Source organism: Pelodiscus sinensis, chromosome 18 (assembly GCF_049634645.1).
Source record: "Pelodiscus sinensis isolate JC-2024 chromosome 18, ASM4963464v1, whole genome shotgun sequence".
NCBI classification, from domain to species: Eukaryota; Metazoa; Chordata; order Testudines; family Trionychidae; genus Pelodiscus; species Pelodiscus sinensis.
In genome coordinates, this window is record NC_134728.1 from 2,359,806 (window position 1) to 2,421,237 (window position 61,432).

General features: G+C 54.4%; 1 protein-coding gene across 1 annotated transcript; it reads right to left on the bottom strand.

Annotated features, from left to right (window-relative positions):
* Window positions 1–6,953: 6,953 nt before the first annotated feature.
* Window positions 6,954–37,841, bottom strand: RSPO4 (R-spondin 4). The gene is made up of 5 exons (XM_075900895.1): window positions 37,463–37,841; window positions 19,408–19,596; window positions 18,923–19,066; window positions 16,192–16,377; window positions 6,954–9,573 (listed from the first exon to the last, which is right to left on the bottom strand). The coding sequence occupies exons 1-5, from the start codon at window positions 37,539–37,541 to the stop codon at window positions 9,494–9,496; spliced, it is 678 nt and encodes a 225-aa protein (XP_075757010.1). The 5' UTR covers window positions 37,542–37,841; the 3' UTR covers window positions 6,954–9,493.
* Window positions 37,842–61,432: the final 23,591 nt, after the last annotated feature.

Sequence of the window (61,432 nt, forward strand, 5' to 3'; positions counted from 1 at the left end):
AGGCCAAGAGGGCCATAGAGAAGTCCTCCAAGAGGCTAGAGTGGCTGTGGAGGAACCAGCCAATCAAGAGCCAGGAGGGACTATATAAAAAGCTGTAGGGCTACAGTCAGCTCAGTTGCAGCCTGGACCTGGAAGGAAGAAGGTTGGGGAGGTTGGCAGAACCAAGGAGAGCTCAGCTGCTTAGGACACAGCCTCCAAAAAGAGACATCCTGGAGGCGCCAGTCTCTTAGGGTGTCTCTAAATTACATGGCTCCATCGACGGACCCATGTAGATTTGTTTGTTCGGCAAAGGGAAATGAAGCGGCGATTTAAATAATCGCGGCTTCATTTAAATGTAAATGGCTGCCGCGCTGAGCCGATGAACAGCTGATCAGCTGTTTGTCGGCTCAGCGCGCTAGTCTGGACATTCCCCTGCCGACATGAAAGCCCTTTATCGACCTCCGCGGTAAACCTCATCCAACGAGGCACAACGGGGAGGTTGATAAAGGGCTTTCAGGTCGGCGCGGGAGCGTCCAGACTAGCGTGCTGAGCTAACAAACAGCTAACTCAGCGCGGCAGCCATTTACATTTAAATGAAGCCACGATTATTTAAATCGCGGCTTCATTTCCCTTTGCCGATCAGCCTAATCTACATGGCTCCATCGATGGAGCCATGTAGTTTAGACACATCCTTACTGAGAGACTGGCTCAGAGAGAGGGCCCGGGGATGGGCCCCAGTTAGAGCAAGGGGTCTGTGATTTCCCATAGGGTGTTTGACTCGGCCAGAGGGCTGGGTAGTAGCAAGGCTTTTTAAAACTGAGGCCATACAGGAACCCACTCTCGGCCAAACGCGGGTGCTTGAGGAAGGGGCGTGCCAACCCCGTTACAGGCACTTCTACCCATGTCGCAAGTGCTTCCACACCCCTGTTCCTGGGGATTGCAAGTCTGTGCCCCTCGCAGCAGGGGGCTGTCTGCCCCCAGCGACCCTGGAGCAAGCTGTGCAAAGTCCAGAACAAAACCCAGAGCCCCTTGAAATGTTCAGCAGTGCAAACGATTCATCCCAGGCCTGGTAGACACTGCTGTGAGGGAAAGGCTGCTCGGGACGACACTGGATCTGAGGGGTATCATACCATTGCCAGCTCTGGCTACACCGAGCAGCAGCAGGGACTCTGCTTCCAAACTGGCAGCAATGTTGAAAACTAGTCCCTAACCCCACACTCACTAGTGCCTCAGTTTCCCCACCTACTCAAGAAAGAGATCTTGGCATCACTGTAGATAGTTCTCTGCAAAAAGCCACTCAGTATGCAGTAGCCGTCAAAAAAGCAACCAGAATCTTAAGAATTATTAAAAGAGGGATTGAGAATGAAACGGAGAATATCTTATTGCCTCTGTATGACTCCATGGGCCACTGCCATCTTCAGTATGTACACAGATGTGGTTGCCTCATCTCAAAAAAGAGAGTTGGCATTTGAAAAGCTACAGAAAAGGGCAACAGAAATGATTAGGGGTTTGGAACCGCTGCCCTATGAAGAGAGATTAAAAAGACTGGGACTTTTCACCTTAGAAAAGAGGAGACTCAGGGGGATAGGATAGAGGTCTATAAAATCATGACCCGTGGGGAGAAAGTGAATAAGGAAAAGTTATTTACTTGTTCCCATAAGAACTCGGGGTCACCAAATGAAATGAATAGGTAGCAGATTTAAAACAAACAAAAGCAAGTTCTTCACTCAGGGCACAGCCAACCTGTGGAACTCCTTGCCAGAGGATGTTGTGAAGACCAAGACTTTAACAGGGTTCAAAAAAGAACTAGATAAATTCATGGAGGTTATGTCCATCAATTGCTATTAGTCAAGATGGGTAGGAATGGTAACCGTGGCCTTGTCAGAGGCTGGAAATGAATGACAGAAGAGGGATCACTTGATGGTTACCTGTTCTGTTCATTCCCTATGGGGCACCTGGCACTGGCCACTTTCAGAAGACAGGATACTGGGCTAGATGGTCCTTTCCTTTAACCCAGTATGGCCGCTCTTATGTTCACCCGTGCCTCAGTTTCCCCACTTGTGTCATGTGGATAACATCTAGCTAGTGAGGCTGCTGTCTGGCTTCTGAGGTTTACTGTGAAGCTCTGAAGGGTTCTTTCCAATGCAACCCACAGCTCCCCCGCCCCCTGCCATAAATGTTTATAAGAACTTGGCTTCAATGAAAGAAGCAAAATATCCAGTGTTACTAAGGTGACCAGACAGCAAGAGTGAACAGTCGGGTAACAGGTGCCTTTATAAGCCCAAACCCCAATAGTTGGGGCTTGTGGTCACCTTAAGAGTTAATCGTTCAAGAAGCTGAATTTAGGCAAAATCCAATTTGGCTCCATTTCGTTTTTCCATTGGGTTGATGTGCTCTGAGATTGTGACATCCGTGGACTTGGATTATTCAGCTTGGAAACTGCTGGTCTCCTGAGTTATGTCTGAGTTATACAACGGTTTCATATCAGTTCTTAATCAGGCTGGGCACCCGTTTAGTGCTTCCCAAGCTACAAAGCAAGAGGGACAATCCTTTAAATACCACCGAAGCCAACTGGTATTCGCAGTGACCAACACACCACTTGGGAACAGGAACTAGGTGAGGGAAGGGGGCATATTTGGGCTGGCTGCTCCTCTCAGCTCTGCGCTGGGAGCGGTGGAAAGAGAAGACTCACTTGCTCTCCGCAGTGAATTCTCGAGGAAAGCACATGGAGACCAGCCTGAAGGACTCGGCAGGGTCAGAGTAGCGGATGGGATGCAGCAGATGAGGGCAGACGGAAAGAACGGGGCTTGTTTAGAGAAGAGAAGACTGAGAGGGGACATGAAAGTGGTTTTCAAGTATCTAAAAGGGTGTCACAAGGAGGAGGGGGGAAATTGTTCTCCTTGTTCTCTGAGGACAGGACAAGAAGCAATGGGCTTAAACTGCAGCAAGGGAGGTTTAGGTTGGACAGCAGGAAAAAATTCCTGCCTGTCCGGGTGGTGAAACACTGGAATAAATTTCCTACGGGGGTTGTGGAGTCTCCATCCCTGGAGATATTGAAGACGTGTTCGTACACAGAGATTGTCGGCTGTCGGGATTTTCCCGACTGCACCAGGGATACAATGCAGAGGGACGCAATGCAGAGACAGTCTCATCTGCAGCTAGGGGGGTTGTGGGAAAATCTCTCTTCTGCTAAGGGGGGTTCAGTCTGGAACCTCCCCACCTCACGGAGGCCGTGGAAACCCTGCCATGGGAAGTTTCTCAGAACAGGTTGGATAAATCCCTCTCAAGGATGGTCCTGGTATGGTTGGTCCTGCCCCGCTCCTGCAGGGTCCTTCCAGCCGGACGTGTCCAGCAAACAGCCCCATGCTGGGGAACACGTGTGCAAAGCCAACAGAGTTGTGTGCCTGTGACTCAGTGCAGGCCAAGTGCCCTGCTGGCCAGGGAGCCAGGCTTGCGAGGGCCGCGCACAAAGGACGAGGGCGAGGAACGTCACCGTTGCTCCCACCCGCTGCCCTTCTCTTGGCCGTTCCCACTGGGCGCCCTGCAAGTCACCGACTCCGCAGAATTTGGGTGAATTCCCAGCACCGTTTAGCCACTCTGGGACTCCTCTCTTAGAGCTCACGGATTCCTTCCAGGGGCCCCACTCCACAGGGTGCTTGTGGTAGTTAGCCACGGCCAATGTCTAACATGCTTGCCCACATGCTCAGGGTTTAGCCGATCGCCATATTTGGGGTCGGGAAGGAATTTTCCTCCAGGGTAGATTGGCAGAGACCCTGGAGGTTTTTCGCCTTCCTCTGTAGCATGGGGCACAGATCACAGCTGGAGGATTCTCTGCATCTTGGGGTCTTCAAAGTGCTTCAATATCTGAGCTATAGGTGAGAGGATTATTCTGGGAGGGGTGGGTGAGATTCTGTGGCCTGCACTGTGCAGGGGGTCAGACTAGATGATCATAATGGTCCCTTCTGCCCTTAAAGTCTATGAGTCAATGCTCCTGCATCCAGGGCTGGGTTATGCAATAGGCAGACTAAGCAGGTGCTAGTGGCACCAAAAAGGATGAGATTTTACAGTACAGCATTGTTTTTATTTTGAATTACATATGGGGGGGCGCACCATAATCTTGTCAGTGCTTAGGGCCTCTAAAGGTCTTAATCCGGCCCTGCCGCATCCGGTGGCAGGGTGAGCAGGCTGGCTGGCCAGAGATGGAAGGGCTCCGTGGAGCACACCGTGACGTGGGGACCATTCCCCCTGCACGGAAGTGACCTGGAGGGGATGGAGAGAGGGCAGCTGGCCTCAGTACAAACCAAGCAGCAAATCAAAGGGAGAGGGGCGTGTGACTTCCCATCCCTCCCCTCATCGCCTCTGATCCTGGATGCCGACAGCACAACATTTGCACTTCCCTGGCCATAGCTAGTCAGACCGGAGCATCCCCCAGATGCGCATCCTTGTGTTCTGCTGTTAGTCTGCGGAACACGTGGCATGGATGGAGCCCGCCTGTTTCGCTCGCTGGAACCTCCCAAGCAGGAGCAGCCCTAAAGGACGATGTCGGCATAAAGAATATTCTTACATCAGTGATGCTTCCAAAAGCACAGCCCCCTGACCAATCTTCCCTCTATTTTTTTCCACTTGTGTGTGGAATAAATGTTGTTCTGTGCACCAATGCAAGTGTGGATGTGCACCAAGCTGCCGGGTCTGAGAGCTGTGGGCACCTGAATCTCTCCTGGGCAGCCGCCCAAGCGCTTAGCTTACAGGGAACACTGCTCCTGACTGGGCCAGAAGGAGACGTTCAAGCGGCTTTTCTTTAGCCTCGTCTAAGCCCCTGGCCTCCATCTCTGTTTATTTCATTCTTGGGCCCCCTGGGATCCCTGCTCCCTCTTTGTGGCACCCAGAATTTCGAGGCTTCCCCGTAGTGTGGACACGTTAGTTCGAATCTGTGAAATCGGGAGTTAAGTCGAATTTACTAATTTCGACACAGTTTCCTAGTGTAGACATGGCGTAAGAGCCCAGCTTTCAAAGACAGGCTGCTAAATCGTGTGTCCAGCTCCGGCACACAGGGCGGTTCATGTGCGGCACCTTCTACCCAGGACCATGATTCAATGTCGTTAGTGAACTCGGTTCACAGTCCCACTGGGAGAGTTTTTGAGTTAGCAGCAGTTGTCAAGGGAACAGAACAGGGAATCAGCAAGCGACTCCTCCCCTCTCACCCATTCCCAGCCTCTGGCAAACAGAGGCCAGGGCCGCCATGGTAGCAAACTGTTGTAGGCATCACAGCAACGTCCGAGCCTCACAGCTGCTCCTGACGGGTCTGGTGTCTGTCTTCCAACGTGGGTGTAGCAATGTGGGTGGGAGTCCTACAGCTATTCAAGACCCTTCCCCCCCAGGGCTGTGTCTAGACTGGCCAGTTTTTCCATAAAATCAGCCACTTTTCCGGAAAAACTTGCCAGCTGTCTACACTGGCTGCTTGAATTTCCGCAAAAGCACTGACGATCTCATGTAAGATTGTGAGTGCTTCTTGCGGAAATACTATGCTGCTCCTGTTCGGGCAAAAGACCTTTTGTGCAAAACTTTTGTGCCAAAGGGCCAGTGTAGACAGCTCAGATTTGTTTTCCCCAAAAAAGCCCCGATCGCGAAAATGGCGATCAGGGCTTTTTTGCGGAAAAGCGCGTCTAGATTGACACGGACGCTTTTCGGCAAAAAGTGCTTTTGCGGAAAAGCGTCCTGCCAATCTAGACGCTCTGTTCTGAAAATGCTTTTAACGGAAAACTTTTCCGTTAAAAGCATTTCTGGAAAATCATACCAGTCTAGACGTAGCCCTGCAGGAGTTCCTATAGTAGCCCTGGTTTCTGAGGTTAGTGCAAGGGGTGGGAGCTTGCATGGTGTCTCTCCCAGATCCTCTCTCGGTGGTAAGTCCTTCCTGATGGTAAGGAGGGGACAGCCAGGTGAGGGGTGGAGTTTCAAAGCTGCTCGGATACTCTGGTCTCTCTATCCAGCAAAAGCTGCAATCACAGCTACTAAGGACAGTAGTGATCCTGACAGACATCCAGGGAATTAGAACTAAGAACTGTGCGCACAGCTGATCTGTTAGCCGGCCATCATTCCATCCTGCCTGGTGGTTTGCTTCATTCACTGCTTGGGTCTTGACTTTTGGATCTTAGATGCCTTGGGGCTGGCATTGCCTATGTTTGTACAGCACCTGGCGCATTAGAATCGAATACATAGAATCCCAGAATGGGAAGGGACCTCGAGAGGTCATCAAGCCCAGTCCCCTGCCCTCACGGCAGGACCAAGGACCCCAACTTGGGCTCTGCTGTATTCACTATCCTTATAGGAGGACATATTTATGTAGCACTTTTCATCCATTGTCTCACGTTATTTTCCACTGGGCTATCACGTCACAAACTGTTGCCAACTTCTGCAAAGTCCCATGCTAGAGTTGTAGCTCTCAAGACCACAAGGGACCACTCTGAGCATGCAGTCTGACCCTCTGCACAGACCAGGCCAGAGACCTGCCCTGAAAAAAATCCCTTGGACAAACATCTAAGCTAGACTGAAAAATTGCAGGTGATGGAGAACACGGCTCTTGGAAAATTGCTGTTTTTCTTAAAACCCCAACTCCCGGAACTAGGGGATCAGGTGTGGAGCCCAGCTAGCTTTTTGATACCCCAAGGCCTGGTGGCAGCCCAGAAAAGCATGAGAGCTCAGGCTGAAAAAGCCAGAAGGCAACTGAAAAGGATCCAAGATGTATCGTGTCTCGTTCTTATGATTTTTGATTGGTTGGGGTTGGGAGACAGGGCATAATTTGGCCAGGCAAATTAGCCTGGAGTAGACACCCATCTCTGCTCCCCCCAGCCACAGACCCTGGCCTCCCGCCCCCGGAAGGAATGGAGACCACTGCAGCCACGACCTTCAGCAAGGCAAAAATCAATTCCCAACATTCTCCGTGAGCAAAAATGCGATGCACACGCTGCAGGGTTTAATATATTTATTGACTAGTAAAGCAATCAACCCGCTGCCCTTTTGGATGCAGTACGGGGTGATACACAAACCCAAATGGTTAGAATCCTCGATGCTTTTGAACGTTGCTTCCCGGTGGGAAAGTAACAGTGAATTCTCAAGAATACCTGTATCAGTAAGCAGAAAATACAACTAGCCATTCCTTACTTGGCAGTGACACCTAGTGGTGATTGGTAAAAATGACACAAAGCACTCCCTAGGTTATTTTTTCTTTCCCCCCTCCCTTCTTTTTCTGTTATATATTCTCAAGGTTCCCCTTTTTTCCTCCACTCGTCTGAAGAAGTGGGTTTTGTCCACGAAAGCTCATGATACTATATATATACATATATATTTGTGAGTCTCTAAGCCTATGTCTAGACAGAGGGGCTATTTTTGGATACCAGAAGTATCCCGAAATAGCAATTCCGTGTCTTTAAATGCACCCGTTATTTCAAAATATCTTTTGAAATAATGTGCACGCTATTCCGACATCCCTGTAACCCTTGTTCCCCATGGGTTAAGGGCCTTGTTGGAACAGCGCTCTATTTTGAAATAAGATTGAAAAAAGCTATGCGAGTTGTGTAGCGCAAATTGCATCACTTATTTCGAGGTAAGGCTGCTGTGTAGACGCACCTTAAGGTGCCACAGGACCCTCTGGGTCTCGAGGAAATGGTTCGCATCGCTAACCGACAAAAAATTAGCAACACATGGCTGTGACAACCCCGTTGTGGTCAAAGCGGGAAGCACAAATTGCTAGGCGCAATACTTTTATTTCAAATAAAATACTCATCTTAAACTAGAATAAGAAAAAATATAGCTGCTGAAAAGACATTTTAAATACATATTTTCTAGAAATAAATTCTATATTTCATATATATATATATATATAATATATATATTTATTTATATAGACAGTAGAACCTAATTTGCCAGAATCACAGAAATGAGTTAGAATGCTAGAAGGCATCTGACCCTGCTTGGAGAAGTTGAGGGTGTGGGCATGGCTGGAGAAGGCCCTAAAGTACAAAGCCTAAATCTGGAGCCAGGGCTGAGAATTTCCAGAGTTTGGGGAGCAGTTTAGATCTCGTTTGGGTTCGGTCCCAGCTCTCGCGTATCTCACTGTCATTCTACAGAACAATTCTTGCTTCGCTGAAATGCTATAACGTCCCCCACGTCACGTCCCCTTCCCGCCCTAGGGAATCTGGAATGCTGCCCTAAGCGATTCCGACAGCCACACGGCTCTCAGGGAGGGACTCTCGGGGGAGTTTGCGTCTCAATCTCCTGAGATCCCTCCCTTAAACTCTCCTGCCGACAGGTGAAAGCTGCCAGGAGGCTGGACCTGGACAGCGAGAGCCGCCACCCTGCCTGGCGCCCTGTGTGGGTTTGGTTAGGGGACACGTCTTGGTGACACCCATATTTGTTGAATTTGCAGCTACTGTCTCACCCCTTCTGCATGTCCACACTGCAGGGTCTCCAGATCCCCGCAGGGCACGTCCAGGGGCCGATTTTGCCTTCGTGGCCGGCAGAGGGGCCTGTAACCTGAGCCCCGCCATGCAGGGCTAACACCCTTGGGCTCCGGCTGTGACAGTGGGCCGGGGGCTTCAGCCCCTCGTCCCAGCACGTCTAACACCAGCCCTGGCTACCCCATAGAAAGGGGGTTGCGACCACTTTGGGGCCCTGACCCCCTGTCCGAGAACTGCTGGGCTGAGCTATTCAGCCGGGGGAAATGTTTTTCAGTCACTTGGCTCTGTTTCCGCCTTGAAGCTCATTTCTAACCCGCAGCTCAGACGGCTGCGAGGCCACGGCAGGGGCCTGAAGGCGCTGGGAGGGAGATGGAGCCTGGCTGAGGTGTAACGTAGCCAGGATGGGGCTCTTCGAGAGAGTTTCTCCCCAGCTTCTGGTAACAGGCCACTGGGCGCCGTCCGTCGCAGGCGTTCCGCTCTGCTTCCAGTGTGGGGGGGACCAGCCAGGTGAACCCAGCCTGAGGCCTGCCAGCCGCGTGTCCATCGAAGGCCCCACTGGCTGTTTCTGTGGGGCAGCAGCGCTGGGCGCCGGCGCCGTGTGGTGACAAACCGCCCCTCTCCATCCATAAAGGTGGAGGGTCTTTCTGTGCCCTTCCATGAGGGCCTCAAAGCTCCTCTTCCCCCCAAAATAGAATTCAGGCAGCAGCGCTTCCGCGTGCGCCGTCACCTCACCCCCGCAGGCAGCCGGCTCTGGGGGCGCCAGAGACGGAGCCGACCTGTCAGGATGCCTGGGGGCAGGGGAGAAGCCAGAGCTGCGCCGGCGCCATCCAGCTGCCAATCCGAACTTCGGAAGGGGAAATGTTTTACAGGCTGCAAACGGCCTCTAAAGAAGTGCGGGGGTGGGGACTGTGCAATATTCGGAGGAAAAGGGGGAGAAAGAAAAGCCAAGAAGGAAAAATGCTGCTGAGACCTCCAGGGTGAAGACTCCTTCTGTGTCCGATGGTGCTCCCATGAGGCCCCGGCAACACGGACTCCCGCAGTCCGACCTGCGAGGACGCTGGCTAGGTGCCCGCCAGCAAATCTGCCTTCTGCTTCTTCTGTTTCTTTTCCCTTTTCATTTTCTTGATGCTCTCCGGCTTCTCTGCAACACAGAAACAAGGGCGGGTTGGCTTGGGAGGCCAGGAATGCCTTCGAAACCTGGGTTTACTTCTCGGCCCGCTGCTGCGAAGTTTGTTTGGGAACAGATAGTTTGTGCAAGGAGAAGAGTCAGTGGGTTGAAACAGGAGCCTGGGAGCCCCACCCTCCATCCAGCCCAGCAGCACTCTCGGGGTCTTCTCCTAAGTCCCACATTGACTGGCTTTGTGCCCTTGGGATGGTTCCTGAGTCGCTTTGTTGAGACCTCAGTTTTCCTATCTGTGAAATGGGTAAAAAAAATACTGTTGCCCTTCCCCCGCATCTACTGAGGTAAGGATGGGTGGCCTGAGCTGGAACTCAGGATTCAGACTCCTGCTCTGTCCCAGGCACCCAGGGTGACCGGAGGCAGTCCACTTAGTCTCTCTGGCCTCAGTTTTCCTATCTGTGAAATGGGAGGATAGAGCCCATCCCCAACCTGGTCCCTGGCCCCACCTCTCTCTTCACAGGCAGAGCAGGCCCGGGCGGCAGCTCCACCTTCAGCCCAAACTCAGAGCAGCGAGGGCCAGCGGTTGGCTGGCAAAGTTCCTAGCGAGGCTCTTTGAGCCAAAAGCTCCATGGAAGTCAGAGTGGTCACCCCAGCAAACAGCCTGGCCAAGAGGCAGAAAGGGGCCAGATGTGCCTCTGGGCCCCCCAGCTCACGTCAGTGGTGCCTCTTGGGCACCCTGGGGGCCGAAGGAGGAAAAAGCAAAAGGATAAAAGGGGGAGGGGAAGCGGATGCATAAAACCAGAGCAGGGCCCACCTCTGGGATTTGAGCACTGCCTCTGGGGATTCAGATGCTGCCTCTGGGATTGAGGTCCTGCCTCTGGGATCTGGGCACTGCCTCTGGAATTCAGGCATCCCCGCCTTTCTGAGTTGGGAATAGGGGTGCTCAGTTCAGACCCCCCTCTGCCACAGAGAGGACTCTGGTTATGTCTACACTGCAGTGCTATTTTGGGCTACCGGAGGTATCCCGAAATAGCTATTCCGCTTCTTTTGAGCGCGGCCGTTAGTTCGAACTATAACGGGCTCGCTATTCCGACGTCCCTGCAAACCTCATTCCACGAGGAGTAAGAGCTGTTTCGGCATCGCGCTTTATTTTGAAATAAGCGCTGTGTAGACAGCGCCAAATTTCGAAATAAGCTTTTTCGAAATTGACTCGAAATAAGCGACGCTGTTTGCGTCGCTCCAAAGGCGTAGCTTATTTCGAGCTCCGGGTGCAGTGCAGACGCACCCTATGAGAACAGCACAGATGGGACCCCACCCTCTCTCGAGCAGGAGGCGGGGCATTCAGGAGCAGTGTGTGTGTGTGTGTGTGTGTGTGTGTGTGGTTTAAGGAGAGACCCGCCTGATCCAATGCCCATTGGTGCTGGTGGACTGACAATTTGCTCTGTGCGGGTGGATTTCTTCTCACCTCCCGGGGGCAGGGAGCAGTGCATGCTGGGAGGGCAGGGTATCAAACCGGCTCCACACTGAGCCTGGAGAACAACACGGTGTCCCTCCCAGACACCATCTCATGTGGGGGTGCTAGGACAGCCCCCGGAAGGCCCCCCACCCCCGCCTTGGGCCACCGGCAGCTGCAAAGAGGAAGGGAAGGAGACACGCGGGAGCACGGGAAAGCCGAAGGGAGTGAGGGCCCTTAGAGAGGCGGGACACAAGATTCCCCAGGGAAGCCTGGCATCGTGCCAGACTCCCCACCTCCCGGGGACTTTGGCCGGGGGCGGTAGCAGCTCCCCCCAGATCTGGAATCTGGGCAATTGGGAACACATGAGAATGGCGTTTGCTTGGCGGGCGGCTCCCAGGCCCGGCTGTTCCCGGCTCCGCTCTGCTGCCAGGAGCCCAGCGGCCGCCTGGGGCTTCCCACGGATCCAGAGATTCGTTCTGCGTTTTTCTTCTTGTTTGTGGTCCCAGCCGCACAGCCAAACCCCGAGCGAGCTGCCTCCCGCAGGGTGGGCCCCGTCTGTGGCGTGTGCCAAGAAGGGGGAGGTCATGCAGCGGGGGTGGGGGAGAGAGATGGTCGAAGCTCCCTAAACCTCATAGGTGAGTCCACACGCAAAGAAGCCCCCTAAACAGCTCGCCCAGAACAACCCCACATAGTCTCGCAGGCCACGAGGGCCGGAGCCGAGAGAACAGGGAAGAGTCCCACTGGTTTTAAGGAGTTTAGGCCTGAGCCAAAGGCAATCGACCAAAACAGTTTATTTGAACTAAGGGGTTTATCTCGGATTCCCGCTTCTCTGCCGCGTGTAGACGGGGGCAGTTACTTCGGGCTAGTCAGTTTCCGAAATGGCAAACGGCCAGGAATATGCTAATCAAGCACGGGATATTTAAATCCTGCGCTTCATTAGCAACTTGGTCGCCCTCATTAGCCTCCCTAATTTGAACTAGGGAGCTCGTGTAGACATACCCTTTATTCAGCTTTGGTGAGGCCACATCTGGAGTATTGTGTCCAGTTCTGGGCCCCCCACTACAAAAAGGATGTGGACGCATTGGAGAGGGTCCAGCGGAGGGCAACCAAAATGATTAGGGGGCTGGAGCATATGACTTATGAGGAGAGGCTGAGGGACTTGGGTCTGTTTAGTCTGCAGAAGCGAAGAGTGAGGGGGGATTTGAGAGCAGCCTTCAACTTCCTGAAGGGAGGTTCCAGACAGGATGGAGAGAGGCTGTTCTCAGTAGTGACAGATGGCAGAACAAGAAGCAATGGTCTCAAGTTGCAGTGGGGGAGGTCCAGGTTGGCTATTAGGAAAAACTATTTCACTAGGAAGGTGGGGAAGCGCTGGGCTGGGTTCCCTAGGGAGGGGGTGGAATCTCCATCCCTAGAGGTGTTTAAGTCTCGGCTTGACAAAGCCCTGGCCGGGTTGATTTAGTTGGGATTGGTCCTGCCTAGAGCAGGGGGCTGGACTTGACCTTCCGAGGTCTCTTCCAGTTCTATGGTTCTATGATTCTAGATGGTGCTGGACTTGGTGACTTCTCGAGGGCCCTTCCCATTCCAGTGTGCTATGGCTCTGCGATTCTAGTTCCTCCATCCTCTTTTGGGTCCTTACACCAGAGCCCTTTCCACAGCAGAGATAGCGGGAGGCCTGGGGACCGCACCTGTCATGGTGGCTCTGAAGCTCAAGCTACGTTGACTCAGGAAGGACCCTTTTCAGCCCCCTGGCTCTTGTGTGCCAGCCCTGTAAGGGGGTGGCAGTGAAGCCTGGCACTGAGTCAGTGTTGTTGCTACAGGCTCCCTCCGAGGTGACAGCGGGGCTGTCCTGCCTGGATCTGGTTTGCAGGAGGAGATGGAGATGGTGACGGAATTGCTGTGACAGGAGCAGCACGTCGTTTCAAAAGGTCAGTGACTCACAACCAGAGGAGAAAGCAGAACTCCCCCTAAACTGACGCCACCTGGCTCCCATTACGCGCCCAGTTACTCTCGACAATGCGCTCGGGGGAAGATCACTGCTCAGAGGCATCGTTATTAGGGGAAAATATTTGCAACCTCTTTGATTTCTAACCCAGCCTGAAAGGGCGAAGGAGGAGGAGGAGGCGGGAGAGACGTAAATCGCTCAAACGCCGGGGCCAGGAGCTCTGATCTTCTTCCAAGGGAGACAGACCAGAACTTCTCGCAACCCCTCTTGCTGCCAGTTATTAGGCAGCTATTTCTGCGCGCACTTACAACCCGGCCAATCGCATCCAAGAAATGACCTCAGCTCCCTGCTGGTTTCCATTGGGCCCCGAGTGCCACCAAGGATTTTAAGCACCTGCCCTGTCCTGGGACACTCGTTAGCGGTGGGCTGGGTACAGGAGGTGGTGGCAGGCCTGCGTGGCTGGTAATGAAGGCAAGGAAAGGCTCTGCCTTCCCAGAATTGCCTACATGCCCTGGCAGCTCGTTGGGGAGGGCCAGGTTTGGGGACAGGCCAGGGCTGCAGCATGGCAGCCCCAGCCCTCCACCTGGCCAGGAAAGATCCGGCTGAGGGTGGGAGGGGCTTGACTCCAGGGGCGGGGCCTCAGGAGAAAGGGGCGGGGCCTCAGGAGGAAGGGGCGGAGCTGGGACTTGCCTTTCTCAGCTGGGCCTTCATCCACCGCCCATGGTGGCAACAGAGGGGTCTAGGTCTTTGCAGCAGCAGGCAATCCCTGAATCTGGAGGCGCCCTAGGCTGGACAGTGGAACGGGGCAGGGTTGGACTTTGAGTGCAGGGTGGATTTCCTGGCCTGGGAAGGGAACGTGAGAGCCAATTTAGCCCAAACCTCTCTGGGTTGCGTCCCTGGTCAGGCTCATTTTGCAAGACACCGATCAGAAATCGCCGTCATCACGCTCAATGTTAATTTTGCAAACGTGCATGTAGCTAATACTTTGCCGCTCCAGCGAGCGTTTTATCCAAGGACCGCGAACTGCTGCACCCCTAGGTGGGGGTGTTGGCCCCAGAAATTGGTGTGGGGGGAGCCATGTGGGGTATTGAATGGGAGCTTGTTGTTTTCTGATCCTGTGTACACTGTTTATGTGAGTACATAATGTCTGTGTGTGTAGATCTGTAATCTGTGTAGAAACTGAAGATTTCCCTGCATGTGGTTAAGCATTGGGCAGGGCCGAGCCTGTGGAGCCTGTGGACATGCTAATTACCTGTGGGACAATGGTTCTCAATGGGCCAAAGACACACCCAAAGAATGGGGGCTGTCCTGAGAGCAGCCAGCAGGGAACACAGAGAGGCTGAGGACCAGGTGACCTGCTACATACTGGAAGAGGCCAGGAAGGAGTATAAAGAGGCCATGTGGTCGATGCCATTTTGTTCTCAGCTCAGCACTTCATCCCAGAGGCAGCACTGCAGGGATTGAAGAGCCCGGAAGACCTGGGAACCCATCCTGATCATAGGATGTGCAATAAGGACTTGTAACCAGCAGCTGCAACATCTCTGCTAGAGCCTGCATCGAGGACTGGGAGATTCGGTGCATGTAACGTACTGTACTTTAATAACCTTACTCTCATGCTTTTCTTTCCTGTAATAATAAACCTTTAGATATAGATTCTAAAGGATTGGCCCAGCGTGATTTGTGGTAAGGTCCAGAGGGTAAATTGACCAGGGATCTGTGGCTGGTTTCTTGGAACCGGACAGAACTTGTTCGGGGTAGGTGGGATTGGGTGCTAGGACCCCCCACCTGTGTATGAGGCCCGGGGCCATCTGGGGCACGGATATTGCTGGGGTGTCGGAGGGGTTTTGCTCGGGAGGCTTCAGGCAGGCTGCTGAAGCGCTCTGTGGGACTGGTTTGTGGCCTGTGTGGAGAGGTCGCCAGTCGGGGGCTGTAAGTAGCCCCGGATTTGAGCAATTCGCCCTGAGTGGACGCCCTTAGCTGTGCCCAGACATGGCCTGGTCCATCACAGTTGCGTCCCTGGTCAGGCTCATTTTGCAAGACACCGATCAGAAATCGCCGTCATCACGCTCAATGTTAATTTTGCAAACGTGCATGTAGCTAATACTTTGCCGCTCCAGCGAGCGTTTTATCCAAGGACCGCGAACTTCCAAGCTGTAATGTCTATCGTGCCTCACTCCTTGGCTCTGAGCCAGGGCTTTGGCAGATGGAGAAACTGAGGCAGCGAGCAGCATGGTGATTCACTCAAGGTCCATGAAGCAGTAGCAAAGCCTGGACTAGAATCCTGTGGTTTTCACTGTGCTATTTAACAAAACACCCCGCACGCAACAGCCTCTGAGCTTGGCAAAACTGGCCCCCTTCCTTGGGTTTGGCAGCCTCCTGTATTTTGCTGCTTTGGCGGAAGAAGGCCTTGTGGGTAGCTCCACCATTATTTTTAGTACTGCTAGCAGGAGCCTGCAGCCAGCCGTCCTTTGGGTTTATGGGGCCCTGCGCAGGGCTGTTAATGGTGCCCCTGTGCCCCACATGTGCATGGGTGTGTGATGATTTTTAGAGAGTAGTTAACTAGACCCTCTCTGGAGGAAACAGAGCTACAGGCCAGGGATAGGAAGAGGGTGGACATTAAGACCCAGCGGTGTCCCGAATTTTCAGGTGCCCTACGTAGCTCTGCATTCTGCATATGGGCGAGGGCATCCCTGCCAGCAGCTGTTGGCCTGGGCTCCATGGCTTGTGTGCCCAAAGGGAGCTGAGTTCAGTTCTTGGCTCTGCCGCAGCCTTTCCCGGGGAAGTCTGATCAATTATAGATGCTTCCAGGCTGGGCTGTTCTGACTGTCTCTGGTTGATCTTCAAGCCACAGCCAGGCACTCACAGACCCCGGTGCTGATCACACCGCGGCCGCCTGTTTGTGCGGCTGTTGGCTAGGCTGCCAGAAGAACCCCCCCAGGAAAAGGACAGATTGCAGGGCCAGCTCTGGGGCTGCTTCACACATGCAGAAGCTTGTGCAAGCGCCGTTTTTGTCATCGCCGGATGGGCCGTGAACACAGGCCTGGGCTGATTTCAAAGATGGGATCTGTGGGCACCACCGACGTGCAGTTCTGGGGAAATCAGATTCAACCGGCACCCGCCTTTTTTGACCGTGGAAAGACATCGACGAGGTTTGAGCCTGAATTTCCCCTAAACGACTCTAACTACAGTCTGCTTGGCCAGACAGCTTGGGTATCATCTCTTTCCACACCCCAGGCCTCACCTCCAGGACAGTACTTCCTCATTCGGCACTTCCTGGATTCCAGCAGGGCCGGGCAGGTCACTGCCTCCTCTTTGGCACTCTGGACGACTTCGCGCATCCGGGTCTCCACTCCCCACTTGCAGCCGCATGTTCTCCCCTCGTGGCTGCAGGGGCTCCATTCGCTCCAGGGCCCCATCTCGCACATCTCTGGCAGGGGCAAGAAAGAGAGCAGTGAGACCTCAGCAGGCCCTACGGTGGCCTTTCCAGAAGTGACCTTTTGCCTCCCGCTCGACAGGCCAAGTTTTTGTGTGCGCAGGCTTTCAGATGTATGTGCCAAACCCCAGGCAGCCAGATGCCTGCAAGCACAGCGGGAGGGCAGGGACGGGGGCGGGGGGGGGGGGGGGAATGCTCTTACTCCTGGGGGAATTTTGCCACATTGCATGTGCACAGAATCCACGTTCCCCGCAGATTTCTTTGGTTCCCCGCAGAAAAATTAATTCTGATGGGGAAACAAAGGGAAGCGGCGAGAGCGTTACGTGCCCTTTGCCGGCACCACAAGGCTCCTTGAGTCGCTGATGAAGGGGTGGAGGGCTTGGCAGTTTTGACTATGAGACAGAGAGACACTCGGTCCCTCTGTTGTAGCTTGCTCAGCATGGAGGGGCAGGGCATCGGGGTGCTTCTGAGGAGATAGGCGGGGGCCAGGCTCTGTCCTCTGAGGCAGAGCAGAATGTAGCAGCCTCCTTGCTTAGAGGATTGTTCCCACTGTCTTTGTGAATTCCCACCGGAGTCTAAACCAGGTGGCAAAGTTTTAATGCCGTCGTTTCCCCTAAGCTGCGTGGCCGTGCAGCTGCATGGCTTCCTGTTAAGCCTCATGCAGGGGCTCAGGGCTGTAGCCAGGAGAGACACCTCTCCCAAGCCCTGAAGCTGCCAGGGCCGATGGGGGTGGGGGGGGGGGGAGAGGGGACAGGAAGGAGCCCCTCCCTGCCAGCCCCAGCAGGGAGCCACCCAGGTAAACCTGTGTCCCAACTTAGCCCTGCCTTGAGCCCCCTTAGGCTGAGCACCCTCCTGCACCCCAAAGCCCACATCCCCTTCCAGAGCCTGTGTCCCCTCCTGCATCCCTGAGCCCGTCCCCAAACCTGGAGCCCTTGCCTGCACCCCAAACCCTTCCTGCTTAGCTCCACCCCAGACCTGCCCCCCCCCCCGCCAATCCTCTATCCCAGCCCTGAGCCCCTCAACCCCAGCTCCAATCCAGAGCCTGCACCCCCAGCCGGAGCCTTCAAACTTCTGCACCCCAACCCTCTGCCCCAACCCAGAGCCCCCTCCCACACTCAGAACCCTTTGGCCCCACCCCCGCCACACGAATGTTGTTCTGTGCACCAATAGGAAGGTGACGTGTCTCACACCCCCTCTGTGTCACACGTCCCCACCCCAGAGAGAAAATTCATTCTGCTCAGGGTGGGGAAAAATTCGAGGGAAGCCTGTTTAAAGCTCCTTTACGTAGCCGGAGTGGTGTAAAGGACAGTGTGGCCCTGGACACGCCTACGGTGCTTTGGTGATTAGAACTCAACTGAATTTAGACTGAAAAAATTCCTCTCCAGATGTGCTCCCTCACCTGTTCGCTACAGACCTGTCCAGGGATGGCCAGTAGCCGGTATAACCTGAGGGCCCCCAACCCTCACTTGCTGGTCCATTCCCTCTGCTGTCACACCGCACACCTGGCTGCATAGATTTGTTCTCGAGTAACGTGAAATAAAGGGTCTTGGCTCCATTACTGCTCGACAAGGGGGTTGGGGATGTTCTCCAGGGTGCCCCTCCCCCGCTCTGCACCCATTGCCTTGGAGTTTCAATAAATGACCAAAATCATTGAAACCAGCCTGGTTTGACACATAAAATACGCAGCATTGTGCAGACTGCTAAGATATTGTGCACAGAATGTTTTGTTTTTCGGGCGTCGAATTTTTAATGTTTGGGGGCAGAATTGTAATTTTTTGTGTACGGAATTCTTAAGTTTTATGGAGTAGCATTCTTATTTGTTTGGCAAAGAAGTCTTCTTTTTTTGGTGCAGAATTTTTAATTCTTGTGGTGCAGAATTCTTAAATGTTTGGCCCAGCATTCTTAATTTTGGGTGCAGAATTTGTAATGTTTTGGCGCGGAACTTTTCATTCTTTTGGTACAGAATTTTTAATTTTTTTGGCCCAGAATTCTTAATTTCTTGGTGCAGAACTTTGAATTTTTTGGCCCGGAATTCTTAATTTTTGGGGTGCAGAATTTGTAATGGTTTGGCACAGAACTTTTCATTCTTTTGGTGCAGAATTTTTATTTTTTTTTGGCCCAGAATTCTTAATTTCTCGGCACAGAATTTGTAATGGTTTGGCACAGAACAACATCCCCTCTCCCCCAAGAGTAATGGTGCATTCAGACTTGCAGAGTCCACAGCCCGGGGCTTTGGGAAAACATACCCTCCCCGGTCACCCTGGTGTGCCTGGGACACTTCCCCAAAGCTCACTTATGCCCGTAGGGTCTTGCCTGGGGTGCCAATGGGCTTTGCAGCGGGCTCGTGACCAGCCATTGGAATGCCCTGAGCATGGGCAAGGCTGGCAGAAATGTGGCTCTGGACAGAACACCTGGATTTGTGGCTGGGGGGTGCCGGGCCCGTGGGGAATTGCTCAGGAATCAGCACAGGTGCGGGAAAGCCGGGGGAGCTGGTGAGGTGCTCCCCAAGGGAGAAGCAGCGGACAATGCCCAGCCTTACCCTGGCATTCCCGGGTGCTGGGCCGGGCCGTGGTGTTCGGTGGGCACGTGCCCAGGCACTTCCCTTTGTGCAGGTAAAACGTCTCTTTGCACTTCATGCAGAAATCTTTGCTGAAGCAGCTCTCGCAGCTCGGCGAGCGGCACTCTGCAGGGAACAAGGGGAGAGACGCGGTAGGGACGGCAGAGCAGGGCTCCCTCCAGTGTACACCCGCTTGGCAATGCTGAATCCCTCCCCCTTGCAGTGATGCAGAAAGGTGAGGTAGCTCCTCCCCCGCCCCCCATCACACAGCAGAGCAATGGCGGAGCAAGAACTAGAACCTAGCGCTCTGACCACTAGGCTGCCCTGCTCCCCATGCACTGTCAAGCTGACTGAGGAGGCAGGGGAGGAAGAAGGGGAATCCGGACTCCCCTGCGCGCCGAAGGGCCAGCGCGTTGGCTCGTGGGGCCCGGCGGGGGAGGGCGGCGGCTCGTGGCAGGGCGACGTACTTGTGCATCTGTTGACCTCCTGGCCTCGCACCCCGAAGTACCCGGGTGGGCAGGCGTGCACGCACGCCCCGTACTGGCGGATCCCGTCCCTCCAGATCAGCAGGAAGAGGCGCTGCTGGCAGGCGACGCAGCCGTTATCCTCCGAGCACATGACGCAGCCTGTGCAATTCTCAAACAAGGCAGCGCTCGCTGCAAGAGAAAAATGAGCAGAAAGGTTGTGGCCAGAGCCGCCCTTAGGAGTTGTGAGCCCTACGCAGGGCTACTAAACAGGTGCCCCTCGGCCCCATGGCAGCCGGGAGGTAGGTGGGAGGCAATGTATTCTGTAGAGCTGCGATTTGATCATCTCCAGACACACAGTAATGACATAGTTTTAAAAGGAATTGTAAACTTCTGGAGCTTAACACAGTAAATTCCGAAAGGGGCAGGATAGAAAAGTTTAGAAAAGAGGAGCCTGAGGGGGGATAGGATAGAGGTCTATAAAATCATGAGTGGTGTGGAGAGGGCCGATAAAGAAAAGTTATTTATTAGTTCCCTAAATAGAAGAACTAGAGGACACCAAATGAAGTTAATGGGGAGCAGGTTTAAAACTAATAAAAGAAAGTTCTTCTTCACACAGCGTGTTGTCAACCTGTGGAACTCCTTGCCAGAGGAGGCTGTGAAGGCTAGGACTATAACAGAGTTTAAAGAGAAGCTAGATAATTTCATGGAGGTTAGGTCCATAAAAGGCTATTAGCCAGGGGATAAAATGGTGTCCCTGGCCTCTGTTTGTCAGAGGCTGGAGAGGGATGGCAGGAGACAAATCGCTTGGTCATTGTCTTCGGTCCACCCTCTCTGGGGCACCTGGTGCTGGCCATTGTGGGCAGGCAGGCTACTGGGCCAGATGGACCTTTGGTCTGACCCAGTACGGCCGTTCTTATGTTCTTATGATAGACCTGGGGTTGGCAAATGCCTGTAAAACAGCATCATGCCCCCGGGAATGGCTCTTTCCCAGGTCCAGCTGGTTGCTCTGGCAGGCTTTTCCCTTGTACATGGACTAGCTCCTCTCCGGAGGACACTGAGGCACAGACCAGGGATAGGAAGAGGCGGGCATTAAGACCCAGCGGTGCCCCAGATTTTCAGGTGCCCATTTGGGGCCCTGGCTGTGGCCATCAGCTGGTGCATTCGAAGGAGCTAGGAGCAGGGGGAGGGAAAAAGGAAGGAACAAACAACACCAAGCTTTTTGTCCTACGTAACGCCCATCGCCCAAGGCTGGGCTGAAAGGCACCAAATGCAGCACCCAGTGGGACCCAGGAGGAGTTAGCTTAGGGCTCTCCACTGCGCCCATCTCCCCGGTGTCTGCCCATGATGTGTGATGTTAGGGGCTGTGCCTTTAAGGGCTGAGCGTCCCAGACACAGTCCCGGGGAGCTGCTGTGCAGCTCTGGGTGGGGTTTTTGAACCCACAGGCCAGCCAGTTGGAATTGGACCCAGGTGAAAGCAGAGAGCTCTTGTGAGCACGTTCAGTGCTGAGCAATGCCTCCTGTAATTTCCCATCAATGTGTAGAATACATTTTGTTCTGTGCACCAAGGCATGTGGGAATGTGCACCACCCGCAGAAACACCTGCTGCCGGGCATGAGCGCTCTGCTAATCAGCGGGGCAGCATTTGACTCTCTTCTGGGTGGCTGCCCATGCACTCAGCTTCGCGGGAGCCCCGCTGGGGCACCAGCCATGCCTCATTCAGTTGTGGCAGAGGAAGGTGCAAGAATCCCTGCAGCAGGCCAGGAGGGGGTTGAACCGCTTCTCAGCCCCCCCCATGCAGGCTACACCCAGGTGGGAGCTCTCAGCTGGGCTTCCCCACTCACACTTCCCCCCTCCCTTCCCAGCACTGGCCTCCGCTCCACCCCTTTAAGGCTCTCACGCCTCTGCCCCCTGTTCCCAGCTCTGCACCTGGGCACTGGCGTGCGGCCTGCGTGCGTTCGCCCTGGCGATGGGACGCTGCAGACAGAACCCCGGGGAAAGGGGGTTCCAGCCCCACTGCCTCCTGCAGGTAGACTTGCTCCGGAGGGCTGGTGCGCCCCCAGCCCAGCCAGCGGCCCCTCCTGCGCCCTTTAGCATCATAGAACCATAGAGCTGGAAGAGACCTCAGAAGGTCAAGTCCAGCCCCCTGCTCTAGGCAGGACCAATCCCGACTAAATCAACCCGGCCAGGGCTTTGTCAAGCCGAGACTTAAACACCTCTAGGGATGGAGACTCCACTACTCCCCTAGGGAACCCAGCCCAGCGCTTCCCCACCTTCCTAGTGAAATAGTTTTTCCTAATAGCCAACCTGGGCCTCTCCCACCACAACTTGAGCCCATTGCTCCTTGTTCTGCCACCTGCCCCCACTGAGAACAGCCTCTCTCCATCCTCTTTGGACCCCCCTTCAGGAAGTTGAAGGCTGCTCTCAAATCCCCCCTCACTCTTCGCTTCTGCAGACTAAACAGACCCAAGTCCCTCAGCGTCTCCTCGTAGGTCATATGCTCCAGCCCCCTAATCATTTTGGTTGCCTCCGCTGGACCCTCTCCAATGCATCCACATCCTTCCTGTAATTGGGGGCCCAGAACTGGACATGATACTCCAGATGTGGCCTCACCAGAGCCGAGTAAAGAGGAATAATGACATCTCTGGATCGACTGGCCATGCTCCTCTTAATGCAACCTAATATGCCATTCGCCTTCTTGGCTACAAGGGCGCCCTGTTGACTCATCTCCAGCTTCTCATCCACTGTAACCCCCAGGTCCTTTTCTGCAGAACTGCTGCTTAGCCATTCAGTCCCCAGCCTGTAACTGTGCTTGGGATTCTTCCGTCCCAAGGGCAGGACTCTACACTTGTCCTTGTTGAACCTCATCAGATTTCTTGTGGCCCAATCCTCCAATTTGCCTAAGTCACTCTGGACCCTATCCCTGCCCTCCGGTGTATCTACCTCTCCCCCTAGCTTAGTGTCATCCGCAAACTTGCTGAGGGTGCAATCCATCCTCTCATCCAGGTCATTAATAAAGAGGTTGAACAAAACCGGTCCCAGAACTCAACCTTGGGGCACTCCGCTAGAAACCGACCACCAGCCTGCCATCGAGCTGTTGATCACTACCCGCTGGGCCCGGCCTTCTAGCCAGCTTTGCTACAGGACTCCTGGCCACAGCTGGGAAGAAGCCCAGCCCCCATCTGCACCCCCTCTGTGGCGGGTTCAGCCCAGGCTGTCCGCTGTCCGGATTGCGGGGTGGGAACGAGGACGCCCCCTGATTTCACACGGGCTGCGTGGCTTTTGGAGCCACTGGCCGGAGTTTGGGCGGGTGCCATGGAAGCGACGGGCTCATGGCTCTTAGGCTCCCAACAGCTGTTGGCCTGTCGTGACTGCGCGAAATCGCATGACGTGAATTTCACCTTTTGTCTTTCCAACATTCCTGTTGGCTTCCAGTGGCCAGCACTACAACCCCCTCGGCATTTCCCCTACACCATTCACCCCAAGCACCACACGGATGCTAATGAACCCGGAGCTGCCTGTGCGGGTGGGGTACATAAAGCTCCATAAATCCAGGCCCAGCAAATTAGCCAGGCAGGAATCCGAAGGGAAGATTTTTCAGGACATTGCATGTGGCAAAGGGAAGTAAATACCAACTGAAATGTACCGCATGGGCCAGCCCTTGCAATTCTTGCCTAGCCTGGAGGCAGGCCAAATTCCACAGGAGTTGCGTGAGTTCGGCACTTGATAGGAGTGCTAGTTAAGTAGGGACTAAGGCCCTAATTCTGCAAAGCATGTAAGTCCATGATTCATTTGACATTTCAGAGGGATTTAAGCACATGCCAATGCAAAGAGCTCCACACAGGGAGGAACAATCCATTGCACTCATAGGCTGTGTCTAGACTGCATCCCTTTTCCAGAAAAGGGATGCAAATTAGACACATCGCAATTGCAAATGAAGTGGTGATTTAAAATCCTCCCGCTTCATTTGCATAAACATGGCTGCCACTTTTTTCCGGCTCAGAGCTTTGCCGGAAAAAAGCGCCAGTCTAGATGGGGATCTTTCGGAAAATAAAGCCTTTTCCATAAGATCCCTTATTCCTTATTTTAAGAGGAATAAGGGATCTTTCGGAAAAGGGATGCAGTCTAGACACAGCCATATAGAATGGGAAGCGACTATCTAGGAAGGAGTCCTGCAGAAAGGAATCTAAATATGAGTCAAGCGTGTGATGCTGTTGCAAAAAGAAACAAATATCCTTCTGGGATGTATTAACAGGGGTGTTGTGAGCAAGACACGAGAATATCAGAGGGGTAGGCGTGTTAGTCTGAATCTGCAGAAGCGACGAGGAGTCCTGTGACACCTTATAGACTAACAGAGGGTATGTCTACACTAGCTCGTTAGTTCGAGCTAGGTAGGCAAATGAGGGCAACCGGAGTTGCAAATGAAGCCTGGGATTTAAATATCCCGGGCTTCATTTGCATGTTCCCGGGCGCTGTCATTTTTAAATCCCCCTTAGTCTGAACTCTGTGCCCACGGCTACACGCGGCACAGAGTAGGTAGTTTGAATTAGAGATCCTAATTCGAACTACCATTACTCCTCGTGGAATAAGAAAAACTTCCTGCCTGTCGGGATAGTTAAACACTGGAATAAATTGCCTGGGGGGTTGTGGAATCTCCATCACTGGAGACATTGAAGAGCAGGTTGGACAGGCGCCCGTCAGGCATGATCTAGAGGGTGCTTGGTCCTGCCAGGAGGGCAGGGGACTGGACTTGATGACCTTTCGAGCATGTGAAATCAAGCCAGAGCAAAGGGGAGCAGGTGCCTGCCACCACAATGTGGCCAGGCCAGAGCCCACCAGGCCTCCACCACCACCACTCACCTTCTGTTCCAGCAGGAAAGTAAGTGGTGGTGAGTGCGGCCACACAGCTCTGCGAACAAGGAGAATGTTGTGTGTGTAGCCGCACAGCTTAGCAGGAACCCAGAGATCGACTGTTGGAGACACTGCGATTGACCGGTGGGTCCCGATCGATGGGTTGGAGACCGCTGAGCACACCCTGTGGAGCTAGGTGGCATTGCACCCAAGGTAGAGAGAAGCCGAGGTACTGAGATGCTAAATCATATAACCCCAATGTCACGCCACAAAAAAGGGCCAGGAAAAGAACCCAGGTGTTCTGACTCTCTTTCCGATATAGCACCTTGGGGGAAACGCTAGGAGCAGGTGGCATCAGAGCGTGTTAAAAAGGAGGGGGCTGGAAGGGGAGAAGCCTTAGAGGCACTGGGGCTGAGGTTTGCTTTAGCCTGGGTCCTGGCACCTGCCAGGCAAGGAGGTTGATGTGAATAGGAGAGAGTCTGGAGCTGCTAGAAGAGAAATACGGCCCATGAAATAAGTTCCGGGATCAGAAAAGGGCAATAGAAACGTTGAGGAGTTTGGAACGGGTCCCATGTGAAGGGAGATTGCAAAGACTGGAACTTTTCAGCTTAAAAAAGAGGAGACTCGGGGGGATAGGGTAGAGGGCTAAAAAGTCATGACCGGTGTGGAGAAAGTGAATAAGGAAAAATTATTTCCTTGTTCCCATAGCGTAAGACCTAGGGGTCACCACATGAAATGAATAGGCAGCAGGTTTCAGACAAACAAAAGGAAGTTTTTCTTCATGCAGTGCATGGTCAACCTGTGGAACTCCTCGCCAGAGGATGTGGTGAAGACCAGGACTTTAACAGGGTTCAAAAAAGAGCTAGATACATTCATGAAGGTTAGGTCCATCCATACTCATTAGCCAGGATGGGTAGGAACGGTGTCCCCAGCCTCTGTTTGTCAGTGAGTGAGAGGGGAGGGATCACTGGGTGATTCCCTCTGGGGCACCTGGCATTGGCCACTGTGGGCAGACAGGACACTGGGCTAGATGGACCTTAGGTCTCACCCAGCCTGGCCGTCCTTATGTTTTCATATCACAAGCAGAGGGAGGCTGATTTCCACCCGGGTCCCAAAACTTTTTCTCCTGCTCAGCATGGACTCACACGCACCCCGGAGTGAGATCCAAGCGGTTTGGTTTTTGCATCATGCCTCGGCCGGCTCTCAGACTTTCTGCCCAGCCTGCCTCGAGTTTAGCAGCCTCATACAGCAACGCGGACTGGTCCTTGACAGCCCCTGCCTCGGCCTTTGCGGCTCCCCTCTAGCTCATGTAACTTTGTGGGGTGTCAGAAGAGACCGTGCCTCCATCTGCCACAGGCCGGTCCCCACAAGGTGCTTACACGCACAAGGTGCTCTCTGGCCACCCGGCTGCCTGACACACGCATGCAAAACGGGGGTGTCCCTATTTGTGAGTGCAGTGAAATGTGGGTGCGAAAACCTGCCGCCTGGCTCAGCTCTGCCTGGCTTCTTAGGACACTAACGGTCCCAACTACTCATGTTCCAGCCACAGTCCCAAGCCAGGATCCCAGAGTCACTGGCTGGTTCTGCCTAGCCGCCTGGCTATGAGACCATTCAACCACATTAAAAGGGAGGCCAGCTGCAGATACAAAAATGCACCCCTACTTTGTAAATGCACCGCACCAAAACAGCTAGCCCAGCCTCTGGCTGGGTCCGGTCACACGGAGAAAGTGGGGGGGGGGCATTTGCTCATAGAAAGGGCGAGACAGTTAAGGCTTTTTAATGAACTCTTATGTTCTGCAGTAACCTCGCCAGAGTCGCTGGTGTGTCTCCAAGCTCACTCTGGAATGGAGCTTATTGCATTCAGCTGGGTTTTTCACAGAGCCAAATCCAAATGAACATTAAATGGACACCATTAAAATCCCAGGATCTAGGGGACTCTACAGATTAATACATCTGGGGTGCGTCTAGACTGGCAAAAACTTGCCGCCTGTCTGCACTGGCTGCTTGAATTTGCACAAGAGCACTGACGATCTAATGTAAGATTGGCAGTGTTCTTGCACAAGAACTCTGACGCTCCCACTCAGGAAAAAGCCCTCTTGCACAAGTGTTCTTGCACAAGAGGGCCAGTGTAGACAGGGACAGGAATTTTTCGTGTAAGAAAGCCCCGATGGCGAAAATGGCCGCCGGAGCTTTCTTGCGCAAAACCGCGTCTATGCTGGGCACAGATGCTTTTGCGCAAAAGCAAATCTTTTGCACAAAGGCACTTGCCAATCTAGATGCTCTTTTGCGGAAATGCTTTTAACGGAAAAGCTTTTCCGTTAAAAGTATTTCCGCAAAATCATGCCAGTCTAGACGCAGCCCTGGGGTTTGATCCAACGCCTGTTAGGAGTCTTCTTGCTCCCTTCAAAGAAGTTTAGACCAGACCCTTGATTCTCTGTGCACTTTCATTGCACCTGACACTTAAACCGCACTGCAGAGGCATGCGTTTGCGAATGGTTACCTACATAAAACTGCAACAGAGTGTGCGGACCGTGCACAAATTTTTTTGTAGCATAAAGACCCGTAAAAAGGTCACTGGCATCTTTAAAAATGGCATGGCCCACGGCCGTGATAGGTCCCGGTCTACTGGCAAAATAGAGTTTAAAGCCAATTAAATGGATTGTGAAAGTGCGGTAAGAGGACCACGTGAGGAATCAGTAAACAGGGGGGCTCTTCTCCGCAGGCCTGGGATGTCATTTGACAAGAATCTCCGAGAACGTTCCAGCTCTATGATTCTATGATTCTATGATTCTAAGGTTAAGACCTGTGAAAATGCAAACAGTTGGGCTCTGATTTTCTTGTCCACTGGCAGGGCTCTGATGGTTTCTGAAGAGCTGCGCCTGGTATCCCAGGATAAGCGGGATCACCCTTCGATTCTTTTCTGCCTAGAAGGGCCGGTCTATGCTGCAGCAGGTCGACTTAAGATACGCAACCCCAGCTACATTAAGTATGGAGCTGGAGTCAATGTATCTTAAATTGCATTTCCGCGCCGTCCCACCACGTGGCAACAGGAGCAAACACTCCTGTTGGCTCCCCTTACTCCTCGTGAGGAGCAGGAGTACCGACGCTGACCGGGGCACCCTCTGAATTTGATTTAGCAGGTCTATACTAGACCTGCTAAATCAAACCCCGGAAGATCGACCGTAGCAGCATCAATCTTCTGCGTGGTGTAGACATGCCGGAAGGGAAGCGTGAAAGGCCACGTGTGTTATCAACGCCAAGACATTGATCTGCCTGCTAGTTTCATAAGCGAGACCCAAACGTGACACTGATTCTATCTGCCTGCTGCCTGGCATTGTACGTTAGGGGTCCCCAGCACTGTGCAAGGGGCACAGTATCGAGCCCAAATTGTGGGTGTGCCTTGCCCGTGCACTAACACCGGGCGGGGGGTAGAGGGGTGGTCCAAAATGTCCCCTAAGTCTCCCAGGAGAGGATCCTGCTCTGTGGGACCAGCCTGCTGTGGTGTAACATCCCGGAGAGCCTGGAGAGCCGGGGAGGCGTCTGGGCAAGGCAGGGGCTGTGTCCCCCAAGGGTGGGCTTTGATCCAGGTTTCCCAGTGGTCTGTAAGCCCAGTTCTTGAATCCTCCTTCAGGGCTGGAACCAGCGCCAGACCTTAGGGCAGCTGCGCACTCCAGCTGGGCCAGGCAGCTGGGGCCCGTTACCCTGGCGCCGATCTCCATCGCCGCTGGCATCCTCCGCCAGGGTGCAGGCGCCAGGACCGCCCTCCCCCTCCGGTGCTTCCCTCCCCAGCCTCACTGCCCCCCCCAGGGTGCGACCGCCCTTTGGAACATCCGGGCCCGCAGCCAGCTGGCGTTACGGAGCCGTTCCTCGTTCCCTGGGCAGCGGCGGGTTCAGATTTCCACCCCCGGCAGCGGCGCCACAGCAGCAAGGGCAGCCTAGGGGGGTCCTGCCCTGGTCTGTCTTCGTGGGGGGCCACATCCAGACGGCACCGAGAGGAGGGGAAAGTCTCCCATGCAGTGGATCAGGCCCGTAGCGCAGGGCGTGACGGGGGGGGGGGGGGGCTAACGCAGGTCCCCCAGCCCCCCAGCAGTTCCGAATATGACAAGGAGAGGCCCTGGCCGGTGGGCAGGGCATCAGGAAAGCAGAAGGGGGTGGGGGCGAGGTGGGGTTGTGCTCTTTGTTAATCCTGCTCTTCCCAGCGAGCGACTGTCCAGCCGCAAGGGAGCCCCCAGCCCGTGCCCAGAAGAGGCTAGAGGCGTAACAGACCAGCCGGAAGTGCCGGGCTTGGGCATCTCAAGGAATGAGCCCCCCCACTGCGGCCCCCTCCCACAGAGCTGCCGCCACCTCTTCCCAGGAGACCCACCCCTTTCCGGCGTGTCACCCACCGCCCTGCGAGGCCCCTTCAGAAAGAGTCTCCGTCCGCCCGGCCCGGGCTGGCTGGTGCTGCGGGCTCTCGGGGGCTGGCTGCTCGCCGTCGACCTGGGAGAACAGGGTGGGGCTAGGGGTTCAGACAAGAGAGGCCGGGGGGGCCTGTACGAATTGGAGACTCTTCCCCAGTTCAGCACAGTGAGTTAAAAGCGGCTGCATTGACGGGGAAATTCACCCCGGAGCCTTGCGCTCCCTTGAACCCTTTGTGGACACTGACGCTCTCTGAAGCCGACCAAGAATGCACAGGGCTGGGATGGAGAGGTTAGCCCTGGGGCCTGGCTAACCTCGAGGAACCCCGGCGGACCGGCAGGGGGACTCTCCAGTGCAGCACCCCGCCACCTGGCTCTGTGCTTCATGCAGCCAGGAAGAGGGAGGCCGGGGCAGGGGAGAGGGGCCCTTCCCTGCCCCACTGGGTCCCGCCAGTCTCAGCACGGCCAGCAGCCAGCCCCCTGCACTGGGCTCCGGTGGAGGCAAGGGGCTGGCCCAGAGAAGTCAGGACCCGTCAGAGCATTTCTCACGCCCGCAGGAAAATCGCCAGGCGTCCGGCTCCCGGCTCCTCCAGCACGAGCCAGCCAGGCAGCCCCGGAGCTGGAGACACCAAGGTGTCCTGAGTCCCAGCCCTGCTGACATGCCAAAGGATTTACAAGGGCCTTTTGCTCTTTCAGGGTGTGAGGATATTTTCTGGCATGAGCCTTGCACAGTTTCTTTGGGAGATGGAAGCAGAGCAGCGGAAAGAAGTTTGGAGTGTCCGGCCTGGCTTGGGAAGAGATCGACAGAAGCAGGTTATGTGCACACTACGAGCTTGGGGCCGTGCGCCAGGGTGCTAAGAACCAGAAGTCAAAGCAGCATGTCTCACTATAAATCCAATTAGTTTCCCCAAAGCGGGCCTGACTGAGGTCAAGGGGGCTTAGGTTGAGTTCTACCCTAATGGGGCAGAGTTAAGGGGATATCTAGCCTGTTAACTGGTAGAATGGAGAAAGAGCCCAGGAAGGAAGTGCAAGGAGAAGAGAGCTGAACCGAGCAGAGGCATTCATGCGAGAAGACAGGCATGCCGGGCTATGCCCTGTTCCGCGTGTACACACGCTCAGCCTCGCACTCATCGGACTAGCATAAGCACAAATGGCAGCGTACCCGCAGTGGGGATAGCATCAGGGAGGCAGGGCTCAGCTGTAGAAACCGACCTGAGCCCAGTGAGTTTGTGCTTGGCCCGGCTCAGCCATGCCCCCGCTCCACGATGTTACCCCCTGCTATCGGCTCGGTGAAAGTGACGAGGCGCAGGGGAGGGGAATCACACCCCTAACTCACAGTGTAGAAATTAGTGGCCTCTTCTGTGAAAATGTCCTACGTAGTGCTATTAAACTGGAGCCCCCTGGCAGCCCAGGAGGAGGGGGAGAGGAGATGACGCCTTTCAGAGCTGTGATTTTACAATCTCCAGCCACACGCTCATGAAAGAGTTTTAAAACGAATGTTAAACTCCGGCCCTGTCGACCAACAGCCCACTCAGAAAGGGACCGTACAGCCCTGGGAAAAGGCTTCATGACCACGGGAATGGCTCCTTCACAGGTCGGATGTTCTGTTAATAGCTCTGCCAGGCTTTTCCTCTCCGGAGGAAGCCGAGGGACAGGGGCAGGAAGAGGCGGGTGGGTGGGCATTAAGACCCAGCGATGCGCCAGATTTTCAGGTGCCCTGTGCAGCTGCATATTCTGTGTCTGGGTAAGGATGGCCCTGGGATTAACACTCCCCCCCCCCAGATCTCCCCTCACACACAGGCTGTTTGCGAGCCCTCTGCCTTTTGGGCACCAGCCCGTTCTGCTTGGCAAGTTTGGTCTTGCCCATTAAAGACACGTAACGGACAAGACAATGTTAGTGCTGATCTTGGCCTCATTTGCCCCAATGGAACTCTGCTGATTTCAGTGGCGTTACTCCTGATTTACACCGGCTACCCGATTCGGCCCCACAGACCCCACACTGGTGCGTGGTCTGAGGAAGTGGGAAGTTTTGGGCAGGCCTGGCTCAGAGACCCCCTCGGCGAGGGGTGGGTTTCACATAGTCCCCCCTCCCTCCCCCCGAACCATGTCAGGATCCATTTCCTCCCAAGCAGCAGAGCTGAGGCGAGGGCGTGTAAATATCTGGGCAAGGGAAAAGGATGAAGCAGCCAACGCTGGGCACTTGAAGGGAGAGAGGGAGAACAAGTGAGACGCCAAGGCTGGAACTGTCCTTTCCAAGTCCCGAGGCGGGAGGGGGATGTACGCACCCGCCCAGGCACCATGCCTGGGAATCCGGCCCCGAGAGGCCTTAGGACGAGAAACGCCCAGCGCGCGAGGCACCGGAGACAGGACGAAGTTCTGGAGATGAGGGGAGAGGGGCGTATGGACGGCGTATGGGACTGGTCCTGCCTTGGGCAGGGGGCTGGACTTGATGACTCCTGAGGGCTCTTCCAGCTCTATGGTTCTATGACTGACGCCAAACAGAGGGATTGGAATTAGAAGCGTTATTTGAAGTGTGGATTTTGATGGTGCACGCCGCTCCTCGGCCTGCAGTGTGTGCGTGTGTGGCCCCCGGCTTGCCTGAATCCGGCCCCCGAGGCTCAGGGCTCCCCCCAGCATTGGGGAACCCCCACGGATGCTCCATCCCCTGGCAGGGCTGGAGCACACAAAATCTACTAGGCCGGGCCCCTCGTAGGCCCTGGTGTGTGAAGGGAACATGGGGAGAGTCTTTCTGCTTCCCAGTCAGGGGCCACGTCAGTGACGGGTTTTTTGGTTTTTTGCTTCTCACGTGTGTGCAGCCCCCGACTGATTTTTTTGTGGGTCAGCGGCTCCTGACCCCCCCCCCCCCCCCCCGGCAAAACACAGAACCTTAAGGGTCTTATTAGAGACGATCCCAATCCACCTGGCAACTCTACCTGCCCGACGCGCACTCCTGAGCCGGGCAGGGAGTTGGCAAGTCCCAGTGGGCTGCTCCCTGCCCCAAATCCCTCAGGCCCTGGGTCGGGTGACGCCTGGAGTCCGATCCACATCTCGCAGCTGGGCCAGAGCTCCAGTCAGGCCTCGGAATCCTGTGGCAGCCCGGAGGCCTCTGGTCACTGAGTGACTTGGAGACCGGGAGCGTGTTGGGGATTCGGGCCCCGATCCAGCACAGCTCTTCGGTGCTTCAGCGAGGCTACTGGCAGGCCAGCCGGCCGCGAAGCAGGCGCGGGCATGTTTTGCTGGAGCAGGGCCCTATTCGGTACACGATCTGCCTGGGAGAGCAGAGACGGGTCGCTGGCTAACGTGCCCTTCAGACAAGCCTAAGAGTCTCTCTCTGGACCAGATCCCCGTAGCCCCGTCACTGGGGCTGGCCTGTTCCCACCGGCTCTGCGGGCTAAGTGGGAACGCCCAGCAGCCAAGGCCTCACTGCTGCGCCAGTCCTGCTCTGCTCTGGGCTACGGGGGACCTGTCCCGCAAGAGCCCCGAAGCAAGGAAAACGGGAGGGAGCTCAGTGACTGTCCAGCGGAGGGAGCCAATGACCCAGCGGAGCAAGAGCTGCCCTGGGCTGATCACTCGCTTTCCAAACTTCAGGGACCACAGGAGGAGGGATGGAAAAAACCTTTATCCGTCTGCCATCAGCTGGGCCACCCCTGCCAAGGCTGGTGCCCTCTGCAGCCCAGCCCCGCTGCCCCCAGGGGGGAATGGCCGCTCTGCACACGGGGCAGAACCTGTGGTCTGGTCCTTTGGGTCCGGGGGAGCTGGCAAGCTGGAGCAGGCTGGGAGGGAGGCACAGGGTGGAGGCACCTGCCCCTGCTCCATCCGAGTTCTCCAGCCCATGAGAGCCCCTCACCACCCGGTGAGTGGGGGCTGGGAGCTGAGCCAGGAGCCGGTGGCTGGGAGGTGGCTGGGGCAGCCAGACCAGTGCTGAGCTGGGAGGGTGGTATGGGGGGGGGGGAACGGGGCAGCTGGAGCCCATGTGCAGCATGCGGCTGCCTAGGGCATGATGAAATTTGGTGCCCCAAGTTGTGTGGTGCCTGATGTGGCTGTGGGTCTTGTGAATGGGCAGGATCAGCCTTGGCCATCAGCGGAGAGTCTGGAACAGCCTTCCCAGGCGAGCCGTGGGGCCAGAAAAGCTACCAGGCTTGGAAACGGAGCTTGCTTCCTTTACGGGCGTGGGGTGACGAGGCTGCCTGCAGCGACACACCACGGATCTGTGGCAGCGAGCAGCAAGGCTGGCCAGGAGCCAGTGATGGGACACTAGCTGGGGCAGGCTCGGCGTTCCTACCGAGAATCTGTCCCTTGTGTCTGGTGGATGGGTCTTGCCCACGTGCTCAGGGTCTATCTGATCACCAGGTTTGGAGTCAGGAAGGAATTCCTCCTGGCTTCGATTGGCAGAAACCCTGGAGGTTTTTTTGCCTTCCTCCATCCAGCCCGGGGCACAGGATACTCGCAGGGGTGTAAACTCAGTAACGTGGAGCCTTTAGACCAGGCTGTGAGGCTGTCAGTAGCTCGGAGGGGAGGGTCTATCACAGGAGTGGGTGGAAGAGGTTCTGGGGCCTGCGAGGCACCGGAGCTCAGACCAGGTGATCAGCACGGCCCCTTCTGCCCTTAAAGTCTAGGCGTCTGCGGGTCACATCTGGGGTGCACAGGGGAAGCCTGCTCCAAAGCCAGCTGAGCTCAATGGCTGTCTTTTCACGGACCCCAGTGCTGGAGGCTGAGTGTTCTGGCCAGGTGTTAGGTGAGGGGTGGGTCCATGCCGCCCATGCCACACCACCCTGTCGAAAGCCTTCTAGCCTGGCCTTCCATAGCCCTGCTGCTCTAGTCATGGGCAGCTGGCCCTCAGAACCTCCGTGGGGCTGAGTTTATGCCCACGGAACCATTCATCCCGACCGCTGTGAAGCATCCCGCGAGGGACTTGAACCCGAAGGACCCTATCTGGGACCCGTGGCAGCTTGAAGGCCAGGTCGACATAGCCCTCCAGGAGGAAGTGGGCATCATGGGTGGAGAACGCTCCTTGTCCTCCAGGCTATTCCCGTTGGGGTGTGCCCCAAATGCCCTTTGCTGGACCCCTGCCCAGCTCCTGGCTGGAGCGATCATTCAATGAGGGGCTGTGAAGGTGGAAATCTCCCGCGCGGACAGTCCCGGAGAACTGCTTGCATGCCAGATCCCCGAGACCGTAAGGGGGACCCTGGGCCCAGGAGCAATCACAGACATTGGCACCATCAAGGGTTGTGTGAAAACGTTTCTTCCATTCCAAAATGGTTCCCTGTCTCGGGTCTTTCTCGTTCTCAAGTTCGCTGGCGCCCAGGCACTTGTGTTTGCTAAAGGACGGCTTTGAGCACCATGGGGCTTGGCCTGACCACAGCTCCGTTCACATCTAGAGAGTAAGTCTTGATTTACCCCCCTTCCGCCCGCCATTCAAGTGAAATCTGAATCAGGCCTAGAGGGGGATAAGTGACATGCCTCCAGTCAAACAGGTAATCAGTGGCAGAATCAGGAACAGAACCCAGGAGTCCACCCTTCCACAATCTCTGACAATGAGCCAGATTCTAGCCCCAGTTTTGCCTGTTTTCTATGCAGTTTTGCCATAGAATTTCTGACGGTTACTGCAAATTCACAGCAACTGCGCTTGATTAAAGTAGATTCTCTTCCCGGGCTGGCTTCTCACGAGCCCCCCGTGACCAGAGATATGCTTGCCTGCCTCACCTCTGCTCTCTGAGGAAAAATTTGGCATCTGGTTTGTCTCTGCTGCCAGACACACTCCCAAAGGTAACGCCTGGCTCTCTGGATGCGCTTCCTGCCACACTAGCCAAAGGGGGGAAAGAAAATAGCAATTGGGAAGCATGAGGGTAGAGCAGAATCCAGGATCTCTATGGGCCCACGCTAGGACGAAAGCAGAGACCTCAAGATAGCTTGGCACTGGGAATGGTTCAGAAAAGGGCAACAAAAACAGTGAGGGTTTTGGAACAGGTGTCATCGGAAGAGAGATTAAAAAGACTGGAACTGTTCAGCTTAGAAAAGCTGACTCAGAGGGGATATGATAGAGGTCTATAAAATCATGACCAGCATGGAGAAAGTGAATAAGGACAAGTTATTTATTTGTTCCCATAACATCAGAACTAGGGGTCCCCAACTGAAATGAATGGGTAGCAGGTTTCAGACAAACAAAAGGAAGTATTTCTTCACACAGTACAGAGCCAACCTGTGGAACTCCTTGCCAGAGTATGTTGTGAAGACCAGGATTTTAACAGGGTCCAAAAAAGAGCTAGAGAAATTCATGGAGGTTAGGTCCATCGATGCTTATTAGCAAGGACGGGCAGGAATGATGTCCCCACCTTCTGTTTGCCAGGGGTAACAGGGGAGGGATCACTGGTTGATTCCCTGTTCTGTTCACCCCCCTTGGGGCACTTGGCATTGGCCACCATGGGCAGACAGGACACTGGGCTAGAGGGACCTTTGGTCGGACCCAGTCTGGCCGTTCTGATTTTCTTAGGATTGTTTATCTACACCACTGAGCCGATGGGCCACATTCTCACCTGATGTAAATCAGCACAACCCCCTGGACTTCCATGGACCCCTGCGAATTTACAACAGCTGGGGGTCTGGCCCCACATCTTGAGCCCACAGAACATCAGGAACATTGGCCCGTGGCTCCAGCGCAGGTTGGCACGTGCCGTGTGTGGCCCTAGAGCTTGGCGAGGGACACATCTCGCACAGCCCATAATACACGCCTGCCTGTCAACTCCCCGCCCCTTATGAAAGCGTGGAATGGAAACAGAGAAAAGTGATTTGACCCCCATGTGCAAGAGCTGAGTAACCCTTTTCCCCTTAACTCTGGCCACTTCTCCAGCAGATTCTGACTGTGACCGTGAGCTGCTCCGGGCACAGGGCAAGCTCTAAGGTAGCCCTGCTGGCTGAGAAGGCAGGCGGATGGGTCTGACCGCCTTCCTTTCCTCGTCATCCCGCGCTGGGCGTTGGCTCTGGCTGCCATCACAGCTGTCCAGGGGAGGCCCAAAGGAGAGGGTTAAGGAGGCCAGCCCCCTCCCCCAGCCTGAGAGCAACAGCACACATGGTCTGGCTGAGCAAGTTGGTTCTTTCCTGGGGGATCAGCAAGAACAGCTGGAAAGAGCAAAGCCAGAGCCTTCGGATCGCAGGCTGCTCGCGGCCCCCCAAAGCCACGTTGCAAACACCTCTTTGGCCCAGTGAATCCCAGGAAACTGTACGGAATAGAGGAGTCTCAGAGGGGTGGCTGGGTTAGTCTGTAACTTTAAAAACGAGTCGTCCTTAGAGACTAACCAAACTATACAGAGTCGGGAACTTTTGTGGGCAAAGCCCACTTCCTCAGATGTGTTGGAGAGGAAATAACAAAAACCAAGAGATCTATAGAACAGCAGCAGAAGTACCTGTCAATGGTAGGACCCATGTTAATGGGGCTAATTAAGTGGCCTGGATATGTCCCAGGCATAGCTTTGAATGTGAAAATGCAGATGTTAAAGGCAGAAGAAATTAGAGGAGTTCACCAAAGTAGAACTTCCCTCAGGCTACGGCTGCACTGTGGAGCTATTTTGGGATACTGGAGGTGTCCTAAAATAGCTATCCCGCATCTTAACGGCACACCTGAAATATAACGGGCTCGCTATTCCGACGTTCCTGTAAACCACGTTCCATGAGGAGTAAGAGACGTTTTGGAATAGCGCGTTATTTTGAAATTTGGCACTGTGTAGACTGCGCCAAATGACAAAATCAGCTATTTCGAAAGCGACTCGAAATAAGCGATGCAATTTGTGTAGCCTAAATTGCGCAGCTTATTTTGCACTCTGGGCGCAGTGTAGACACACTCTCAAAGAACTGCAGTTGACTTGAGGTGTGTCTACACTGCACCGTAACTGGAAAGTAAGTGAGCGACACACACGGCATCTCTTATTTCGATGCTATTTCGAAATAGCGTATTGCCTCGTTTGGTGCTGTCTACACCGCACCAAATTTCGAAATAAAGCACTCTTCATGGAACGAGGGTTACAGGGACGTCAGAATAGCAAACTCGAAATAACAGGCTTGCTTTGAGGACGCGGGAAAACTATTTCGGGATACTCTGGTATGTGTAGAAGCCTTGGCCCCGACTGCCTCAACTTCCCCACCCCAGCAGAATAGCGGCGCCTAAACAACGGGGTAGCCAATATTCTGCACACAAGATTTCAGTGCTTGGCTATGGTTCACCCACTCCTCTGGGCTCCCGTAAGATAGGCATTGCTTCCCAGCTCTTGCTATGCCACAGAACTGAAACCCAGCCCGGTCTGGATAGTCTCAAACTCCTGGCCTTCCTGGACCCGCTTTCCAAGGGACAGTCCAGCTACGTGATCCATCTCCCTTCCCCAACGCGAGACAGTCGATAAGAGCATGTCACACGCACACTGTGCTTTGCCTCTTCCCGGTTTTACATCCACTGGCTGAGCTAGCCCTGCAGCACCGCGGCAGGAGGCAAATACTCGCCCCGCTGGACAGACGAGAGCGAGCGAAAGATGAGAGGTGCCCCGGCGGCAGGGATCAAACAGCAAAGTTTGTGTCGGCTGCCGCGAATTAACCCTGGCCTCTCGTTTTGCCTTGGTCAGTGCCGCGACCCCTAGAAACAAACCATCTGGCCCCGCTCCAGCTAAAATGCCCCCTTTCATGCCTCCCGTATCCTGGGGCAATAAAGTTGGCAGCCGATGATTATTTTGCCCCTCCGGCTCGCTCGGCGGCCCGGCTGCCCTCTCCGGGAGCAGCTTTCCCCGCCGCTGCCGAGCAAGGAAGGCAAACCGCAGTGCGCCCCGTACCTTGTTTCCTCCGTCTGTCCTGCCGGAGCATTTCCACAGAGTTGATGAATAACAGCAGCATGCAAAGTCTCCGCTGCATCTGGGCAGGAGGAATGGAGTGCCGGAAAGGAATCAGACCATCCAGGCGGCGGGCGAGCCTCCTGCCGGACGCAGCCCGAGCAAGGGCAGCGGAGGGAGAAAGCGCCTCTTGCAAACGCAGGGCTCACAGCATCCCCGGCGCGGCTCCAGCCGTCACGCAGCGCTGCGGGGAAGGGGGCATGAAGGGAGCCTCGAAGACCCCGGCTGTTCCCCGTCCCCAGCGGAGATCATGGTGCCACAGAAGTGGTAGTCGGTCCGGGGAGCGCTTCCTTTATATGCAGAGCCCAGCCCCCCACCCGCACACCCTTCCCCAGCCCCCCCAGCACCAACCCCACTGGCAAGCAAAGCGGCTGGAGTTTACCCCTCGGCTCCACCTCAGCTGGGACCCGACCCACCCTGCTGCACAGTGCTTGTACCTCTGCCAGGCTGGAGAATTCAGGTTCCGCGCAGAGTCCACTGCTCACACTCTTGGGGTGGAGTCAGGGAGATTAACCCTGGCTGTGCCGGCAAGCTTTATTTGGTCCCCTGGCCTTTTTCCCCATGCCCCCGGCCCAGGCAGGCCAGCCCATGTGAATGAGTCAGGCACAGCATTGGTCTCGCCAGCCTTTCTTCTAGGAAGGGGAAAAATCAATGGCTTGAATTGACTAAACCACACTCCCTGACAAATCTATTGGGGTGGGGGGCGTGGGGAGAGGCACATGGGGACAATCTCGGCCGGAGCCGGAGATGGAGGCCGCAGCTGGAGCCGAGCCGGTTTATGCTCCCGGAGGCTCTTCCCACACTTCTCTTTAGAGCTGTGGCCGAGTCTTCCGTTCCAAGCTGCCAGTAGCGGTTTCACCGAGCACTGCGGAACCTGGCATTTGTCTCCCCAAACTGTGTCCCTGCGCTGGAGTTTGCCAGCGCGTCTCCCTTTGGCAGCCAGTCCCGCTCAGCCTGGGCCTGGCCATGCCGTTCGGCTGTAAGATTTGGAGAGGAACAGCTGTTTAAATGCTGACAATAGGAACGGCGGCACGGCTGTGAGCTCACCACTAGGCGTGCTGTCTGGGTTGCTTTTACAATGGCTTTGCTGTGCTGGGGACAGGGACAGGGTGCTGGTGACAGGCGTAACTTGGTCGCTGGAGAAGTCAGCACCCTGGTCACTTTGGACACCCCGGGCACTGGGTGTGGGTAAGGAAGACAGGACCAGGGAGCCTGATGAGTGAAGGAGGTGAACAGCTCACCAGCTGGAGAACCCAGGAAGGGAAGCAGGTTCATAAAAGGCTAATTCGGGCAGCAGGAAATGCGCAGGGGATGGGGTGGAGGGCTGCAGGACTGATATGAGAGGGCCTGCTGTAGCCATAAGGAGGCAAGCAATCAGCACATGCGGCGAAGTTACCGTGGTGTGCCTGCGTGCTGCTTAATTCAAGAGGGCTTTCACACCAAGGCTTCCTTGCGGAGGGAGCAGGACCCTGTTCATAGGCGGGGCTTGTCTGGGAACCACGCAATAGCCACAAACTAAAGCAACAATGCTTGGGGAGCTGGCTGGAGCACCCGATTGACAAGGGATTCGGGTTTATTTAGTCTGCAGAAGAGAAGAGGGAGGGGGGATTTGAGAGCAGCCTTCAACTCCCTGAAGGGGGGTTCCAAAGAGGATGGAGAGAGGCTGGTGGCAGGTGGCAGAACAAGGAGCAATGGGTTCAAGTTGCAGCGAGGGAGGTCTAGGTTGGAGATTAGGAAAAACTCTTTCCCTAGGCGGGTGGGGAAGCGCTGGGCTGGGCTCCCAAGGGAGGGGGTGGAGTCTCCATCCCTAGAGGTTTTGAAGTCCTGACTTGACCAAGCCCCGGCTGGGTTGATTTCGTTGGGGTTGGTCCTACTTTGGGCGGGGGGCTGGACTCTGATTCCTGAGGGCTCTGCCAGCCCTGGGGTTCTAGGATTCTACACAGACAGGCTTCAGAGGCGACGTGGGAGGGCCAAGTCAGAAAAGATGGAGGAAGTGATGTGGTGGCGGGTAGAGAACCAGGCGATGCAGAGGCCAGGGCAGGTGGAAACCACACACGGAGTCGAGTATCAGAGGGGTCGCCGTGTTAGTCTGAATCTGCAAAAGTGGCGAGGAGTCCTGTGGCACCTTTGGGTATGCCTAGACTACATGGCTCTGTGACGGAGCCATGTAGATTTGTTTGTTCGGCAAAGGGAAATGAAGCCGCGATTTAAATAATCGCGGCTTCATTTAAATTTAAATGGCTGCCCCGCTCTGCCAATCAGCTGTTTGTCGGCAGATCGAGGCAGTCTGGACGCTTCCCTGCCGACATGAAAGCCCTTTATCGACCTCCCCGGTAAACCTCATCCTACGAGGCATAACGGGGAGGTCGATAAAGGGCTTTCAGGTCGGCGCGGGAGCGTCCAGACTAGCGCGCTGAGCCGACAAACAGCTGATCAGCTGTTTGTCGGCTCGGCACGGCAGCCATTTAAATTTAAATGAAGCTGCAATTATTTAAATCGCGGCTTCATTTCTCTTTGCCGATCAGCCTCATCTAGTTTAGACACACCCTTATAGACTAACCGAAGTGTTGGAGTATAAGCTTTCGTGGGCAAAGACCCACTTCGTCACATGCATGAGTGTGGCTCACTGACCCATGCAGTGGCACTTAGACCAAGTACAGTGAGAGGTAAGGACAAGGGAACTCTACAGCCCCCTCTGAGAGCCAGCTGGCTTCATCGCTCAAGCCGTAGAACCCCCTGCACTAAGCTCCTGAGGTTCCAGGTTTGAATCTGCCCGGTGGTGGTTGTCCAGGTAGTTCAGAAATCCCAGCGACAGGCTATGCTGGGAAGGCAGGTGGTTCATATGAAATGTGACATTCCTGGGGGGCAGGAGGATGGAAGTAGGGAGGGACCCTGTGGGTGATCCTGAAACATTGCTACTGACTTTGGAGAGAACTGGTGTGGGCTGGGATACTGGGTTAGGGCAAGACTCTTGTCTGGTGGGAGACAAGCCACTTCCACTGAGTGCTCCACATCCGGGAAGGATCTGCCAGCGAGTCAATAATGGTCCTGGTCTATCTCCCCCTGTTACAGGGATATCTCCATCCCCCTGCTCTGTTGCAATATTCCCCCGCACCGTTTTGTATTCGGGCAGTCCCACTGAATATGGCCTTTCCCCCACCCTGGTAGCAGGTCACACTCTGACTGGTTGAAGTGGCCTGTTTTGCCACTCAGATCTCATCTTTTTAGTCCCTTCCACCCCGCCCTTGGGAGGGATGAGTTGCTTTCCTGGGAAAATCTGCCACCCAGCACACTCCTCACCCAACTTTCCCACTGCCTTCCCCGTCACCGGTTGGTGTCTTCTCACTCGGACTGTAGAGGTGTCCAGGAGGCTCTGCATACATTATTCTACTATCACGGCATTCACGATCTCTTCCCCATCTTGCCCCCCTGGCCTCAGCTGTTCCTTGGCCCAGTCCTTCAGCGCCTACAGAAATTCTCTGGGCCTGTCCCACTAAGTCTACGTGGCTGCCCTCCCTGTCTGGTGGCACCGCTGTGCCGGCAAATCCGAAAGAGTCTCCCTGCTCCTCCAGCAGGCAGGTAGAACTGCAGCGGTTGCAGGAGGGGGAAACCCGGCGCAGGGGTGTGTGCACAGGCAGAAAACCAACCCAGCGGCATTAGTACCACAGGAGGAGCGTGGGAAGTTAAGTTCCAATGCAAAAGGGCAGGGAGGTGGACAGTCTGGGGGAATGATTGGAACCTGTTCCCTTTCAGGCAGGGGCGGGGGACCTTTTTGGGGGCGAGGGCCGCGGCCTCACAGAAAAGCCGGTCGGGGCCGCGCACAAGTGAGAAGCCAAAACACCTCCCCAAATAACGGCCCCTTAAGGACGTGTCCCCTGAGCGGGAAGGAGAAAGGCTCTGCCCGCATTCCCCGCACACACCAGGCAAGGAGATTTTCTGTGCTTCAGTCCTGCAGTAGATGCAGGCTCCCCAGTGCTGCAGGAGGAGCCTTGGGCCTCGGGGGCCGGCTCCAGAAAAGCTGGGGGCTGCATCCGAGCCCGGCCTGAGGTCCCCCACCCCTGCTTTCAGGAGAAGGGGGGAAGCCTGGGGAAAGGAACCCCCAGGAAAAGAGGGGCTGGGATGAAGCCTGGAATTCAGAGCCCACACAGGCGGAGACCAGAACACCCTAAGCAGAACACAATAAGCCCCCAAAGTGGGGAGCAAGTGGAGAATACTGGGCCAGAAGAGAAACTGGAGCAGGGGTGACCCAAAGGAAGGATTCAGGGAGGGGGTGTGTGTGAACACGCCATTTCCCAGTAAGGCAGCAGTCTCAAAGGCCTAACTGCCCAGGAGGATCAGAGACAGTCGGCATGCAGGGGGCTGTTTGTGGAGGAAAACTCAGAGGCCTCTACAAGGGCTGGGTAGATTGTGGACCAGAGTTGTAGGCTGTCCCTGATGACCGTTAGTAATAGAAATGTAGCCGTGTTAGTCTGATGACCATTGTCCCCTCTACTCGTTTCCATCCATGTGCGGATTGTTGCCATCCATGTGCGGAATAATTTTGTGTGCACTGAGTCATGTGCGGATGTGCACCACCAGTAGACTCACATTCCTAACTGTGGGCACTCTGCTAAATGCCTGGGCAGCACTGGAATCTCATCGGAGTGGCTGTACAAAGTGCCCAGCTTACAGGGAAGAATGGTGATAAAACTGAACTGTGGGGGTAGACCCCCGCCTACACAGTGGATGGAGGATGGGCTGCAGAAAGGCCAGCTGGGGGAAATTCAGCAGTAGGGTGTCACCCCCTCCATAAGAAGGTAGGGGGAGAAAACTGAGCCCTCGTGGAAAAGGGGCCTCTAGCCAAGCTGGGAAACATAAAAGAGGGGGCTATGTGAGACGGTGCTGTGAATCTAATATACATTTGAAAGTTTGTTTGCCTGTGTGTCTGTCTGTCTGCCTGTTCTAGACCTCTCCCTAAACAGTGAGGGTATGTCTACACTACAGCGTTATTTCGAAATAGCTTTTCAGAAATAACGCGTCTACACACAAAATGCATTTCGAAATAGCACGTCCACACTGATAGGACGCTGAATCACATTTAAGGCCGGCTGGAACTGGTTCAGGTCATCAGGTCAGAAGTTACCTTGTGGCCAGAGCAGCCAGCAGAGCACCCTGGGAAAGGTTGGAGGCCCTGTATTTCGAAATAAGCGTCTATAGCAATTTTGAAATTGGTGCTATTCCTGGTGGAATGAGGTTTACCAATTCGAAATAAGCCCTCCGCGATTTCAAATTAATTTCAAAATAGCAGTTGGCTTGTGTAGACGCTAGGAAAGTTATTGCGAAATAATGGCTGTTATTTCGAAATAACTTTGCGGTGTAGACATACCCTAAGAGCTAGGACCACCGAATTCAATATACAGCTTCCTCTTATTATAACAGAAAGCAAGGTGAGGGTTTGGTTGGCCAGGAAAATGGATGTGCCTAGAATGGGATTGCTTCTCAGAACACCATACCGAAAAGAGACAGAATCACCAGGTCAGTGAAAGAAGCAGGCTGGGGGGCATCCCAGCCCCAAGCCTCCGACCCCCTGGCATCCTCGGGGTGGAGGGATGAAGTTCCCCTCCCCCAGTTCATTTGGGGACACTGCTGGTTGTTCCCCTTTGTTAGGGAGCGATGGGAAAATGCCCAGTTTGCTGCATTCCTCCCTCTGGCTGGGGAGTGCAGGGGGCAACGAACCTGGACCTGGCCCAGCCAGGGGATTTGCCCCCTGCCCCCGGCTGTGTCTCCTAGAGCTGCCGCGGCCATGGAGAGATGCTTCTCACCTGGCCCCAAGCTGCTGCAGTGAGAGGGCCGGGGCTGTCTTCTCTTCTGGGGCAGGCTGCAGACTGAACCCCTCCACCCCAGCCTGGATGTTGTCATTTTATTTTCCAAACATAAGAAATGGAACAAGGCAATGCCGGGTAAATCTGCTAGGAGCTTCAAACTGGGCACAAAGGAAGCCAGCGCTCTGGTCACTTTGAACCCCCAGGGCAGTGGGTGTGGTTCAAGTAGGATGTACATGTAACAGTGGGTTGCTGGAGGGCTGGGCAGCCTAGTGGTTGGTGCATCTGACTTCTGGCCCCTTGTTTCCCTGGTTATGGTGCCTCAGTCCTTCAGGCCATGGGGGGTCCCTCCCACTCCACCAGGTCCCCATCCAGGGTTCTGTGTGAGAAGATCCCTGAACAGAGCCACGGTGAGCAGAGAGTCTAAAGCCACCGCCCTGGGATACGTTCTACCAGAACCCCTTCACTTTGGGGTCCGGCCCCAATCGTCCAATTCGTGGGGTGACACCCTCTTGGGGGTCATGGGTGAGCATGGCCCCAGGCTCCATCAGCCGGAGGAGCTGTGAGTTTGGTGGCTACAGTCACCCCAGTGCCTCAGTTGCTGGAGACTCCTAGGTGGCCTCAACAGTCTCCCTAGGCTGGGGGAAAGGTGCTCCCTGGCCTAAGTACAGGTTGAACCTCTCTAGTCCGGCACCCCAGGGACCCATCCAGTGCTGAACCAGAGAATTTGCCTAACCATGGGAAATATTATAGTGAGTGGGTCTCTGTATTTTTATTTCATGGAGGTGAATAAGTGGAACAGCGCTTGCAATGCTGCTTAATAATGTCTGAGGGTACGGTTACACCCGAAATAAGCCTACTCCTACCCCTAGCCAAGGCCTCTCTTCATATCAAGTTAGTGTTGCTACACAATGTTACTGCATTGGCGCACACAAATCAGTAGAGAAGGTATAAAAACCATGCTTATGCTTAGCAGCACAACCACCTCTTCTACCGCTTACTGGGCTCTTAGAAAACATCGAAGGGTAAATTTGAGCTGAAGAACAGCACAGAACATGGAGAGCCAGGACTGGTGGCTGTAAACAAACTTTATGGGACCATGGGAAACCTGGCCACACCCATGAGATGTGGACATCTGGCTAACTGCAATCATGCCGGATTAGGGAGGTTGCCGGACCAGAGAGTGCCAGACGAGAGAGGTTCGAGAGAGGTTCAACCTGTACAAACACTTTCTTTCTTTCTTTCTTTCTTTCTTTCTTTCTTTCTTTCTTTCTTTCTTTCTTTCTTTCTTTCTTTCTTTCTTTCTTTCTTTCTTTCAAAAGTTTATGGGCTTTTCAAATAGAGGAGATGGCATCCGTTCATACTTTGCCAAACAAGGAAATACAAGGGGGAGGTAGCAGTTAATCTCTACAAGAAGCCAATCAATGACAGATCTGCACTGACCGAGTGAAAAACTGGGATCCATCCTCTGTGCCTCACGCATTTCTTGGGTGTTCCACTCCCACATGTCGTTCTGTGCTCGTCGCTAATGGATTTTCCATCCACAGACAACGGGGCGCAAGGGAATGGCACGTCGGAGAATAGTTTGCACTTTGCCAGCCCCCTGTGTTTAAAGGTTGCCCAGCATTTTTGCAAAGCTTTGTGACACTCCTGTGAGGTAGGTCAGGAGCACCGTACCCATTTCAAAGCTTGTGCAAACTGAGGGCGACTTCTCTCTGAAACGGCAACAAGAGAGAAGCCCAGGGGCGGTGCGTATGGAGGCGGGGGTAGGCATTGCCTTCCCAAATTGCCAGCCTGGCCCTGCCCACTGTAGGCATAATGGGGGAGGAGTGTTGCTGCCCCCAGCCAAAGGCGGAGTTTCAGGAGGGCGGGGTGGGGGGCAGCAGCCATGCACCATGGAACATGGCTAGCTTTTCTTCCCTGGACTACCAGGGAGTGAGGGGAAAGTACTTGCATTCCGTGCACACCTCTCACACCTGGCTGGTGAGGGGACGGGGCAGATGAGTAAATCACAGACTGCAAGTACTTTCCCCTCGCTCCCTGATAGTCCAGGGAATGGGAAGAAAAGCAAGCGGCATCCTGATGCACATGGCTGCTGCATCCCCTGCCCTCCTGAAACTCTGTGCTTGCCCCCAGCGCCCGCCCTCCCCTTGCTCCAGAGCTGGCGAGGCTGAGCCTGCACGTCCTCCTCCCCGTGGTGCTGGAAGGGACATGGGGGTTGTGCACTGCTGCATCTCCACCTGGTGCTAGAGGTGGGGCCTGACCATAAGAACATAATAAGAGCATAAGAGCAGCCAGACTGGGCCAGACCAAAGCTCCATCTAGCCCAGTGTCCTGTCTGTCCAACACCAGATGCCCTAGAGGGAGGGAACACGGCAGATCATCCTCATATGATCCCTCCCCTGTTGTCTATTTCCAGACAAACAGAGGCTGGGGACACCATTCCTACCCATCCTGGCTAACAGCCATTGATGGACCTAACTTCCATGAATCTATCGAGCTCTTTTTTGAACCCTGTTAAAGTCCTGGTCCTCACAACATCCTCTGGCAAGGAGTTCCACAGGTTGGCTGTGCGCTGCATGAAGAAAAAGTCCTTTTCTTTGTTGTAAACCTGCTGCCTATTCATTTCATTTGGTGGCTCCTAGTTCTTATGGTGTGGGAACATGTACATCATTTTTCCTTATTCACTTTTTCCACACCAGTCATGAGTTTATAGACCTCGATCCTCTCCCCCCTGAGTCTCCTCTTTTCTAAGCTAAAAAGTCCCAGTCTTTTAAATCTCCCTTCATATGGCCTGGGCAGAAGGCTGGGGGTTGGGGACAGGCCTGGGGGGCTCAACTGCCCCAGCCCTACCTTCACCCACCACCCGTGGTGAAGCCATCTTAAAAAGCATGCGAGAAAGACTAATGAAGAGGATGTTGAGCCAAACCTGTGGGAAGTTCAACTGCAATGGTCTCTTGTCTTAAGATCATTTATCTTGGCATGGAAGACCTGAGTCTGTGATTCGTGCTCATGTGACTCATCCTCCATTGGATGACATCAATGGAAGTGGTTACTCATGTCGAAGTAGGTAAAAAGTGACGGACTCAACTCAGCAGGGTTCCTCAGAACAATGAAACAGCTGCTCTGTAGGCAACCGGAAGCACTTTCCCGTGGTTGCCATGGACGTGGCATTTATGGGGACCCTTCCAGATGTTCCAGCCAGCACGTCCCACAAGAGGACTTGGTGGCTCTCAAGGCTTTCGTAAGGAGGGCCCTGTGACTTCCCAGAGACGGGGACACGCCTGGGTAACCCATAACGGCCCTTAAAATGGCCTGGCGTTGGCCGCTCTGCCTTCGACGTGACTCAGGAAGGGGTGACGCTGTGTTACAGAGCAAGGGCACAGGAGCCAGCCTCCTGGAGCCAAGAGGTGGAAGAGCGGCAGTCCTCCTCCTTGGGAAAGAGATGGTGGAAACAGTAAAGTCAACCGCAGCCTTTTAAAGAGGCAATCCGACAAATCGGGAAAGCCCGACCCCACCCGTCCGGTCTGGGACTCCAGAGAGGATCCACTTGCTAAGTCTTTGCCGCAAAGGGGTCATGTTTCAAGAGGCTCTCGTCTTGTGTTGGCCCACGCCCAAAGGATTCTACGGCAGCTAGAAAATGAGACATTCAGAACAGCTTGGAAAGAACCAAGAGCCCACCGACTCCATCTCCCATCGTAGGGGGAAATCCAGCCATCTCTCGGAGGGGATACTCTGGGTAACACCAGCCCTGAAGTATGTTTCAATTCTGCACTTGCGCGCCCCTCAGCTTTTCGCTCCTGTTATCCTTTAGGGCAGATTGGCCCATACGCTAAAACCCTCTGGTACTTCCTGGAAGAGCAAAGTGCAGGACCTACGGAAACCCAGGTATCTCTTCTGCTTGCCCGGAGGGCTGATGGAGAACCTACACTCACTCCACCACGTGCTGTCATCCTGTTCGTTCTTTCAAGCGGATTTGGGCTTGTCTCGTACTTCGGGGGGAGGCTGCTGAGGAGTATCCGCCGTGCCTGTTTTGGAAAATAGTACTGGGGATTCAACTGGGAATATTCTTTAGTGCACGCCCACTGCTCTAGGTGCCTCCTTTGCAGAACATGTAGCCTGCTGAGGACTGAAGAAACCATGGTACAGGTTGGACCTCCCTGGTCTGGCACCTAGGGAATTTGCCGGACCAGGGGGGTCAGGCCTCGGGCTCTCCCAGGGGTCCCCTCCCAGCCGCGCCCCAGCCAGAGCACTGTCCCCATCTCTCTGGCAGGGCTCCTCTATGGGCTTCCGGCCCCACTCTGGCCGACACGGCTCCCTTCCCCTAGGCAGTGGGGCTTCCCTCTGGGCCGGTCTCTCTCCAGCCATGGCAGAGCTCCATGCCCCTGGCAGGCAGAGCTCCCTGTCCGCTGCTGCTGGCCCTGCTCTGGCGGGCAGAACTCCATGCCCCGACTGATGGGGCTCCCTGCCCCTAGGCCACTAGCCCTGCGGGCTATCAGCCGCTGGCAACTTCCACAGCTGAGGCCTTCTGTCCTGTAATGTCGCTGGACCAGAGAATTCCCGGAGCAGAGAGGTTCAGCCCATACTCTACAGAAGAGTCAGCGCGTGAACCTCAGGTCCTGGCAACATTCCAGCGTGAGCAGCCACGTTTGGCTTCCCCAACCTCCACCTGGAGCGTGGCCGGGTTGGGTCACATGCTCACTGACACAGGGCACGTCTACACTAGGACGTTATTCCCAAATAATCGCTCCTGGAATAACCATTTCGAGCTAGCGCGTCCCCACTACAGCGGAGCCTCGGCATGAGTCCGAGGCAGCTCCCTCAACGTGGACGCACTCCCAGGAGGCGCTGGGGAGTCGTCCCTTCGAATTCCTCTGGGGAGTCGTCGTGTCTAAAGGGCAGCAGCGGCACGTCCATGCGGCCGCTACTGCGAAAGAAGCGCTCTGCCCCGAGGAAAGCAGGCGTCCCGATAGCGGGGAAAAAAGCCCGTTATTTCGAAATAGGGGGCTGGGCCGTGTGGACGCTCCGCTTGCTATTTCGAAAGAAGGGAGAATTATTTCGAAATAACTCCCTAGTGCAGACCACGGCCAAGCCCCTCAATGCCAGTCCTGCTCCAAGTGCCCAGCCGGCAAAGGTTCTCCTCCGGCCTCAATTCCTTTTGCATAGGAGGAATGGGAACCAAACCCACCCACCTCCTGTGGGTGGCGCCCTGCCCTGCCCTGCCCTGCCCTGCCCTGCCCTGCCCACTGGCACTGAGACCACGTCCAGAGAGACAGAATGAGCATGCTCTGCAGCAGGGTGGGGAATCGCAGGCCCAGGGGATGGATGTGGCCCCTGGCTTGCCTGGATCCGGCCCCCGGGGTCCCGGGCTCCTCCCGTGCCAGCACCAGGGACCCTGCACCTACTGTGGGACTGGAGCCCACAAAACCGACCAGCCTGGGCCCCCCTAGGCTCTGGCGTGTGTGGGGAATGTGGGGGAGGGTCTTTCTCCTTCCCACGACAGTGAAGGGCTGGTTGGTTTTTTGGCTTCTCACTCGTGTGCGGCCCGACGGGCTTTTCCGTGAGGCCGAAAAGGTTCCCCACCCCTGCTGCGCAGCCTTAGTGGAGAGCCCTCCGGCTTGTCGCTCGCATGGTGGCGGCTCCTGCAGAAAGCTCCAGAAGGTCCCAGGTTCGAGTCTGACCACAGCCAGCCAGCGTCTCTGGGCGTTGCATGGGCCAAACTAGCAGCCTGAAACTGGTGCCCTGGGGGAGAATGTGAGATGCAAAGTGGGTGGCGTGTTGTCCAGCTCCTTTGCCCTCCCACTTCCTCTGAGGGCTCCCAGCTGTTTCCGGAGCCATGAGGAGCCTCTCTGTGCAGACCAGCATCCTTCACTCCTCAGCTCTGTGTCTCAGACTTTGCTACGTTCTCCTCAGCAGGAAGCCGCTGGCTTGGCACCTAGCTACAGACGCCCTTTGCCCTTTCCAGTGGCTTCCAGTCAGCCAAAGGAGGTGTTGGCCTGCTCTGCCCCCTCACTGGTACAGTGATTTCAATGGACATTACTCACATCCTGCAGGGGAAGTGTGGGGCATCTGGAGCAGGTTAATTCATCACGGGAGCAGACAGGAAGGGACGCAGCCCACAGGAAAGGATATTCAGGGTTTCTTTTAAGCTAGTGGTTCTCAAACTTTCTGGCCCGTGGCCCACCTGGCTCAGTGCAAACCTTTGCATGGACCACCTGGTGCTAATGGAAACGCGCCGTTAATGACATACATACAGCCGAAACAATTTGCTAGTGCTGCAGGTAGGGAGAAGGGTTTGATGGACTCAGTAAGGCTGTGTCTAGACTACACCTCTCTGTCGACAGAGAGATGTAGATTAGGCACGTCGAAATAGCTAAGGAAGCAGGAATTCAAATATGCTAATGAATATGAAGCAGGCATTTAAACTTCTTTTTTGAGGAATACAGGAGCTGTCGAAAAAGGGTTTATTTTTGACAGATCTGCATCTGACTGCCGTTTTTTTTTTTTAAAAAGCTCCGTTTCGGAAAAAAAGCAGTGGACATGTTTATGCTAATGAAGCACAGGATATTTAAATTCCTGTTTCATTAGCAATTTCGACTTGCTGACCCCTCTGTCGACAGCGGGATGCAGTCTAGATGTAGCCTGAGAAAGGAAATCAAAAAATCATAGAATCCTAGAACACTAGAACTGGAAGGGACCTCGAGAGGTCATCGAGTCCTGTCCTCTGCCCTCATGTCAGGACCCAGCACTGTCTAGATCCTCCCTGACAGATGTCTATCAAACCTCCTCTTAAATATCTCCAGAGATGGAGATTCCACAACCTCCTTAGGCAACTTATTCCAGTGTTTAAATATTCATTTAAACGATTAAACAGACAAAGCGCTTTAACTTCCTCACGTTAGTTTATCCAACTTCCGTTTAAAGAAAGTAAAATATTAATGTATGTCCAACCCGAAAGGGTCCCGTGTTTTTCTTTATTCATGGCAGGGGTGGGGAGCCTTTTTGGGTCAGGGCCATTGACCCACAGAAAAATCAGTTGGGGACCACACAAGTGAGAAGCAACCCCCCCCCAAAAAAACACATCAACACAAAACCCCAACCCATCCTAATGTGGCCGCCAGCTGAGACACTTCACTCAGGGACAGGGAGAACTGAGGTCCAGGGCTTCCCATAGGCCAGATTTATTCTTCTGGGGTTCCAGGGTGAGTGGATTTTGGGGACTCCCCTAGGCTCTGGGGTTGGGACAAAAATGGGGTGTTCGGTGTATAGGAGAGGGCTGCCAGTGAGAGGAATGGGGATGCAAGGTCTGGATGGGTAGTAGGGTGCAGGAGCAGGCCTGGGGTAGGGTGCCTGGCCAGGGGAGGGGGCAAGAGCAACTGACGGTGCAGTGTGTGTCCAGGAGGGAGGGTGCATACAGGAGCGGGCTGGGGGTAGGTGTCTGGCCGGGGGGAGGGTGCAGGAACAGGCTGGGGGGGTTCTCTCAGGGGGAGAGGGCTGAGGGTGCAGGGGTCTAGGCATGAGTGGGAGTGGGAGCACTTACTTGTCTTCACGCCCTGCGCCACTCCCAGTATGGCGGCTGCTGCTCCCATTGGCTGGCTTCCGGCCAATGGGAGCAGAGGGGCAAGCCTCCAGCATGGGGAGAAGGGGGAGTGCTTCTTCCCTGCACGCAGGCTTGTGCAGCAAGGTTCAGGGCTTTCTCTCCACCCCCCAGCGGGAAACGAACGCAGGCGCTCCAACTTCATGGGGAGGGAGGACGAGGATGGAGCACGGAGGGAGCTGAGCTCAAGCCACGGATCGCCTGGAAGGTAGACCACAGTGGGAGAGCCCTATTTTAGGCACACGCATTCATGCCCACGCTAGGCTGAAGATGGCAATGCCTCCAGCTCGCAAATGGTAGGACTCTGGTTCAAACCCCCAGCCTCAGGCACGCTCAGCTCAGTGGGGTGTGAGGCTATAGGCCGGATTCTGCTCTCTCCGGCACGGCTCTAAGTCAGGGGGTGAGAGGACAGTGCAATATGAGTCAACAGTGTGACACTGTTGCAATAAAAGCACATGGTTCTGGGAGGCATGAGCAGTACTGTTGTGAGCAAGACACGAGGAGTCATTCTTCTGCTCTACTCTGCGCTGGTTAGGCCTCGGTGTGTCTAGACTACATGCCTCCATCGACGGAGGCATGTAGATTAGACAGCTCGGCATAGGGAAATGAAGCCGCGATTTAAATAATCGAGGCTTCATTTAAATTTAAATGGCTGCCCCACTCTGCCGATCAGCTGTTTGTTGACAGATCGGGGCAGTGTGGACGCGCCACAGTTGACAAAGAAGCCTTTGTCGATTTGCGCAGGTATGCCTCGTGAAACCAGGTTTACCTGTGCCGATTGACAAAGGCTTCCTTGTCGACCGCGGCGCGTCCAGACTGCCCCGATCTGCCGACAAACAGCCGATCAGCTGTTTGTCAGCAGAGCGGGGCAGCCATTTAAATGTAAATGAAGCGGTGATTATTTAAATTGCCGCTTCATTTCCCTTTTTCGAATAAACTAATCTACACGCCCCTCCATCAACGGAGGCATGTAGTTTAGATGAACCCTTGGAGTCTTGCGTCCAGTTGTGGGCATCGCATTTCAAGAACGATGCGGAGAAATCGGAGAGGGTCCAGAGAAGAGTAACGAGAATGATGAAAGGTTTAGAGAACAGGAGCTAGGAAGGAAGGGTGAAAGAACTGGGGCTTGTTTTGTTTAGAAAAAAGAAAACGGAGAGGGGACATGAGAGCGGTTTTCAGGTATCTGAAAGGATGTTACAGGGAGGAGGGGGGGAAATTCTTCTCCTTGGCCTCTGAGGACAGGACAAGGAGCAATGGGCTTAAATTGCAGCAAGGGAGGTTTAGTTTAGACATTAGGAAAAGCTTCCTACCTGTCCGGGTGGTTAAGCACTGGAATAAATTGCCGAGGGGGGTTGTGGAGTCTCCATCTTGGGAGATATTGAAGAGAAGATTAGATGGACATCTGTCAGGGATGATCTAGAGGGTGCGTGGTCCTGCTGTGAGGGTGGGGGATGGGACTTGATGACCCTCGAGGTCCCTTCCAGTCCTAGTGTTCTAGGATTCTATTATTCTAACCCTGCCCTTTGTGTGCAGCCTGACTCGGGCGGGATGCACTACTCTAAACCCAGGTGTCAGGCAAAACCCAGGTCTCGGCTCAGGCTGTAAGCAACCGAGGACAGGACCTGGCTCTTCTTTCCGTGTGAGCACGTGTCACAAGGTGCTGCTACCACAATATAAATCCTGATCAGAGGCTCCCCGGATGGGTAATCTGTTCCCACTCATATAGGTGCTGGAACCAAAGTTCCCTCTAACTTTTTCCATCCATGAGTGGAATAAACATTGTTCTGGGCACCAAGGCAGGTGTGGATGTGCACCACCAGTAGGAACACAGGCTGCCAGGCTGGGCTGCTCTGCCAATCAGCTGGGTGGCAGGTGACTCTCTCCCAAGCGGCCGCCCAAGCGCTCAGCTTACAGGGAACCCCGGCTGAAGCGAGAGGCACCAGGGGGTACTGCAGGCTTGAAGCGGTTTCACTTATATAAAGGGCTTATGGTTTGGTTCAATGGCTCTCAGCGCCCCCCCCCTCCCCCCCGCACACATTGATCCAGCCTCCTGCCCGGCCATCGCCTCTGGGCAGGCCCCTGTCGTTACCGGAGTAGTGTTCAGTTGCAGTGAATCTGCAAGGAAAGTGCCCCTCCCACGCCCCCGATAATGATGCTGGCTTGGGTGTTGCTCCACAAGGCTCTTCACGGCTAAGCTAGGTGCTTGCTGCCGAGCGCAGTTTATTAACGTCACTTCTCTGCCACCCGGGACGTAGCAATGGGACTAGGCTCCCCTCCCAAGCGACTGAGCACTGAACAGTGGCTCCTGGCAGCCTGGGGCAGGTCTATGCCGCATCCAGGTGCAAGCCTGCAGCCTGGTGTGGGTGGGGTGTGGGATAGGCGGCTGTGTCGACAGCGCTCTGACATCGCAGCGTTCGCCGGTAACTCGACTTCAGCTCTGCTTACACTGGGGAGATCATAGAGCTCTTCCTGGGCCGGGCTTTCCAGCTCGTCATCGGAACGACTGTGAATGCCAGGGAATTCCAGCGGACCAGGGGCTTGGATTGCAGCAGGCGGAGATGTCGGGCCACTTGGATTCCTTCCTCTCCTTTCCACCCTCTCTGGGCAAAATGTCACCCTCGGGGTGCATGCAGCCTCGGCTGCCAATGAAATTAACAGGAGGTGTGTGAAGGCTGAATTTTCCTCTCTCCTGTCTTTGTTTCTTTGCTTGGATTTCTCTCCTGCTCCCTCCTTTCTAGCAGTGTCCTTCATTGTTCCCTCTAGCCTGAGCGCGTGGGCGGATGCCCAGTAGAGATTCAAATGCCGCCCAGCTGATTAAGCAGCCGGCAGAATGTGTTTCTACTGGTAGTGCACATCTGCACATGCCTCGGCGCATACAACAAAATTTATTCCACACACAGATGGAAACAATTAGAGGGAACATTGGTGTCTTCCCCTCACAGTCCTGTCCTCTGCCCCAGCTCTTCCCCTCTCATCAGACAGGAGCAATCCCTGTCCCGAAGAGTTAAAGATGCTGACAACCAGGAGGCCATTTAAGAACCATTGGCCCTTGCCATCGGAAAGCAAAAGTAATAATGGCTGGGATTGTTTCTAAATGCCAGTGTGAAATAAATTGAAAAATTACCCCTAAAATGCAGGTTTTCCGCATCTGGCTCAGCGTATCATTCCATAAACAAACAAGCTGAAAGCAATGCCTGGAAGGGTTTCAATCCCCGGATCGCTTAAGAGTGTGTGTCTGTGTGTATGTCTTTGAGTGTGTGTGTGTGTGTGTGTGTGTGTGTGTGTGTGTGTGTGTGTGGAAAGCGCACTCCGAGTGTGAGTGTGTGCCATTGTATAAGTATATATGGGAACGGAGGAGCAGACCCATCTGTAAGGGTACCAGCCTGTGTGTGTGTATGTAAGTGTGTGTGTATATGTGTGTATCTCTGTGTCTGTGTGTGTGGAAAGGGTGCTCCGAGTGTGAGCATGTGCCATTGTGTGAGTATATATGGGAGCGGAGGAGCAGACCCGTCTGAGAGTGCCAGCCTGTGTGTGTGTGTGTGTGTGTCTGTGTGCGTGGAAAGGGTGCTCCGACTGAGCGTGTGCTATTGTGTATGTGGGAGGGGAGGGGAGGGGAGAAGCAGCCCCGTCCGTGTCCGTGCGGGCAGGGGAGCAGGACTCTCGGCGTGTGCATAAGTGACGAGGCTCCCCCCCAGCACTGGGTGGAGCTGGGGGAGCCAGGAAAGCTGTGGGCACGGCTGGTCGTGGGGGGTTGTGCATCAGTGCACATCTGCGGCTGGAAATATTCCTCTCCTAAAATTGCTTTTTGCTGCGCTGCGGAAAATCCTTTCCAGACGCAGGGAGAACCCCTCCCGTGCCCCTCGCCCACAGCCGTCTAGAGCTGGAACCCTCCTGATTTACCAGCACGTCCCAGCGTCGAGACAAAGAGACCCAAATGGTCAATTACTCAACCAGCTTCCTTACCCCTTTCGGAGCTCATCTCTACGATAGCACCCAGCACACGAAAGCCGGCGGGGACCCGTGGCTGCAGATCCCCCCGATGTGCACGTGCAAAGCGGAGGTACTTGTGCAACTTCCCGGGTGCAGTTAGGACGGCCTGCTGAAAATCTAGCCCTAAACAGGCAAAAGAAAGAGCTCTCTGACCTGCTTTTGCTCTCCAGGTTCGGCGCCAAGCACAGTAGTCCAGACAGCTGGTTAGTGTTCCGGCGAGAGGCTACCGTGTGGTGGCAGGAAGGATGCAGATTGGGCCAGATCCGAAACCACTTGCTCTACTTGTTCAGAACAAATACCTGTTAGATGCCCAGGAAAGCTGCCCGGTGGCCCTCCCTGTAGGACAGAGGGACCCAGGTCAGTCAGCGGCATCATGGGAGGGGCTGCGAGGGCTGGTCTCTGAAACATGGACAACTTTCTGGAGGGGACATCAGCTGTGGCCATGGCAATTGCCCAGCCTGCATCCTCTTTAACTGGAAGGGGAGGGATCAGGAGGAGGCTGGTGCAAAGGGGATCGGTAGCTCTGCAACGTCTCAGAGCGTGCCCCAGGGCGTGGGAATGGAGACGGCGTGACCCTCGGGACTCAAGTGTACTGCAGCACATCACGTTGGAAGGGTCTAGCCAGGGCTGGGGAGCCTACGGCTTGCTTGGATCCAGCCCCTGAGGCTTGGGGCGCCCCCCACCATTGGTGTAGAGGTGCTACAGCCCTGTGGGCCCCCTCCCACCCAGACCCCGCACCCCCACTCCTCTCCCGCGCCCACCTTCCCACCCAGACCCCGCACCCCCACTCCTCTCCCGCGCCCACCTTCCCACCCAGACCCCGCACCCCTACTCCGCTCCTGCGCTCACCCTCCCGCCCGCACCCCCACTCTGCTCCCGCGCCTTCCTTCCCACCCAGACCCTGCACCCCCACTCTGCTCCCATGCCCTCCCTCCCGCCCGCACCCCTACTCTGCTCCTGCGCCCTCCCTCCCACCCTGACCCCGAACCCCTACTCCGTTCCCATGCCCTCCCTCCCACCCAGAGCCTCCTGAGAGCTCTGCAGTTTTGGGTATAAAATGCATATAACACCACATGCCTACCTCAATGCCTAACCCCTTTGGAAAATTGAACCCTGGGTCTGTAGGAGAACTGATGAACATGTGTGGTAGGGACAACAGCCATATACATACCCCACACACAGCTGCGACCAACATTTGGGCCCGTACTTGTATGTGATGCCTGATCACAGAATCCTAAAATCCTAGAGCTGGACGAGCCCTCAGGAGTCATCAAGTCCAGCCCCCTGCTCTAGGCAGGACCAACCCCGACTAAATCAACCCAGCCAGGACTTTGTCAAGCCGAGACTTAAACACCTCTAGGGATGGAGATTCCACCCCCTCCCTCGGGAACCCAGCCCAGCGCTTCCCCACCCGCCTAGGGAAAGAGTTTTTCCTAATATCCAACCTAGACCTCCCCCACCGCAACTTGAGCCCATTGCTCCTTGTTCTGCCACCTGCCCCCACTGAGAACAGCCTCTCTCCATCCTCTTTGGAACCCCCCTTCAGGGAGTTGAAGGCTGCTCTCAAATCCCCCCTCCCTCTTCTCTTCTGCAGATTAAACAGACCCAACTCCCTCAGCCTCTCCTCGTAGGTCATGAGCTCCAGCCCCCTAATCATTTTCGTTGCCCTGCGCTGGACCCTCTCCAATGGATCCACATCCTTTCTGTAGTGAGGGGCCCAGAACTGGACACAATATTCAGATGTGGCCTCACCAGAGCCGAATAAAGGGGAATGATGACATCTCTGGATCTGCTGGCCATGCTCCTCTTAATGCAACCTAATATGCCATTCGCCTTCTTGGCTACAAGGGCACACTGTTGACTCATCTCCAGCTTCTCATCCACCGTAACCCCCAGGTCCTTTTCTGCAGAACTGCTGCTTAGCCACCCACACGTCTGTCACGGACGTAAAGCCGTTATGGTCAGTAGAGGCATCTCAGCAGCACTGATTCATTTTTGCACCATCCTGCTGACACTCACAACATCTCAGAGTCTCAGATCTTTAAGTACCAGCTTGGGAGGAGCTGATTGGCCTGTTCACATCGGTCTCCTCGGTAGCTTTGTTTCCTCGGCTCCCTAATAGAGACCCCTTTGAGTAACTGGAAATGTAATGTGCTGTCCCAGGCATAGGCCCTAAAACAACATGAAGGGGGCAGAGAGCAGTCCCATCTCGGGATCCCACGAGCTCAGCTTTGGCGCAAGTGAATTAAATCTCCAGCAAGCAGCTGGTCCCTTATTCAAACTTCCCTTGGTACGGAGACAAAGCCCTCTTGTAAATCAAAGCCTCTGTCAGACACTCAAGCAGCACTTCCCTGAAGGGCCATAAAGTTACTTAGTACACAACATAGATCTGACCTAAGCTCCGAAAAATCCTCCTCCCAAACCCCAGCCTTTATCTTCCCATTTCCCCAGCTGTGTGTCTTTTGTCTCTTTAATTGAAACTGACAGCAAATTCCCAGAAAACAATCCCAAAGTCAAACCTATTAAAAGGGGAAGATGAAATTTCATGAGTCTCAGAGTCGTGGGGTTTTTTTCAGTGATTGGACATAGGCTGTTTTCCAAGATGAGTAGACGCTCTAGAGCAGAATCGGTGTCCTGCCCTCGGTTTGCTGGCAAGAGTTCCCTATATTATGAGCAACACAAATTACAGGATTAACACCACTAGCTTCCTAAATCGTCTCTTTAGTGGCCAGCTGGATGCTTCTCATGAAGAAACAACTTGCGTTTAGTGGTAGTAGAGGGAGCTCTTTAGCAATGATTTTGAGCTGCGGTGTCGTTTGTGGCTAAGGGCAGGTCTACGCTAGGGGGAAAAGCTGATCCTAGCTGTGCCATGTGAGTTACATTAGTAGCGTCACTCAAGTCTACCTAGCTTAGAACACTAGAACTGGAAGGGACCTCGAGAGGTCATCAAGTCCAGCCCCCTGCCCTCACGGCAGGACTGAGCACCATCTAGACCAGGGGTGGGGAACCTCAGGCCTGGGGACTGGATGCAGCTCCCAGCTTGCCTGGATCTGGCTTCCAAGGCTTAGCCCCACCCTCCCGGCTTTGGGGAGCCTGTGCAGGCATTCCAGCCCCCCTGCTACCCCCCCACGGCGCTGGAGCACACAAAATCTAGTAGGCTGGGCCCTAGGGTTGCCAGGTGTCCGGTTTTGAACCGGACAGTCCAGTATTTGAGCTTTCTGTCTGGGAAACAAACTGAAAGAATATAACTGAGCAAATAGAACTGGCTGGTATTTTCTCACTCAGATGGAATGTCGATTGTGACGTCATGTCAAGGGTGTCCGGTATTTTTGTTGCAACCATCTGGCAACCCTAGTGGGCCCTCCTAGGCTCTGGCATGTGGGGGGAATGTGGGGAGTGTTTTCTCCCCCACATCAGTGAGGGGCGTTTTGGGGTTTTTTTCCACATGTGTGCAGCCCCCGCCTGATTTTTCTGTGGGTCAGTGGCCCCCAACTCACAAGATTCCCCGCCCCAATCAAGACCATCCCTGACAGGTGTCTGTCCAACCTGCTCTTCAATATCTCCAGGGATGGAGATTCCACAACCTCCCCAGGCAACTTATTCCCGTGTTTCACCACCCGGACAGGTAGGAAGTTTTTCTTCAAGTCCAACCTAAACCTCCCTTGCTGCAATTTAAGCCCATTGCGTCTTGTCCTATCACCAGAGGCCAAGGAGAACAATTTTTCGCCCTCCTCCTTGTGACACCCTTTTAGATACTTGAAAACTGCTATCACGTTCCCTCCCAGTCTTCTCTTTTCCAAACTAAACAAACCTAATTCCTTCAGTCTTCCCTCACAGCTCATGTTCTCTAGACCTTGAATCCTTTTTGTTGCTCTTTTCCAATCTCTTCGCATCTTTCCTGAAATGCGGTGCCCAGACCTGGATACAATAGTCCAGTTGAGACCTAATCAGCTTCGATCCACTTATTGCAGGATCAACAATCGGGCTGTGTCTAGACTGGCCAGTTTTTCTGGAAAATCAGCCGCTTTTCTGGAAAAACTTGCCAGCTGTCTACACTGGCCGCTTGAATTTCCGCAAGAGCACTGACTTCCTGCTGTAAGAAATCAGTGCTTCTTGCGGGAATACTATGCTGCTCCCGTTCGGGCAAAAGTCCTTTTGCGCAAAGCTTTTGCGCAAAAGGGCCAGTGTAGACAGCTCAGATTTGTTTTCCGCAAAAAAGCCCCGATCGCAAAAATGGCGATCGGGGCTTTTTTGCAGAAAAGCGCGTCTAGATCGGCACAGACGCTTTTCCGCAAAAAGTGCTTTTGCGGAAAAGCGTCTGTGCCAGTCTAGACGCTCTTTTCCGGAAATGCTTTTAACGGAAAACATTTCCGTTAAAAGCATTTGCGGAAAATCATGCCAGTCTAGACGTAGCTTCGGAGTAAGACTCCTGTCACCCCCCATTATTTATCTTGTTCCACATGACCTCATGTTCTTTGGTAGGACCATGTCACTTGTCAGATACAAAAATTGTGGTCAAAGGCCTACTTACTTTCTCACAGAAGGTGGTCCACAACCGGACTGGCTGGGTGTCATTTACAGTCTGTCCTCTTTGGGTATGTCTAAATTACATGCCTCTGTTGGCAGAGGCATGTAGATTTGTTTTTTTTGGCAAAGGCAAATGAAGCCGCGATTTAAATGCTTGCGGCTTCATTTACATTTACATGGCTGCCGCGCTGAGCCGACAAACAGCTGATCAGCTGTTTGTTGGCTCAGCGCGGCAGCCATGTAAATGTAAATGAAGTTGCGATCATTTAAATCGAGGCTTCATTTGCCTTTGCCTATGTGTCTAATCTACCTGCCTCTGACGACAGAGGCATGTAGTCTAGACACAGCCTTTGTAACAACGCCCAGGAAGTCTTTCAGCTCCTCATTTTTGCTGCTCAATCAGCACCAGGAACTTTGCACGTGAAAGCGTGAGCGAAGCTAGCGACCACAAGTCACGTTAAGGGTTTGTCGCTAGTGAGTATTCAGGTGGGTTCTGTGAAAATGTTGATGTGTCCGGACACTTTCACAAACACGAGTGGGTGGGATTACTCCTCGGAACATATGTCCTGGGCAGGATGAATGATCTGTTATTTGTGACTGAAACAGTCACTCCGTTTTGATGCTTCCGTTGGCAAAGTTTTGGATCTCTGCTCTGGAAATGCAAATTGGACCACCTGACATGGGCACGGTTTCCAAGTGACCCGTTTGTGAACGCGCCACAGGCTGAATTTGTCTGCATGAAACACCCAGCAAATGCGTATGAATAACGGTTGCATGGAAGAAGTTGAAGAATGATTTGAAATCAGAACAAAGGACTAAATATACCCGGGTATTAGTCCCAGTGAGTAATTCCACCGTCACTTCTCACTGCCACAACTCAGAAGGGAATGAAACGTGGCCATTTTTTTTCTCTTTAATTCTTAGACGAAGTCTGTGGCCCTCCAAAATAATTCATGGTTGAAGGCTCCCAAACAACAGTCCGGTCTAACAGATGTCCCTGGAATGGGGAGAGGCACTTATTTTCATGAAGGTCCAAATGGATTGGTTAAGGTACAACCAAGATCCAGACTCCTCGACAATAATTTAAACCACTAATAACAATAATGAAAATACTAATCAATAAAAGGAGTTCAGGATATGCTCCAAAGCATCTGGCGGTCCAGATTTGGCTCACAGGCCACCTATTGACTAAGAATCTCAAGAATTTTCGCAAATAAGCTGGTGTTGGATGAAGGAGGGACCCTTTGATATTATTCTGGAATTGTTCTGTGCCAAGCGTGGCGAGAAAACAGAGAAGAAATGCATTCCAAGAGAGGGTTGTCTTAGGGCAGAGCTGGGAAAGGCGAGAAAGCGCTTTCTGGAGCGTGTTGAAAACAGAGGGCTGACGGTGACGACAGAAGGAAAGAGGAGGGAGAAATTGTGATGGAGAAATTGTGAAATTGTGAATTCATTCTTTCTGGGAATGCAAGAGGCAGTTTTGCTCGAGCTACGTTCCACATTTGTGTGGACACATTTGTGTTGGAGTCAACCCTGGTGGAGCGATTGCCACAGGGAGAAACTCAAGTGCACGCAGGAGGGTGAATATGGGGTGAGCGAAGGATTTGAAGGGATGGCCAGGGATAAGGACGAAACATAGCCGGCATTCTTCTTCCAGCACACCAGCCCCCGAAGGGGGGGTGGTAGCAACCCAGCCCTCACAAGAATGGACATCGACAGCCTCTCGCATGCCGGCGTGTTTCTTTAGTGTGTGTGTGGGGATTTTCCACATTTCAGGGGAAATTCTGGCCTGCACTCTCCCTCTGTTCCGCAGCCTTCCAGCAGACACATCAAAGAGACACTGCGGCTTCTTCAAAGAGGGCTGCCTTCAAAGAGTGCACTGTGGCCAGTTTCATGCCATTAAGGCTTAGTCGAGTACAAGGTGAGCCATTCTGTCCTGCATCCTCCCCGTTGCTGAGGAGCAGGTCTGTGACAGAGGATCGCCTCCCTCCGCCCGGAGGC

Coding starts and splice junctions, on each gene's coding strand:
- RSPO4 (XM_075900895.1), bottom strand. CDS start 37,541: ATGCAGCGGAGACTTTGCATGCTGCTGTTATTCATCAACTCTGTGGAA. Junction 16,378..18,922: donor CAGCACCCGGGAATGCCAGG/GTAAGGCTGGGC, acceptor TGCCCCTGCCAG/AGATGTGCGAGATGGGGCCC. Junction 9,574..16,191: donor GAGGAAGTACTGTCCTGGAG/GTGAGGCCTGGG, acceptor TCTGTGTTGCAG/AGAAGCCGGAGAGCATCAAG.